This window comes from Camellia sinensis, unplaced genomic scaffold (assembly GCF_055761805.1).
Source record: "Camellia sinensis isolate YWXY unplaced genomic scaffold, ASM5576180v1 Unanchor1, whole genome shotgun sequence".
In the NCBI taxonomy this organism is placed as follows: Eukaryota; Viridiplantae; Streptophyta; class Magnoliopsida; order Ericales; family Theaceae; genus Camellia; species Camellia sinensis.
Window position 1 is genome coordinate 13,820,804 of NW_028128987.1, and position 72,089 is coordinate 13,892,892.

Sequence of the window (72,089 nt, forward strand, 5' to 3'; positions counted from 1 at the left end):
AAAAAATGAACATTCCCTCACCACAATATGTTCAACCTTATGAGATCACATACCGCCCTTAGCTACCCCATGAAGATGTGGCACAGTTTCAACAGAACATCTCTGCACCATCTAAAGTTCACCCGACTACTCTCCCCAATTGCAAAAACATGAGTTTAATAAATTCACCCCATTTCCTTCGTAATGCCATTCCAAAATCTTAACCCATAAGAATTAAATCATAGTCCAACCACCCACACCGGTCATATTTGGTAGTAGCTAATATCTTCTTTCAAAAATTATTCCTTTGATTGCATATCTCTAGAGCCGCTTACCTAACAAGGCCTCATTAAATACTCTAAACCTCATAATTTCTAATCAAGTTTATTAGTAATTAAGCCTCAGCTAATTTTTATTTCCTTTATTCCAGAAAAACATCCATTTTAAATATAAAAGAAAAAATTAAGGCTTCAAATCTATCCAAATCAATAAGCCTCAGAAAAGTGGGAGGCTTGTCTGCCTAAAACAAGATGCACAATTTTTAATCAAGAAAATCACAAAGCTATAATCTCAGACCCCACCCACATACTTCTCTTTTCAAATTGCACCCACGGCTGCTATTGTGAATTAGAGAACCAAAATTTAATGAAAATGAACAATCATTCAAGAACAAATATTTGAGAGAGAGTGAGTGAGAATTACGATCTTTCCCCGGGAAAATTGGGCGAAAATGGAACTTGTTTGCTTCAAGCATCCTTGGAACTTCTCTTCCGGACTCGGAAGCTTTGATAAAGAGATATTCAACATCTTTCATGCATGAAAAGAAGTCCCTATGAGTAACCTTATTTTCAGGGCCATCTTCTTTCTCCTGTCCTCTCTTTACATCATTGGGAAGTGCAACTCCCGAGGCTGTGGCTCGTAGTGGTGACAAATCAGGAGAGTTGCTTTTAGCCCCATTAAAAAATTCAGTTTCTGATGCTACACTTTCTGCAGATGGAACAACCGGTGAAGTACTAGCAGCACCAAGATCTGGAACCCTATTAACATTTTCAAAAGTTCGAACCAGTGTATCAGTAGGAGGTTCATCGAATTCATCTTCTGATTCCTGAGACTCCTCACTTCCATGAGATGAAGCCTTGTCTTCTTCATCTTCCAATTCAGGAATCCCCTCCTCTTCCCTAAGCTGTTTTATGTCATCATCGTTCTCCAATCCTTGATTCAATCCCCTCCCTTCCTCTGAAGAGAAGTGATTGTCAATTGGGTGAAAAAGACCAAAGTAATCCCATGCTGGAGTTTGATGTGGGTTCGAAGGAGTTTCAAAGAGTGATGTTTCAGGTCTTTCAGATGAGTGAATTGTGTTACTCGGTGGGGTACTTGAAGAAATTACGGACCCCACAACTGGCACAGAAGGTTTTTCTTCAATTTTTCTAGAGAAAGGAACCCTAAATTTCATATGATTTGCATGGTACCGACCAGAGGTGGGTGGAGAAGGATATGGAGAGAGGTTTTCAGTTGCATCCACACGCTGCGACATAGATGGGGAAGAAAATGAGAACTGGGAAAGGGATTTCTCAGTCAACACAAGTGGCTCTGGAGTTGCACTAGTGGATGTATATAAGGAAGATTCGATTGGAGCTTCGGGTTCAACAAATTTCCTTAAAGCAGTTCCAACAGTTTTCAGTGACTGTATATATGCAACATGAGTAGCTGCTAATGAGCATCTTCCATCAAGTGCTTCTCTAACAAACTTCTTTCGATCACGGCATAGCTGCAAAGCCTTATCTTCTTCTATTCTAGAGGTTGCAGCCCCCATCAATCCAGATCTAGCTGTTTTTTTCAGAATTCTTACTTGATTAAGTAATCAGAACAATCAGAACATAGGCATCCTCCTGAAAACAAAGATGTTCCATGCAAATCAGAAAGACAACAAAAGAAGTGGCAATGATTATGAATCCAAACACTTTAAAATTCAAAAGTTCATTAAATAAAGTGTAAAAGATAAAAGAAACAAAGTAATATAACATGTTGTTTCCCTTATTACAAGAATAAATATACAATCAAAATTTTCAGAATAATAAAAAAAGAATTACATTAAATTACAAATGAACTCAAATGACGCACAAATTCCTAACTCCTGCCCTTATTAGTGAAAACAAAAATAACTGGAGAAGAGTAAAAGATCATTGCTAGAAAATCCAAGTGTTAAAAAAAAGAGCCATGGATTAAAAATATCAACCATTGACTCAATTCTAACAACTTGCTTCTCAATTATAGATTTCAAACTTTCCTTGATACCTTACCATCTATAGAGTGGAAGTATTTGCTACTGCTGCAACTTTTGCCATGTATACAAATATGAACAAATAAAACAGAAAAAGAAAAAAAGAAAAAGAAAATCAACCAAATTAAGAAAAAAAGAAAATCATCCCAATCATTAGGTCATGAAAGCATATACCGCCAAAAAACATGAGTGGAAATTAGTCTAGAATTTGTTGAGACCAGTACATAAAGATGGAGGTCATTTATGGAGGTCATGATACACAAAAATACAAAGGCATGAATATCGTACAAAAGTAACTATATCAGTCATTAAAACACACGCAACACAAAGAAGTAAAACAATGGCACTGCCTGCTGCCGCTGCCACCACCACCATTACCAAAATCACAAAGAAAGGAACTTAATCTGACTAAGCACAAGAAAGCACACACAAGTTATCCATTAACAAACCAACATCTAAACTAAATTCACAAATAGAATAAACAGTCAAGATTTACCTGAAACAAAAGAATTAAAAATGAAAAATCATTGTAAGAAACTGTTGCGGAAGCACTTGACTTCAAAAGACATACTTTTGATTGATGTCCAACAAAAAGAAAGTTCATCGAATAAGATGAAAGGTTGTTCAGGGTAGCTTTATTTTGAAGCAAAAGTATCAGTGATAAGCAGAGAAGAGGGAACTAATTTAAAAGTTGCAGAATTTAAATTGAAGCCTAGAAAGAAGAAAACTCGAAAGGGGGAATCTCTAAGAATATCATCAATGGACTCTCTCTCTCTCTCTCTCAAGCAAACAATCAGTATAATTGTGCCCAATTCACTACTACATAAGCAGATGCTATGAAAAAAACAAATCTACATCTCATATCTCTTATTGCTTCCATCAACAAAACAAACCAAAAGAACAGATAAATATATAGAAAACCCATGTCTAAACAATCAAAACCCAGATATCAAACTCAAAACCCATCAAATTCACATCAATTCAAGTACAAAACAGAGTGAAACCAATCAAAACCTCTGAAAAACATACACCTACAGAGATCACAACCGCCAACAAGAACAAATCAAGCGCGATTCACCCAATTCAGAAACAGGGAATCCAGAAATAAACCGATTTGATTCGATTCAACCCAAAATCAAATCCAAAAAGACTTAGCATCAGAAAGCTGATAGCTTTAAGACAAGGGAAAAGTGATAAATTATAAATTAAGATTGATTAAAAGAAAATAATTTAAAATAATGTTGTGGGTCTTTGGTGTACCTCAGAGCTCAAGTCAATTGTATGGAGGCTGCTGAATAACTCGGAGAAGATCCGAGTGAGTCTTTGTAGAGAGAGAAAGTGAAACTTTTAAGAGAGAGAGAGAGAGATTACAGGTGGATAAAGGGCGAATCCGGATGCGAAGGGATTAGTAGCTAGCTGCTGCTGGTTCCATGCAAAAGAGCACGCAGAAAGACAAGAGTTTGTGTGTGGACAGTGGAGCCCACGTAGGGCATTGTCCAACTTTTTAAGCTTGCACTGACACACAATAAGACATCGTTGAAGAGGCGTTATGGGTTGGATTTCTGTGCCCGTTGTGAAGAGGCGTTAGGGCATATATATATTGACTTATTTATATATGTGTGAGATTCATACTATAAATGGTTGAAATTCAAAAGGATTGTGAAGGTTTTTCAAAAAATGAGTCTCAATCATTGTTGTAAATATATGCATAAATTTATACTTTACATGTAAAAGAGTTACACTATTATAAAAGAGTAATGATTCATCCCCCCTTTTTCCCTCACCCCCTTTGACCCCCTCTCTCTCTCATTGGTTACCTTTTCTTTTTCTTTTTCTTTTTTTTCCTGCTCCTCCAATCACCCCCTGCCACGTGGCAAGGGGGGTGAGGGGGTGACCCCCAAAAGGGGGTCCCAAACATTATTCATTATAAAAATATATTTTTTTATTATTGCTTCACTGGAAATGTAATTTTTTCAAATTTCTATTACATTTTTTAGCAAACTTGAATTGATGTGGCATGTGGGTTCTACACTAATGTGATTGTTTGATAGAATTTTTTGTATTCCTAACATTGTTTTTATGCAAAAGTGGTATTCAAATTCAACAAATTGTATTCAGATAAATTTACAAATTAGTACGACGGAAGTTTTTGCGGCATAGAAAAATAAGAAGAGGAGCAAGAGATGTTGTTGCAGTGGCAACAAAATTAGGAAAAAAAAAAAAAAAAGATGAGGAAGTGTGGCGACATTGGCTGCTGCAGGTGAAAAAAAAAAAAAAAAAAAAAAGACTATCTAAGAGTAAAATGAGCTAAGGAAGGTTTAGAAGTGTAAAAATGGCCTGCGACTGGAAATTGGCCCGAGCTTGAGCCCAGCCCGAGCCCTTGGGCTTGGGCCATCATTTTGAAGCCCAGACCGGCCCATGGACCCGCTTAAAGCCCACTCAAGGGCCAACTCGAGGCCTAGCCTGCCCAAGGCTCAGTGTTTTTTTTAGTGAAAAATAATAAAATTTTGATAAAAAATATTTAAAAAACAAAAAAAAAATGGTCAGGTCCGCCCAAGCCCAAGGCCAGGCCCACTGAAGGCCCGATTACCCCTAGGTCTATGCCTGGGCCTAATTTTTTGGCTCGTGGATCAGCTCAGCCAAAATTTTGGCAGGAGCCTACGAGGTTAGGCTAAGCAGGACCAAATTTACACCCCTAGAAAGGGTCATTACCATCATAGAAGGGTTGGATGAGGTCACCGAATGTTGGGGTAGAGGCTGTCAAAGTTAGGTGCAATAGTGGGATTGAAAAAGAATAAATGGGATTATAGTGCTTGTTCAAAGAAAAAAGAGAGGAAAGTAATTTTGAGGTGTACAAGTTCAAAGAAATAGAGAATCTTAAGAATTAATGTGGACGCTAATAGCAACTCTCTTTTAAAATTGTGGAATCCATTACTAAATTAACCAAAGAGCCCTTATTTTTCTCTTTCTTCTTTTTATTCTCTCTCTTACTCATTTCCTTACAACTTTTGACTATCTACTACCATTGCAAATCCCTCCTTACTACTTATGACTTCCTCTTCATCACCACTACCATTCCCATTGCTACCCTCTCTTGCCACCTCCAATTACTTCCATACCCATCCGCCATTGCCACTGTTGTCGTTTTCGACCACTCCTAGTGCCTCCTTCCCACTCCTTTCTTTCCCATCGTGACCCCACACTCCGTCCATGTTGTGAACGTGTTTAGGGAAAATATAAAATATACACAATTGTTAGTGTTAATTGCGTTTGATGTAAGTGCAAACTATGTAAGGTCATTACACTCGTCACTTCGTATTTATACATATTTTACACTTACAAATGAGCATGTGTCTCAATAATAGAGTAAATCATGTGGGGTCATGAGAAAAAAGGACTAGAGGATGGAATGGCTGTAGGGGCTAGGGTTCGAAAGGAGAACTAGTAGTTGAGTAGGGATGAAAAGGATAGAAGTGATGAGAGAGTGATAGAGGGTGGTAGTGGTTGCAGCAATGATAGAAGAATGTGGAAAAGGGACTAGGAATAATAAAGGGAAAAAGGTAAAATAAAGGAATTGTGCATGATCACAAAGGGTAAATAAGGGGCTGAGGGTGTTGGAGAAGGGTTTTGTAATGTTTTTTTTTTTTTTTTTTTCACATAATTTACATCAGTAAGAAGTTAGTTGATAAAATGTTAGTAGGAGAACAGAAGAATGCAAAAAGTATCAAACTACTATGCATAAAATTTGACCCATAATGTTACATCATAAAATGATACTGTACAATTATTAGACTAGAAGCCTTGGTTCAATGATAGGGTTAATCTTTTACTTTTCATTTTGAAATTGTATCTGTTTTAATACCATTTTTTCCCCTTCCAATTTTACAGTTGAAGTTCACTGTGTTTTTAGTTACTCTTTTTAAACCCTTCCCATTTTGATGTTGAAACTGTACAATTACATTTAATTATATATCTAATTGCCTCTCAAATCATCATTTTTCACTTTAATATTGAATGTTTAGATTTAATTACTTCATCCGTCCTAAAATATTAATCATTTATTTTATTTTTCATTGTCCTAAAATATTAGTCTATTTTTAAAAATTAAAAACTAAAATAATACAAATTTCTTATTTTGCCCTTTTTTTAAATTCATTACAGCACAAAAAATACAATTATGACAATTGATATTCTCAAAAAAAAAAATGTACCATCAAAGGGTAATTTTAAAAAATTAATATTTTAAAGTGAAATAATTGTACTATCAAAAAAAGTTAGATACCTCAAAAGGGACTATTATTTTAGAACAGAGGAAATATATATATATATATATATATATTTTATATTTGATTCATATAAGATATTACAATAAAACCCACTGAATTAGAATCATAGAAATAAAAATTAAATACAATTTTTACAAAAAAACTCCCAAAGTAAGAGAGAATGTCTCAATTAATACACATGAAATAAGATCTATATGCAAGTATAGAGATTCAAATTACTGACCTCCTAATGAATTACAGTTTTGACCAATCAAATTAATCCCGTTAGAGTTACGGTGTTAAAAATCATCTACTTTAATGATTTCCAAGACAGTATTATCTAGCTAGTTGAAAAAAAAAACCAAGGCAGCTACGAGAACCACACAAAAGGACACCCAAAAGACGTGTCAAATATGGCAAGTCGTAATTTTATTTGTACACCATATTTGATTTCAATACATGTTATTTATTTAATTGATCTAATTTTTTTTAATAAAATACACAAAGTGTTCAATAAAATTAATAGTTTTAGTCAGTGGGTGGAGTCAGAAAATTAGATTAGATGGAGCACTTATTATTTATAATTTTTTGTTTAAAAAACATCATGAGCAATTAAGATAATCATAATTTTATGAGATAAATTTAAACATAAAAAATTACATATTCATTATTAATAAGAACAAACTAAAATTCTATAATATAGTGGAATAACTCGGTGTGGGATGATGATGTAAGTTTGTAATTTTAGCACAAAAAATTATGGATCAAAATTCCTAATTTTAAAAAATAAAAACACATCATTTATAACACAAATTATTATAAAATCTATTTAATTTTTATTTGAAAAAAAAATATTAAAGAGATGATATTGCTTATAAATGATGTGTTTTGAATGAAAATTATCAAATAGTTTTAGAGTACCATATGATGTTACCTACGTGATACTCAAAGTATAGAAAATCACAAATCACACTAAGTGGTATGTCAACTACTTGAAAATAATGAGTTCATTATATCCAGTCTATAATATTTTTTACTACACTATTGATTTAAACTACTTTATAAATAATACCACATATTATTCCCAAGGTATCAAACAATTACTTGTTGTGAACAATATAATAAATCATTAACTAAAAAAGATATTAACAAAAAAAAGAGAATACATTTTATACATGGCAATAACAAAAAAAAAAAGATTCAAAATTGAGGGCGGCACGTGACCACCTAGCCCTATGCTGCCTCCGTCCTTGGTTTTAGCCATCAAAATGAGACCTGTGGTGGGCTCCACAGATCCAAATAGCCTCTCTAATCTAGATTTTGGACTAGAGGGAATCCTCTGCATACAAATATTTGTATTTTGTTTAAAAATTGATATCTAAATGACACAAATGATGTATACTGAAACAAAAGTATGGTGTGCAAATAGAATCACCCGTCCATTCTGCAGTAAAATTTGGGTTAAATTACATATATACCCTTTATGATTTACCAAAGATATAATTTTTTCTTCACATTTGAAAAATTGTGTCACTCCTTAAAGTTTCAATCACTGGTGTGTTTGGTAACGTTTACGTTTTCAGTTTATATTTACAAAAATTTTATAAACTGATTTTTGTTTATTTTTTGTTTATTTTTAGAAAAACATAAACTATAAACGCGTTTGGTAATTAACAAAATGTTTAAAAAAAATTTAAAAATATAAAAAAGAGTGAGAAATGGCAAGTGGTGGCAAGTGGCGACAGAAGACGGTGGTGGCAAGTGGTGACGGTGGGTGGTGGGTAGCTGGTGGTGGCGGGTGGGTGGGTGGTGGTGGGTGGGTGACGGTGGCGGGTGGTAACGAGTGGGTGGTGGTGGGTGGTGGTGGTGGGTGGTGGCGGCGGGTGGGCGGGTGACGGTGGTGGATGGTGGGTGGTAGCGAGTGGGTGGTGGTGGTGGTGGTGGCGGCGGCGGGTAGTGGGTGGTGGTGGTGGCAGGTGGGTGGCGGATAACTGGTGGTGGTGGGTGGTGGGTGGTGGCGGGTGAGTAGTGGGTGGTGGGTGGTGATGGTAGGTGGGTAGGTGACGGTGGCAGGTGGTAGCGAGTGGGTGGTGGTGGTAGTGGCGGGTGGTGGGTGGTGGTGGTAGGTGGGTGGCGGATGGCGGGTAGTGACAGGTAGGTGGTGGGTAGTGGTGGTGGCTGGTGGCTGGGTGGGTGGGTGACAGTGGTGAGTGGTAGGTGGTAGCGAGTGGGTGGTGGTGGTGGTGCTGGTGGCAGGTAGGTGGCGGATGGCGGATGGCGGGTGGTGGTAGGTGGTGGCGGGTAGATGGCGAGTGGTGGTGGTGGTGGTGGGTGGGTGAGTGACGGTGGTGGGTGGTAGATGGTAGCGAGTGGGTGGTGGTGGCAGGTGGGTGATGGGTGATGATGGTGGTGGTGGCGGTGGTGGTGGTGATGGTAGTGGGTGGGTGGGTGACGATGGCGGGTGGTAGCGAATGGGTGGTGGTGGTGGTGGCAGGTGGGTGGCGAGTGAGTTGTGGGTGGTGGGTAGTGGTGGCGGGTCGGTGGCAGGTGGCTGGTGGTGGTAGGTGGCTAGTGGTGGGTGGTGGTGGCTGATGGGTGGTGAGTGGTGGTGGCAAGTAGATGGCGGGCGGTGGTGGCGGGCGGTGGATGGTGGTGGTAGTGGCCGGTGGTGGCCGGTGGGTGGTGGTGGTGGCGGCAAGGGGTGGTTGGTGGTGGCTAGTGGGTGTCTGGTGGGTGGTGTCTGGTGGGTGGTTGGTGGGTAGTGGTGGCGAGTGGTGGGTAGTGGTGGCGAGTGGTGGGTGGTGGTGGGAGGTGGGTGGTGAGTGGTGGTAAGAGGTAGTAGTGGGAGGTGGGTGGTGGCTAGTGTTGGGTGATAAAAAAAAAAAAAAAAAACTGAAAACTCAAAATGAAAACACATTTTTTGTGTTTTCATTTTTTGGCCAAATTTATAAACTGAGACCACTGATTTATAAATTAAAAATTTTACCAAACAAATTTTTATTTGAGTTTTTTAAATTTTTGTAAATATAAATAGAAAACTGAAAACGTAAGTGTTACCAAACAGCACCTTAATAAATAGCCATTTCGTTCATCAATTGTAGGACCATTTGGGAACATATAAAAAAAAGTCAAAAGTCAATTTTTAATCTATTTTTAATCACGTTACCTCTCACATAAAAAAATTTAAAAAATTAAAAAGTCAATTTTTAATTATTTTTTCAAAACACTCTCGTTTGATTGAAATAACAAAGTGTATGACATAAGAAAAAAAAAATTGAAAAATAAATATCAAACACCTATATTAGTTTTATTAAGTTAAACACTTCATTTCTTTTTCCTTTTTCCTATTTCACCTTCTTTGTTCTTTATTTTCTCTCAATAAGTAATTCCATTCTGCCCAACTATCCCGCCACAACATCTTGCTTTCAATCAGTGCCACTAACATTATGTTAAAGAATCTTCACTGTATTGGGAAAGAACAAAATTATGTTCGAGTACTACATACCATATCGAAACAGAATAAATAAAAATAAAATATGAAATATCATATTCTATTTTATTACTAAAACAAAACAGAATTTGAAAAAAAAAATTTAAAATGAAATGAAACAAGAAAATTGAAAAAATACTTACAGAATTATTTTTTTGAAAAAGATCAAGTTTGGCGTTTAACACTGTTTCTTTATGACAGATTCGTCCTCCCTACGGTGTTTTCTGAATTTTAACGTCTATCTCTCAGGATGAAATGATTGACGACAAATAGTAGCAACACTGCAAACCGAATGCTCAACGAGCACACTTTGTGTTTATACACTCTCTTAAAGAAAACTAATGCAGAAAAAAAAATTCAGGAAGGAAAAGTAGAAAAAGGCACAAAAATTGAAATCCTATAACAAATGGAGGACTACTTATTTATAAAAGAGATGATGGTTGTTTAGGACAGAAAGAAAAGGAGTGTGACTTTTCAGACCAAACTATCAACTTTCAGAACCATTGGAGTCAGTTTGGAAATAAGTTTGAATCATGAGCAAAAATATAAATTTGTAACGTTTAAGAATTTAATTTTCAAAAAATAAATTCGAAACTTTCTGACTCAAAAAGATAAGCAATCGGCCAGACAACACCAAGTCCAACCTTACACCCCACACTCATGCCCAGGCCCAGGAGTTCGGATCCCCTCCTTAACTTCTCTCCTTAATTTGCTTCGTGCAACGGTTGAGATTCAGCCCAGATTGAGCCAAGGGAAATGGGCGGCTCAGATCAATTCATTAAAATAAAAAAATTCAAACCAAATTTTTTACTGAAGTGTGAAAGATGAGAGACTATCATGCTGTATCCTCACCCTTACCCTTACCCTCTTCTCCTCCATCTCACCCAACCCATCTCATCGGCGACCCCATCTCACAGGCGACCCTATTTACGATAACCCACTTCTAACAATGACCCTGATGGCCACTCTATTGCCTGAAACAAGGGCCTGAAGAAGAAGATCTTTCAATTCCTTCCAAAGTTTCCCATAACTAGGTTGCCAATGCATATATATATAATTACAATAAATTGAGCAAAGAGACTGAGAATCCATCAAGATTTTTTCCCATATTATACACCAAAGCTAGTTTCAACTGCTTGATTTCACATATCTTACAAAGCAGAGAGATCATGAGAGTGATAGATATAGATTCCCATATATATATATATATATATGTATATATATTTATTGAGAGAGAGAGAGAGAGAGAAAGAGATGGTGGAACACGTATAGAGAAAGAGAGGGGGGGGGGAAGAAATAAGCTTTTGTTAATTTTGTTTTCTAAGATTTTGATTTATTTTTTTTTTGTAAAATTTGAATTATTGTTTGGCATTTGATCAAAACTCTAGAAATCTGGATTTGATGATTTTTTTCCCCCCCTTCAATTACTCCAAGTTATAGGGAGGCTTAAAAGTAGCAACAATGGCCAATGGACGATGGTCGCCGTTGAAAAATAGTGGACGGTGGTTGCCGTTGGACAAACAGCGATGGTGGTTCGTCGATGCATATCTATTCCCTCTCTTTCTTTTATTTCTCAACTCTCTCTCCCCTCTTTCACACTTTAAGCAAAAAATTGGTTTGAATTTTTTTTTTTTAATGAAATGATCTGAGCCGCCCATCTCTCTTGGCCCAATCTGGGCCGTTCCCAGTAGGAAGCCAAGTAGAAAAAGAAAGGAGAGGATCTGGACTCCAGGCCCAGGCCCAATCTGGCCCGGACAGTGTGTGTATTTGTTTTTGGGTTCAATGAGTGTAACCCGTTTTGCCCATAGCCTTCCCCTCCACAAAACTTTATGCTCCTTGGGGCCCACCCCAATGTTCAAACTCAAGGTTTATAAATCCTGACAATGCTTGCCTAGCCCAGTAATATGGGACAAGCTTTTCTTCATTCCTTATGGAAAATCCACCAAGATACCATTTTCAAGGTGCTCATTTTGGCATCGATTTTTCATTCACCCAATGATGTTTTTGAGTAATCAAGTGTATGATGTAAATCACTACACAATAAAGAACGCGTTGCCACCTAGACCCGCCAAATTTAGTGCATGGGTCCCACCTCTATTATAGCCCAAAGTTAAGGAAAAAACCTATATTTTTCAAAACCATTTCTAACACATTATTGTCTATAAGTATTATGTATGTCGCCGAAGAGGATTATAGAATATTGTGATAGTGTAGAAAAAAGAATTTGGTGATGGCTGAAAATGAAACTAGTATGATAATTTTATTTTGGTATTAGAAGATATTTGAATAATTTTTTGGGTAAAACACCAATAAATCCCAAATTTAGGTTTTATAAACCATTTAGTCCTGCCTTTTTTTCTTGTGGACTAATAAGTCCTATTTCAATGTAAAAGACCCTTTTTATAGGGGTGAGCATGGTCTGGATTGGACCGGATTGGGGTAAAACCAGGACCAATCCGTTATCTACGGTTCCTGAAAAATTGGAACCAATCCAATCCGTTGAAATCGTGGAACCAATCTGAACCAATCCATTTAAACACGGATTGGATCGGTTTAGGACCACGGATTCACATAATTAAATAATAATATATATATATATATAACACTTTAATTTCATAAAAATATAAATATAGTATTATATTAGTTCCACAATAGTAACATGTCTTTCTATAATAGCGATTTACTGTTTTAGAATGTAAACAACCATAAGAAAACTGGTTCCACCATAAGTATTTAGATCATTGCAAATCAAAACTAAAAACTAACAAACAAAAGTAATAAAAGAAGATACTATGTGTGTTTAGGTTTGTGTTTAGGTTATATATGGAATAAGCAAAGATACTATGCGGGAGGGTCTATAATAAAAATATAGACTATTTGTATACGGTTTGGATCGATTCCAATCCGGAACCAATCCGCAGACTACGTATTTTTAATTCTTCAATCCGGAACAGAACCACGGATTCAAGAAACAAATCCAAACCTATCGGATTGGACTGGACTGGATCGGATTACAGATTTTATGGATTCCTTACTCAGCCCTACCTTTTTATACATTGGCCTACCATATGGTTTTCGGAAATGTAGGGGTAGAAAGGGGGTGTAACCCGACTTTCCGCGCTCCTTTTGAAAGGCAAATAACCCTATAGTTCGGACTTCACTTGTGGTTCCGAATCTGATTTCATAAGTGCAATGTGAAATAGTGAAAACACAAAGAGAGTCCAAATTCATCAATTCTTTTTGAAAAATCAAGTTTGAATCAAATGCCAAAAATGGACTGCTTTGCCAGATTACAAAGTCGCCACCTAAATATTTTTGAAAAATTTAGGAAACTCGAGACTCATACCAAAGGCCATTAGTCCGTCATCACCAAAGTGTCTCGGCTTGGGAACTTAGGTACGAGAGGGGAAGGTCATGAATTGAGCACTCCACTCGCCCGATCAAATATCAGCCTCTACTAATTATGATGTGTTTTTTATTTACATTATATGCTCTTATTCTGATTTATTAGCTATTTTTATTATGTGATGCGCACACAAGGTATAGACTAGTTTGCAAGATTTGGAATACTTGATTTCATGTGTTTGTTTCAAAATTGTTTTGTGGATTTGCCACTTGAAAAAGTGGGTTAAAATGGACAGTAATCAAGCCATCCCAATTTAAGCAACTAGCCTTCATCCACAAGCATTCAAACCATTATATCATTTAAGCAATTAGCCTCATGGTATTCACGTTTTGATATAGCAACACAAACATTCGGTGCAAGATGCTAAGACATAAAAGCTCACTTAGTACTCTGAGCCAAAACAGGTGAAGGAATTAAAAAAATATGCATGTTCCTAACTTATGCAATATGACTAATCCAACGCACACATTATGTATTTTATAGGCTCGGCTATAAGCATGGCATATGATTGCATTCAAGACATGCAAGAGAGCACGTATTCAAGTAATGAATTTTGAACATCGATATTGGGTTAACATGATGAGTCGAGCCTTGGATGCATGCAAGACAAATGAATGCGAAGCATAAGAATGCTAATGAAACATAATGTCCTATACTAACTATCATGAGCAAGTAAGTAAAAGGAAAAAAGACGTGGGGTTAGAAGATATACAACTTATTACATAATTGCCCTCGTGCAAGAGGGTGCAAATCAAAGTCCGAAAGTCCAAATTAAACTAATTATTACAAAATCGAATGAATAAATTAAACGAGGCTAATTAACTAGCTAACTATGCTATTACAACAAGGATAGCCACGATAAACAAACTCGCAATTTAAACTAATTAACTACAACAATTACAAATGAACAAGGTTAATTATAATAACGATTGATTACAATAATGATAATTAATTACAACAATAATAACTAATAATTTAATCATCAAACGATGATGCATAAGGATTTGCATGCGCAGAACAGCCCTGTCTGCCCAAACTATTCTGTTTCACCTTCAACCACTACTTTCTGTTTTCTGCAAAAATACACTGCTAACCAAACATTGAGGACTGGCCATGCCTTATTGAGACCCAGCCGGGTCCACAGAGGGCCGGTCGTGCCTTAATTTTGTGCAAAACCCTATTTTTGTGATCTGAAGTGAAAACAGTGCAAATAGAGTTGTTCAAGCTCTGTTTGTCCCTTCCTTCCTTCTCTGTCATGGGAAAGCCTCGAGAGAAAGTTAGAATTATTTCCAAAATCATCAATGAGCAAGTTGATTGCTTGATGATTTCGGATACAATTTTGGATAAAAATCAATGAATGCAATGAATATGACCACTTCTCCCTTTTTATCATGGAATGAACTCAAAAAAAGGAAGTAGAGATGTCTTAAGGGTCATCAAAACACCATGAATTAGCATATGACCACTCTTGACTCGATAAACTTGGCATAACATCCGGCCAAGCCCAAGCAATATGACTCATTTTCTTTATATGTGTTGGTTGCTTTTAAACCAATTCTCTTAGTCATTTCCATTCTTCAGTCCATTTGTCCGAAGTGATGATTAAGTCCTCTAAAAAGAGAGAAGCGTCAAACGGGATGTAATTCTCAACATGAAAGAGAGATTATGCCGTTGACAATGAATCTTCGTAGAGATTAAGCCATCAAGCGTGAATCTCTAGTTCATGTGTTGAATAACCGTCAACCGATTGAAACAACTCTCAAATGAAAAAAAAGGAATGGCAAGTTGATTCTTAAAATGAGGTCATTAACATGAAAGTTAGACAAAGAAAGGCTAAGAACAATACAATACAAGCTATGTGCAAAGACCAATGCTACAACAAAGGAACTAATCAAAGCTCGAATTAATTAAATAGATTAGGATAGCCCTAAAACTATCACGACCCAAACCCGCCCCTATAGGTTTAGCGTCGTAACCGGCCAGTAATCTTTGAATTACCAAAGGCCTCTGAACAAAATAACATATAATCAAGGGGCTACGGAAACAAATATACAAAATACAACGCCTGTGCAGACATACATAGGACAAAATAATTTTAAACTTTATAAGCATACACATGACGTCACATAGATACAACAATTATATATAACCCCATATACAGATAATTAAAAACAAACTGTTCACAAAACAAGAGAGATCAAAGTTTTGAACTTTCAAAAAGACATGGCTACATGGCTTGACTCGATTCGGAACCTCCTTGAGAGGCGCAAAGGGTGGCAGTCAAAATGGAATTTTAGGCCATCAACTTTGGCCCTGATCACATGCATGGTCACCTACATACATAATATAAATAGTGAACGGGAGCCCAGTGAATAATAACAGAGTAAAGGATTTAGATGAATGATGCCCATCACAATTTAATTTCAAGTCTTTTACTGAGCATAAACATAATCATGCTTATATACAGAAACAGAATCATAGTTACATTCTTATCTTGAGTGGTGTATCCATTAGCATTAAACATATCTCTTTGGTCAAGCTTATTAAGTTCCACATTGGAACCTCCAGTATCGGGTAACATATCTCATACATGAGCCATGGTATTATTTTTCCCATGCGAGGGCCTCATGACCATAAACTACAGTATTATGTCCCCTGGGTGAGGGCCTCTGCTAAGGATACCACATAAGCATTTCAAAGAAGTGGATCATCATTCATGTAATCATATAATAGCCTTTTGTATTATTTGAAAAACGGTTCATATCATTTCATAAAGTTCAGAAAGTATTTCATATCGAACATAGCTTTACTGAGTTATTACTCACATATAGTTGTACAGATAGCTTGGCAACAAACCAATGGATCAACCGCTTACGGCGCGTGACCAACATCAATCGTAACAGATACATACATTGTAACGCATGCTTGATTTGTACATAACTCATTTCACTTGCTCTTTGTTTTTCTTCTCCTTATCCTCATTAGGGTGTCCTAATCTTGGCTTAGGAATGCCTATGATGCAATGAGGATGCCAAAATACATTGGAAAAACACTTGGTTAAATTTCTGAAAACAGAGTCCCTGCTCGAGCTTAGGTTTCTTCGCTCGAGCGGACAATGTGAATTCTGGAATTTCCAGAACTGCCTTTAACATTCAAAACCCAAATTCAAAACCACAAATCATATTCTTTTGGGCCAAAATTCAAGAAAACTTGTCTAAACTTGAAAAATATTGAGAATCAAAGATCATTTCATGAAATCAAAGCCCAAAAGTATGTCAATTGTGCAAAATTCAACTTGAAATGTAAGAACATGAGGTGAACATAACATGCATGTATTCACTTGAGTTCATAGCTCCCAAAACATGATCAAATGGAACACTTAGGTCATAAACATGATGAAGTCCTTGACCAATATCAAAATATGGACATGCAAGTGAAAATTCTTGATGAACCACTTACAAATCTTAGTGAATTATGCATGCATAGTTGAATTCTTTCTATATTCATCTTCCTTAGCTTAAATCATGACTTGAATCTTTATATTCTTTTGAATTCTTACATTAGACATCTTAAATACACAACCAAAGGGTTGAATTCTTACCTTAGTTCTCCAATCTAGCTCCAAATGGTGAATTCACTAAAATCCCATACTAAACCTTTAAATCCAAAGCTAATTCCTTTCACTCTCTAGTATTTCCTTTTTTATCACAATTCTCACATTTTCTCTCTCTCTCTCTCTCTCTCTCTCTCTCTCTCTCTTTCTACGTTTTTGAGCTCAAATGATGAGGAAATGAAATGTAAAATGTATGCAAAATGGTGGTAGTGGCTTTAAGTGGGCTTACTTAGGAAAATTAATTAAGTTAAGTTAAGAATAACTAAGAGAGATCATTTATTCTAATTATTTGATTCCTAATCGAATTTCAATTGAACCTTCTACAAAATTCTAAAAATTCTAACTAACAGATAATTCAAGTCAATTTTGCAATCGGATGTCGATAAGGCCTTCAATTTACAGAACATAACAGAAATTCAAACAGATATGTCTACGACGAATAGATAAAAACACAAATAATGAAACACATATGCAATTAATTTAAAATTTAATCTTAATAACTTATTAGGCATATTAAATCATGGATTAACGTTAATCTTGGGTTGGGGTTGTTACAAAAATAGTCTCTAATAAGCCAAAACAGTGGCTGAAAATGCAAGAAAAGAACTCAAAAAGCTAAACAAAAAATAAAGACAATGAAGTTATGTAAGCAAAAACAAGAAGGGGTGGCCAACCCCTCCAATTTCAAGACTTCAAACCATGTGTTTTGGCCTTAGTTCAACTCTAAAAATCAGTTCAAAAATCAAAGGAAAAGAGTGTAAAGGAACCAAGGGTTAAGCTATGAAGATAGGTGCAAGTAAGGGTGTTAACGTTACCACATTTGGTAGCTTATCCAAATCTAAGTTCCAACACTTAAAATGAATGCAAAATAACCCAAGAATACAAGAAATAGATATAAATGAAATAAGTAAAAGCAAGACAAGAGTTGCAAGCTTATACATCTCAAAATGGAGTAAGCTTTGGTTAATGATCAAACTTACTCTTGAGACACTCTCAAACTTGAAATATGTTTCTCAAGGGTCAACCAAGGCTCTAAGATGATGAGTCAAGGTTGTGTATGGCGTATATAGATGATACAAGGAAAGTAGGTTAGCTCAAAGATAGCTTATAATGAAAGAATGAGGAAGAATGAGCTCTCTCTATGTGTATACATTTTTTCTCAATTGTTCAACCCTCAAAACAAAGGTATATGGTCGTATTTATAGAATTTGAGCAAGAAATATCATAAATATCTTCAAAAATGGACAGCTGGTGGCCTTCTGCCCAGAACAGTGTTTCTCGCTACTAAAGCCCGGCTGGCCCTCAATAGCCACAGCCGACCCTCAATGAGGCACGGCCGGGCCTCAATGAATTCCCCTGTTTTCTGTTTCAGCCTCAACACAGGGTGACTCAAGGTGTACAAATGAATTTCTTGGGTACAATCAGTAGGAATATGAAAGGTTTGGGGTTGTTTGGAAGCTTAAACAAGGCTCCTTCGTTGAGACCTCGAACCATACATAATACCACTTTCATCATCGAGTGTACCGACGAAAGTGCTCAAGCCTTGAAGGCGGTCAAAAATGGGGTGTCCACAGGGGGTTTTGGTGATATTGATTTTATAAATTTGTACAAAAGCCTACTATATAGTTTTTGGGATTTCCCTCCCTGCTGATCATTCTAGAAAAGATGTAGATGGCAACATTTGGGGATGACAATGTTACTCTATAAAATGTTCTTGCAGTGTTCAATGATTTGGGAATGTTAGATTGGTATTCATAGTTGCCTCAAACAACATTCGGCTTTCCTCCCAAACCCTAGAAATACAACACTTCACTTGATGTGTTGTAACATTGAATCGTCAGAAGCGAGTAGGGCTGTGTAAGTTTGCTATTTTTGTTACCATTCGCGTCGTGACTGCCGAAGACGTGAAGTTAACCCCCACCCATCGTCGGCACCTTTGATTGTGTAGGTGAATAATGGTATCGGGTATGTGTCATCCGACTTCTTATTCCACTAGTTATTATGGATCATCTCATTAGAGCGTTTGAGTATATTTGGTCAATGTTAAAGTATGTGCGTCTATATGATGGGTAGTTAGCGATGTTTGTTCTTTGTCTTTGACGTTGTTTGATCATAATGTTTGGGTGGCTTTAGATTTGAGAAGGGGTATAGTTGTGGAATGTTTGGGTTATATTCTAGTAATGTTACAATTGAGGAAAACCTCTGTTTGATGTTGAGACAGTGTGTGTGTTGTGTGATCATAGATTGCTGTCAATTTGATGGTAGTGTCATTGTAGAGTTTGTTATGTTAAGTTGTTGTATTGACACAATGTATCCCCTGTTTTTACAATTGTATATGTGGCTGTAATTTTGTGGAGTGCGTATAATGTCTTTGGGTAGTGGATCTTTATTCGTAGTGTCGGTAAGTGGTTAGGTTCTATTTCTACTGTAGTTACGATTGTATACATAAATGTAATCATGTGTTACCTGTTCGCAGAATGTATGTTAGTAGACATTACACATAGTGGTACATCAATTGTTTGGAATGACATTTAAGTTCATGGTGACATAAATGATTTCAGTAAGTCGGATCATCCAGATATAGTTGAGTCGCAATTCATTTGGAGTTATTAATTACATCTGTGAATTCATGAATGTGTTGTGGCTAGTGTACATGTTCTTGTAATACAATGGTAGTTGTGTTGACTAAGCGGACAAATTTTAAATGGTGGGGTCATTTTTTGGTGAAGATGGACATAATTACTTTGGTTTTGCATTGTACGATATGTCAATGTTTTGTTAATGGTTAATGGCATACATGTACGTGTTTGTAAGTGATCACCGTGTTGTATATTATTTGTTAGTACTGATGTCGATGGTGTTTCAAGTTGTTATGCTCCGGTGGTTGAGGTTTCAGGTGTGACTATATTTTTTTTTTTAACATTTGTAATGTGTATTGCATGCTATAGTTTCATCGGTACCAACTTAAGCAAGTACATGATATTGTGTAATGGTCATGGTAATATCTAGGATGGGCAGTTCATTGTTTTTAATTTTTTTTTTTCACTGGTGGCAGATGGCCTAATAATGTATAAGTAACAATGTTGTAGGTAGTGCATATAGTGTAGTGTGCAAACATAAGATTGGTGGGAGAATGCTGCATTCAAATTTTAGCAGCCAAACGTCAACCTGATTACCTATTCCAATTTGTTTCATCAAATTCCACATTGTTGTTGTATACGTTACTAATTTTGGGGTTTGTTTCATCATTGCATCCCCTGTGTTCTTAATGTAATGTGCAATGCTATATTTGGATAAAATTATGTTGTGAAGATTCAATGTTACATTGAAGTCACACTGTATGTGTAAGAGTATGTTGGGTATTCTGTTGTTTCTTGTTGGTACGGTGACGTGTGTAACAACATCACAGTAATTGGAATTTTGTTGGTATGAGTTATGATTATTATTTTAGGAGTGAATCATGTATGTTGATGTTATGTTGTCGATTTATAACTAGAAAAATGCCCGAGTTGGAGGTATGATATTCATTTAGTTGATAGATGTTCGAGCATGTTAATTTTGCAACTACGACGGCAAATGCGCTGCAATATTTTCCCGTGTTTGTTAATTTTGTTTTAATGTGGAATTACATTGTGTGAAAATTAAAGTGTGTCTACGGTGGTATGGTGTTCCCTTATTGCATTATTTGGAAAATGTGTTTGGGAGTACACCCCTGCTATTTTTCCAAGTTAAATTTGCACCACTTGGAGGAAAATGAATGACATTTCCTAAAGTAAGCCTAATTAGATTGTAATTATTTATGTGGAATGATGTACACCGAAATCGTTATCATGCATTGATTTATGATCATTTGACAAATGTGAGTTCAAGTTTGTGTAGATCTAGTGTAGGTTGTCGTTTTCAATCAGACTTATTATGTGTAATTGCATATCATCATCGCAATGGTTATGTAACCAACGAACGTGTTTGATGCAGGAACAATTCAAAAAAATAGTTACCATGTTACAGAAAAAACAACATTAACAATTGCAAAACAACCCACCATTGACCACTCTACACAACCCACATAAACAAATGGAAATGTAAAACATTACCCTCAACATCATTACCACATATCAACAAAAAGAAAAAATCACAACAAATCCCACAAAAGGATAAATATGTAAACTCTACACATGTTAAATCAAAGAAAAATATTCATTGCCAATTAAATAGGATCAAATAGTTCATAAGAAAAAAACACAAGACTAAATGGATCAATATTTCTCAAATTGGGATTTACTGATATTTTTTCCTTTTTTTTTTTTTTTGTTAGGTCAGTTATGAAAAAAATTTGAAAAAATCATAGTTTTGACAAATCATATTACTCTAAAAATCTGCTTTCCAATAGCCCCTTTTGGGGCTACCCAAAATTCCTCTCTTGCATTATCCATTAAAAATAAATAAATAAATAAAGGCTAAATCACACTCACCACTCTTCGGAATTTGAGAAAAATACTGTTTACTATGTTTGGTTTTATTTTTTTAAAAATAATTTTCAGAAAATTATACTTTCTTATTTTTTATATTTTTTTGTTTTTACTGAATTTTTTTAATATTTTATGCAAATTTTTTACTTTTTAGACACACCTAACATAAATACACCTAAAAAGTAAAAAAATCTTTTAAAAATTCACTAAATACCATAAATACAAAAAAATACAAGAATTCAGTACATTTTTTGTAATTTTATGTATTTCTTAATTTTTAAAAATATTTTTTCACATATTTTTTTACTTTTTAGATACATCTAAGTTAGGTACATCTAAAAAGGTAAAAAAAAATGTTTAAAATTTGAAAAATATTCACTAAAAACAAAAAAACACGAAAATCAAAAAACTCAATTTTTAAAAAACTTAATCCAGAAAACTCAAACCAAACACAATTTCGTAAGTTTAGCTTAATAACACTTTCTTTTTAATAAGTTTAAAACAATTAAAATTAATGTAGAAAATGAATAGACACTAAAATAAATTAAGGTAAATATATATTTTAGTATAAAAAAAAAAAAACCAAACAAACAAATGACAATATTATATTTTCATCCATACAAGTAAGTCTGTAAACGAACCGACCTATTAACAGCTCGAATTCGACTTATTTAAAGCTTGTTTGAATTTGGTTCATTTATTAAATGAATGAAGTTGAGCTAAATGTTAGGCTCTTTATTAATCAAGCGGAACTTGAATAACCCCGAACACGGCTTGAAATGTAAAGAAAATAATTTAATATTTTAATGATATATCAAATAAATTTGTATTAGTTTTTTTTTTTTTATTTATATTTGGTATTTGTGTAAATGTACATATTTAATCAATGAAATTTATTATTAAAATAAGCATTCACATATCATGATTTTTTATTTTTTATCTTAATGAGTAAATTAATTTACGTTTAATTTTTTTTTTCAAACTCGACCTTGAACTGAAACTCAACTCATTTATGTAATCGAATTAATTCAAACCGAGCTCGAGTTTCTCAATTATTTAATGAATTGAGTTTGAGCTCGATTATTTAAACTCGATTAATTTTTAGTAAACAATCTTGAACAGTCAAAATCTCGTCTCGTTTGCAACCCCATATACAATTATCGAATTATTGATAAAAAAAGTCAGAGTGTTATGTGGATTAAATCTCAAGGGACCCCAAAATAATTATATTAAAAGTGTAAGGTTAAATATATTTTTTCCAAACTCCAAGAAAGGTGAATATAATTTATCCAAATTTAAATATATAAAAGAAAAAAAATTTACTAGGCAGCCAACCACAACAATTTTTTTTCAACCTAACCAGATGAGCGTCTGTTCACTAAGGAACCGTGGTTTTCCCAGAGTCAACTTCAGTACCAATTCAGGTTATGTTTGGGAAGAGTGATTTTTAATTAAAAAATTAAGAAGTTATTATAAATTTTTATATTATTTTCTTTATTTGTTATATATATATATATATTTTGTAAAAAATTAAAAAATCAATTAAAATAATTAATTTTTAAAAAGTCCTTAGGCTTCGTTTGGGAAGTAGGTTGAATTTTTGACTTTTTGACTATTTTAACTTGGGGTTAAAAAGTTTTGTTTAGGAAGAATTTTTTGACTTTTTTTTTAACTTTTTTGTGAGATATAATAATTATAAGTTAGATGTAATAATAATTATAAGTTAGGTGTAATATTTTATCTTCTTATGTTAAAATAGTCTCTTTTGTTTTATATAACTATTTTAGTTCAAATCTTACTTCTTAAACAGAGACTCAGTCAATTCAGAGTGGATCAGTTAAACATTCTATTAAGGAGTTTAGTCTTGATGTGATAGATCAAAAATATATATATACATATATGAGTTCGGATCCTCTCCAGCCATCCCTCCGATCAATGATCAAGATTTAGCCACGTCACCCCACTCAAAATTTGTGGCTAAGATTAGCTAAAATAAATAAAAAAAAACCATTAACTCCTCACCACTCACACACTCAATCACTCACGTTTTCTCTCTCTCTCACGTCCCACAACACTCAATCACTCACGTTTTCTCTCTCTCTCATGTCCCACAACGCTCGCTCTCTCTCTCTCACATCCCATCTCTCTCTCTCTCATTTCAAATAAAAAATTAAAAATTATTTTAATCCTTTTTATTTTATTTTCATAAGATATATATAAAATTTTAATTTTATAAATTTAATATCATTAAAAATATACCTTTAAAATAAGACTAATATTAAATATATTTAATAAAAATCTAAAATAAATAAAAAAAGGTGTATTTGGTTTGCATGGATACACCGATTCAATTTGTGTTTTATATGATTTGTACCTATGCATAGATTGAATTTTTGTATATTTTATTTCTTTTAAAAAAAATTATTAACTTGTTTGGTTAATAAAATTAAATTAAAATTTATTATTTTCATATGATTATCTTGTGAAAATATTTTTAATTTAATTTTATTAACCAAACAAGTTTATAATCATATGAAAATATCAAAAACAATCTTCATTCTAAAAAAAATCATATGAAAATAATGATTTTTAATTTTATTTTATTAACCAAACAAGTTTATAATTTTTAAAAAGAAATAAAATATACAGAAATTCAATCTGTGTATAAATACAAATCAAATAAAATACAAATTTAATTTGTGTATTGGTGCAAATCATATATACTTTTTATTTATTTTAAATTTTTATTAAATATATTTAATATTAGTCTTATTTTAAAAGTATATTTTTAATGATATTAAATTTATAAAGTTAAAATTTTATATTAAAAATTATATATATATTATGAAAATAAAATAAAAGGATTAAAATAGTTTTTTAATTTTTTATTAGAAATGTGAGTGGGAGAAAGAGAAAGTGTGGGATGTCAGAGAGAGAGAGAGAGAGAGAGAGAGAGAGAGAGAATATGGTAGGATGTAAATGAATTTTTTTGTTTTAAACTAACCTTAATTATAGATTTTGAGTGAAGTTACGTAACTAAATCTTGACCGTTGAATTAAAAAATGGGTGAAGAGAAAATTTGGAGAGGATTCGGATTCTACACATAAGTAAGTAAATCTTTTGCCCCCTTTGTTTTGGGAGATAGAATAGAGGAGATTGATAGTGAGAGGATTAATGTGAGGAGATTGTTAGTGAGGGGATTGATAATGAAGGGATTAATAGTGAGGGGATTAATAATGAGGAATTATTAAATTATTTTTATATAAAATAATAAAAAATATAAAAAATTAAACATTATATTTAAAAAAAATTCCCAATATATAAAAAATAAAAAAATTTCTAATCCCCTCACTATTTTCTAATGCCATCTCTACCTCTTCCTTACCAATCCCCTCTAGCAGTCATTTAGGGCTTAGGCATCATCCTTCCCTAAGTTGTCAGAGATTGAAGCATAAAGAGAGGCTGTTGACAGAACAGACGAATAGCATTATTCCTCAGACCAAATGAGAGTCTACTCATTTTGAAGAGATAAATTAGAAGACTCTAGATAAGTCTGACAAAAAGGAACCATACGCGAAGGAATTGCAGGAACTCTCTCAAGATAAACTTAGGCTCCGTTTAAAAATCTTTATTTTTAATTAAAAAATTAAAAAATTATTAAAAAAATTAAAAAATTAAAAATTCATATTAAAAAATTAAAAAAAATTTTTTCTACTTTTTACACATTTTTTCATAAAAAATTAAAAAATCATTTCAAACATATTAATTTTTTTAGTTCATATTTTAGCCAAATAGTTAAAAAGTTAACATGTTTCCAAACGAGGCCTTAAGGCATATCTTGAGTTAACAGTAATGATAGAGATCACTAAAAGTGATATTTTAAAGTATCACTAATGATTTGACATTTTTTTTTAAAAAAAAAGAAGATACAATAACACTGTGACAGTGAGTGAAGCTTACTACCACATCATTAGTAGTAACACTAATTAGTGCTCTCACTTATTTTCCTTGAATTAAATTAGTGAGGCCTAAATAAGTTCAAAAAAAAAAGATACTTTACATGAACGAATTGTAGGAATTCTCTCAAAATAAATTTCGAGGCATAATTTGACTCCAGTAACCTACTCCACCAGGATCCAAACAAACAGAAATTGAGAGTAGAGATAGGTTAGAGTTGCATTATGCTCGTGAAGGTGCACTTTGCACTTAGCACAGATGCAACGCGCCATGAGGGTGCTGTGCAGCTAGCTCCATGTGGCAGTGACGTGGAGTCCGTTGGTGATGAGTCAACCACCGATAGAACGGCTGCGTGTCTGATCTAAAGCGATTTAATCATAGCTGTTGATTAGAGATGTGCCTGATTGTACTAATGAGAAGGCACTCGATTGGATGTAGCTATTCGATGTGAGAATGATCTACACCATAGATTGTCGATCCAACGGTCAGATCTGATCAGATGCAATCAAGGGACATGACCATTCGATCAAATCTGTCAAGCCTTATAAATAGGCTACGAAATCAGTTATTTCATTCCATCCAAAAAATTCAAAAGCATTCCTTCAATTCTGTCTCTTCCTCTTGATTTTGAGTTTTCATTCAAAAGTTTCTTAAATAAATTTTTGTTTTTCTTACTAGTAATCAAATTCTGCATATTTGATTATCAGTGTTTTGATTTTCTTGATTATATTCATCTAACAATCTGATCCGATCTAATTATTATTATTATTATTATTTTTGTTTATTCTAAACCAAGAGACGAAATTAATTAAAAAAAAAATAACACTTAATGGATCGGATCGGATAAGATATTTAATTAGATCGGATTTATTTGAAACAACCCGTTAATAGTCAGACTAATTGGGTTCGGAATTAGTCAAATTATCGGATCATTTTTTTTTTTAATGGGATCGGATTAGTGTTCGGGGCAAATCCAATCCGTTAATAGCCGTACACCCAACCATATGCTCTGATGTTTGTTGTAGGAATTAAAAGTATTTTTTTGGGGCAAATTACATATATCTCCATTGAGGTTTGATTAAATTACAGATATTCCTTGAGGTTTGAGAAATTACGAATTCTTCCCTGAATGTTATATTTGCATAAGAAATTAGGGAGTAATTTGTTATGAAATATAAACTTCAGAGGACAAATTGTTATGAAAATACAAACCTCAAGAAACGAGATATAATTTTCGAAACCTCAAAAAAATATCTGTAATTAGTTAAATCTCGAGAGAGGTATATGTAGTTTGCCCTATTTTTTTTTGTGAAGATAGTAACACAATTACGTACCACATAGTTGTCGGATGCCCTATCACATCTCACATTCAAAAAGAATTGTGTCTCCCACTTTCTTTTTCATTTGAGCCAAAAAATACAGAGTGAGAGCTGACAATGTGGGTGGGGCCCACCTACTATTATGAAAAAATTATTATTCAACGTAAATGTAGAAAAAAAAAATTACACACTAACGGTAAATTTTATGAATATTAATCACCATGTTTGTTTTTAATTTTTTAAAAAATTTTATTTATTTATTTTTTTGTATTTTTTTATTTATACTAAATTTTTTTTAATATTTTAAGCAATTTTTTTAATTTTTATACACAACTAACATAAATACACTTAAAAAGTATAATTTTCGTGAAAAAATATTTTAAAAATTCACTAAAAACGAAAAATATAAAAAAAAATTACGAAAATTCAGTGTATATTTCATACTTTTGTGTATTTATTATTTTTTCAAATATTTTTTTCACAAATATTTTACTTTTTAGATACATCTAAGTAAGGTTCATCTAAAAAAGTAAAAAAAAATGCTTAAAATTATAAAAATATTCACTAAGAACAAAAAACTTAGTTTTCAGAAAGCTAAAATCAAATACAAATTTAATTTTTGTTATTATCATTAGGAAGACTTATTTATAAGTCCTTTTTCAGACACTTATGGTAGGCTAAGTCCTGTGTAATTTCTTATAGAGTCTCAAGTCCTATTTAGATAAGAATGTATTCCACAAGATCCTACATAAACGTAACGTGACACTTACATAAACGTAACGTAACGTGACACGTACATAAACGTAACGTGACACCTACATAAACGTAACATGTCACGTTACGTTTCGCAAACTTAATGAGTTTTTATTTTTTTAAATTGAATGTGAAAATGTTGCTGATTTTTGTTGGTGTCACGTTACGTTTCATATAAACATGATTTATGATAACATTCAAGTTCCTATATAGGAAATTGAATGTTGTCATAAATCATAAGTGTCACGTTACGTTTATGTAGGTGTCACGTTACGTTACGTTTATGTAGATCATAGGTGTCACGTCATGTTTATGTAGGTGTCACGTTACGTTACGTTTATGTAGATATGATCTATGGTAACATTCAATTTCCTATATATGGTTTTATTATTATTAATGATATTAACAACTAATATTGAGGGTAAATGTGTAAACAAACTTCCCACAAGACTTGTGGGAACATAAATTTTTTAGTAAGACTATATGTAACATAAGTCTCCCTAATAGGACTTATAAATAATTTTCCCTTATTATTATGTATTTGTAAATATTTTTCAAAACACCAATTTTTCTTATTTTTATTGTGAATAAATCGTAAAAAATGCAGTGAAATATTATTTTATAATATCTCAAACTTAATCAAGAAATTAACATGCATTAGGTTTATGACTAACAATGTTTAACAAAATTACAAATAATTATATACATATAAACATCCTCAAGTCAAAATGCTTGCAGTTGGTTGAATACTAATTTAAGGAGGTATCTTCCAACAAAATTTAGCCAATAACACTAGGTTCTAAGGAAAATGTCTCGTAGCTCAAATTTTGTGGCTCAAAAGTGGCTCAAATGGCCAAAACGACGTAGTTTTGGCCATTTTTATGTTGTTCTGTACTCAAAACGACGTCGTTTTGACCATTTGAGCCACTTTTGAGCCACAAAATTTGAGCTACGTAGCATTGTCGAGGTTCTAATCATGCTTAATTTACAGTATACTCAAAGAAAAGTGATTGAGACCCCCTCCAATCACCACCCCCCACACACACATGGCAGGTGGTGATTGGAAGAGAAGAAAAAAAAAACAAAAATTGACCAATAAGAGAGAGAGTGGGTCAAAGGAAGTGCCTCTTTAAGGGAGTCCAACTCATTTTCCATACTCAAACTAGATACCATAATAATCATTGCCTAAGTAAGAAATTAGAGATTAATATCACATAATTGAGAAAAGCAATACCTATCATATATATATATATATATATATAGAGAGAGAGAGAGAGAGAGAGAGAGTCACTCAATGGAAGTTTAATCATTGATTCTTGAACTCTGGTAAGGATACTTACTCCCTCTAATTGCTTGGTAGAAAGAATCCTCATCTCTCTCATACGTTAAGCATGAAATAAGCAAAAGAGCAAACACACCATGTGAGCCCTATAGGAGAGAGACCTAGGAAGCATGTAGAAATCATAAGCAATTGACTATATGGGAACACTTAGCATTGTATAATTTCTAGGATAAGGTTCAAGTGCATGCCCCACCAGGTTTTAGTTTCACCACATAATCACAAATATCTAAAAAATATAATCACTAAAATTTATCTACATAAATAAAGCAATACATGAATAAATCATTAAAAGAAATAAAAAACAGAAGAAGACTATGAACATTCAAGGAGAGGCAATAGAAACAAACACAAATGCCATATACATCATAGCCACACAAGGCATTCATTCCCCTTGCTTCAAAATAGAAACAAACACAAATGCCATATACATCATAGCCACACAAGGCATTCATTCCCCTTGCTTCATTAATTTGGCAAAATAACAAACAGTACACATCTGCTTTTCTTCGACTCACAACAAACAACAAGAGCATTATGAATAGTAAACATGCCAACAAAACAACCTTTACAGGATTAAGAACATCCCTCATAGAACAATGAGTTTCCTATGCAAATGCTCTCCACTAGAACTCAAATCTCCTCCATCATGATCGTGATCATGGAAAATAAGGGTCAAAATTCCAACTAAACAAAGCACTGAACCTACAAGAAGCTTGTCATAGCGCTCCACCCAGTGAAACTTGAGTTGGCTTGCACCATAGAACGAGAGAGCCACCAGCGAGGTCATTACAGTTATGGTGCTGCAAATCCAATATCATGACCTTGTGTTAAACCAACAAAATACAAGTTTCACACACAAATTGACATTTGTTGCCAAGTAACAATATTTCAGGAAATAGATCAGTCAATATTGGATTGTCTGAACAGTAAGCTGCAGCTAAAATTCAAAAAAAAAAAAAAAAAAATTCTAAATCGGCAGTATCCACATTGCTAAGACAAGTGCATGCCCAATTAGTTTACGAATCACCAGTAGTTCAAGTAACATATTGTGAGACTTTTCCGACTTCTTATTCCAACGAACTTGATGGAAATCTAAGGATGTGTTTGGATCTAAGATTTGAGGAGGAATTTGTGAAATAAGAGAAAAATGCAAGGGAAATGTGACAAAAAAATTGCTTTTATTTTTTCACTTTTCCCTTCCTCTTCCCTTAAACCCCTCAAATCCTTGATCCAAACACAATCTGAATATATTTTTGAACTAAACTAGGTTGAGGCTTTCACAGCAGACAGTCACAACCATACCACAAACATAAACAATAGGATAGGAGGGAATTATTTTGTTTGGAGCATTGCATTTCTGATAGACACCCAAAGGAAAAGATTCAATGTTTTGTGGCATAAACATAAAAGTCAACACGAATTGCTTGAAACGTCTGGAAAATGTCATATCAATAAACTATAAGATAAGAAAGAAAAGGAAAAACATTTGTAATAACTAGACTTGGGTTCCAGAAAATAAATTTAAAATAAACATATGCCTAAATTAATCAACCCCAGCAAGGTATAATAGTAAAGGATGCGTGTGTGCCATTCATGTGTTTTTATTCCCATTAATTTTGAAGTCAGTTTAATAAGCTCAACACCTTGATAATATGTTGCAAAGTTTCTAAAATCAAATGAAAAAAAGAAAAAGAATGGTTATCATTTTTCAAAAACACTTTTCAGAAAATTCTACTTTCTTATTTTTCGTGTTTTTTTGTTTTTACTGAATTTTTTTAATATTTTGAGCAATTTTTTTAATTTTTAGACATACCTAACATAAATGTATCTAAAAAGTAAAAAAAAAAATTGAAAAAAACCTTTTAAAAATTCACTAAATACTTAAAAATATAAAATTAAAAAAAAAAACGAGAATTCAGTACATTTTTTATATTTTTATGTATTTATTAATTTTTAAAAATATTTTTTCACAAATTTTTTACTTTTTAGATACATCTAAGTAAGGTGCATCTAAAAAAGTAAAAAAAATGTTTAAAATTTTAAAAATATTCACTAAAAACAAAAAAATACGAAAACCAAAAAACTCAATTTTCAAAAAACTTAATTAAAAAAACTCAAACCAAACACAATTACGAGTCAAGATTGTTGGTAGTACCTGAATAGCAGCACTATGATAGCAAGCACCATCATGGAGGATGAGTTCCCAACAGCAAGAAACACTGGAAGAGTGGTGGCACAAGGAGATAATGCAGGAACTAGAACAAGCCCAGCCACAGCCATTTTCTCCATTGGTTGGTTGTGGGAATGGCTGTGACCACCTTTTCCAGTTAGGAACAACAAAATATAACTACCACCAAGAATTACAAGCAACAATGAAGCAAGCTTATGCACAGTTTCCTCGCCAGCAATGGTGTGTGATATGGTGATTGCCGTTATACCAAGAAGCGAAGTCGATAACACATGCAAAACTGCTCCAAATGCAGCTGCATGATGAACAATAAGTTAATAATAAGCCAGAACAATAATGCAGGTAAGGCCTTTCTAAAGAACGGTTCTTTGCCTGTTTGCCATCGAGGATATAACTGAAAATACTTCCAAAATTTACAATTTCCTTCCCCATCTTTAAACCTAAGAGCAATGCTATATATAATTTTTTAATTTTTTTTTTTTGGGGCAAACCTCGGCAGCACAAGGAGAATTTTATTAATAATGAGCAATGCCTATATATAATTCCATTTTTTATTCCATTTTCACACTCTTAGACACAAAGCAATGAGACCCACATTAATAAACGCATATGGTACCCCACTCCCCTGTGCCTAGAGGTGAGAAAATGTGGTAAGAAATAGGATTATATGTAACATTTTCCTAAAACTAAAAACCAATGACTTAGGGTTGACAATACAAATCTACAAAAGCTCAATAATGAGTCCTTTCTTTTCTGTTCTTTTCCTTCTTTTTTTTTTTTTTGGTCACTCATTAGAATCTACACTAGCCTAGATCCAAGGGCAAAGGGAAAGGGTATCACCCCCCAAAGCCCCACATGGGCTTGAACTCACAACCTCCACCCACCCATGGGGGTTGGAGAGGACACCACTTTGGCACAAGGGCATGGGTTTGATAATGAGTCCAGAATTTATATTTTATTGTTTGGGCCATAAAAGAAAAGAAAAAAAATCCAAATTTTGAATCCATTTTTGAGATTTTTATTCACAAACTGAAACTATCATTAAAAGATTCACGAAGGTTTAAGGAAATACAAAACATTTTTAGATCTAAGCTATTTAAGATTTAGAAACACCCATAAGTCATAATCAAATGCTTAAAGCCCCATCCCTAGACAAATCCTTCAAACTCATCATATATCAAATAACATGCACAATATCAAATATTCTAGATGGTTCTCCAATAAGTCCTACCTCTGGTCCCTTGCTAAACCAGAAAGGAAAGGACAAAAACAAAAGAAAAAAGTGCTGAACATTTAAGAATGGCATGGGCAATTAATTAGTTTCAGGTAGATTTATATATATATATAAATAAAAAATAAACTGAACTGTTATGATCAAGTTGCCTCAAACCTAAACTAGAATAGTTATCTGTTGTAGTCTTGTAGACCATTATCAACTCAAGAATCAATGAAAAATGACTGAGACCCCCAGCTGGGGGTGCTGGGGGTCAGCTCCCATTGGACAAAAAAAACTGATTTTTTTTTTTTTTTTTTTTTTGGATTTTCGACCAACCCCAGTGCGACACGTCACTGGGGGTCGTCAGTGGGGGTCACCCCACTGGGGGTCTGTAGCATGGCCGAGAATCAATTATCTTAAAATATTTGACACTAAACATATCTTGCAAAATATTACCAAAGTATATTAAAAACTTATAATGAGATTACATTAGGGTTCATCAAACCTCAAAGAGTGGAGCCCAAGTCCAACCCAACCTATTTACAAACACACTTCTTTTAACCTCTTGCCATATGATTTATCACTTTCAGTTGATGCCACAATGATAGATTATGACAAAGCAACTAATAAAGGAAAGAATAAATGAGGTAACAAATATGTGCATCATGCATCCCCCTTTTAGCATCCAACTATGCATGCACATAGAATAGTTGCCAAAATTGTACAAACATAAACTCAAATTACATAGACAGCAGCCAGAAAATTGTCAACAGCCCCACTTCTTTTAATCACATAATCACATGAGGAATTTCCAACACAGCATACAGCGAGCAGTAAAATCGTAGCAGTTGAAAAGACCGTATAAATATTGTCTTTATGCACATGAGAATCATATCCTTGGCGCTTGACAATACAAAGAACACTGATTTTTGAATGGTATAGGCCACATGCACATAAACCCCTATCATTTGGAAATAACCACCTAACCCCCTTTGTGATTTGTGGAATTAAACACAGAGCCACAATTTCCATCCAAATTAACAGGAAATGCATCACACATTTTTTAAGATAAAATACCCTTATAAATCTTCATTAAACAAAAAGAATGTCATTTTCTTCTTATTCCCCTCTCTCTCTCTCTCTCTACTATTTCTCTCTCCCATTCCCCTCTATTGTATTCTTTCTTCATCTCTACTATTTCACTCCCCCATTTCCGCACACCACCGCAGCCACCCCCTCTCACCTCCCCCATGGCCAAACTCTCGATACACCACCATACAGTACACCTAGCACAAGTTGGTATCAATTCATGCTTGGAATCCATTCCAATTGCTTGTGCTTTTATTGGTGCCATTGCTACTACTGTAGGTTGGAGTAGGATTTACAAGTGCATAAGAGCTTCCATATAGCCACTCTGGTTACTATATTGCTAGTTGCACCTTCTTTTCTTGAATTACCCACAACACAAATCTCTGGTTTTAAGATCTCCAAGATCTTAAACATAATTGGTTCCTACTTTTGAGTTTGGTTTATCCAAAATAACAGACAACACACTACTCTCCTTTTGATTCTCTCCACCAAAATGCATGGCCAATCTCGGTTAATGTTCACTTACAGTGCAAGTCTTGGATGATAGAACTCCATGGAAGGTGCCAAACTACTGTGAACATTCATTGAACCCACGTCTTGAACTCAACCATTAAATCCACCACTATCTCCTTGTTTTAGTATAGAAGAAAAGGGAATATGGAGATCCATAAAGGCACTAGAATTTCCTAATATGTCGATAACAAAAGGAATAGAGAGGATTGCAACAGAAGTCGAAATGTCCCCAATGTAGAAAACTGGTTGTAGCCAATGACTGTTGAAGAGTAAAACCTAGGGAAAGAGAGACCACCAAGCTGAAATCCATAGCAGGAGAGAGACCACAGAAGAACTTTAATCCAACGATATCCGAAGATCCACGAAAATCCCTTGAATCACCATGGAGCTTCGAAGATGATTTAATCTTCTTGCTTTTCCATCACCCACCACCAAATGGGATGTTGCGCAAAGTTCCTCCAATTATCCAAAATGGCAATGGGGTGGCAATATATATGGATATGTATATGGTATTTAGATCAATTTACAATTACAGTTAACGAGGGGTAACAATGCGTTTAGTCCCACAATACATTAAGTGATTATTTCCAAATGATATGAGGTTATGTGCACAAGGTCTATAATCTCCTTAAGGACCAAAATATATTAAAGAGAAAAATATCTTGATGCATGATCAAGTTTACTGAGGAAAAATTGGCACATATTTGAGCCATTTCTATAGGAAGTGTGGGCTTGGTAGCAGGAAACTCCTACTTGGGTGATGTTTCTTACAAAAAAAAAATGCAATTTTGCATTTTCAAGTAAGAACCTATAAGAAACTTGCTCTTGTCAAGGAAGAAACTCGCTCCCAAGAAACTTGCTCTTGTCAAGGAAGAAACTCGCTCCCAATTGAGATAGAACCTCTCAACATACAAATTTAAAAGGAAGGGGGGGGGGGGGGGGGGAGAGAGAGGGAAGACAACTTATTTTAAGTACTTTCTAGTTACATAAAATATATTTATACTTGACAAATACAATTTGCAGTTGACATCAATCTCCAATAATAATTAATATTTTAACACATTTGTTACAACTAAGCAAAAAATAAAAATAAAATCATTAGAATATATTTATATATTTAGTATAGAAAATATATACTTGCTCCAAATTCTATATGCCCTGGCTCCACTGCTCTGGCTCTCATCCCCACCCCTATTTCATGCAACTAAGACTGTGGGCAATAGTAAGTGAGGTGGCTGAAGAAAGCCCTTTGAGACGATGGTAAGCACTGAGTTGGCTAGAGATCACCATGCTAGAGAGAGGGTGGAGCTAGTTAAAATTGTGATTGGGCTACATTTGGAAGATTGGAAACTTAAATCTTCAAGCAACTATAAAATGATTTTTTTTCGCACTTCAAAACATTGAACACAATTTTGGAATACCCTCCCCCCAACTGTAGAGCTTTACAAAACATAGAGAATCAACTTGCATAATGCTAATGTGAGGACAAAGCAAGATAGCGAGGCTTGGAGGAGCAAAACCTAAAATATGATTTAGGAACTAGCAAGCGGATAAGCCATTTGTAGCCAAGAAGATGCAGATTCTAAAAATCCTTATAATATATAAAGACATATTTTGACATTTTTTTCTCAAGAAAAAAAAAAAGATAAAAAAATCAAGTTAAGAATTTGTGGATCTGACTAGATATATCTGGATCCTATTAAATCCTCTAATCACCACAAAAAAAAAAAATCAGGCATAGCTATCATGCTAAACACTCTTGGAAATTGTAATTCTGAATCATATGATTCATGCCCGATTCCATCCCAAAATATATTCACCCATAAAATTCATATCGATCTATGCATAAATTGTAAATAGTAAGATTCTAACAACTACGTTGGAGACATTAACTCAGGTCTTTAACAATCTTAATTATCAGCCTAATAATTTGATAACCTACTAAGAAATAACTAATTCAGCATTTGGTGCTAGATAAGGCAGTTGGGGTCCCCAAATAATTCATATTTAGTTTCATATATGTTCCAAAACACGAAAATGAGACACCAACTCTTCACCATATGCGGAAACTAGTAACTTCCACTTCCACTTCCACTTCAACTTTCGTTCCAACCAAAATCATCAAGCAACAATTTAAAGCAGATGAGCATAAATATGAAAAGTGAAACAATTAGATCTGAAATCATACCCTCCCATTGCTTGAAAAATAGCATTCCAAACTACACTTTTCACCGAAATCCTCTGTTCGGTAACCAAAAATGTGGAACAGAAAAAAAAAAAATGAAAATAAATTTCATTGCCTGATGAAGCTAAGAAGCATGAATACAAAAACTGAAACGGTTAGGCATCTCCAATCCGCAAAATCCTTAATCAAATTCAATTTGAAGAAAATTTTGGTGAAAATGATATCCAATCATTTTATCAAACTTGTATCAAATCAAGTATGAATAATACCTTTCACCAAATTTCCTACAACCCTTTTTCACTTTAGTTTGATGGAATTGTTAAAAGATATTGGAGTTTTTATTTTATTTTATTATTATTATTTTTTTAAAACTGAATTGGTTAAATAGGCTAGTTATTTTTTTTCAAAAAAAGATTTGACGAAAATTTTGCTTCTCACAATTAGAGTTTGCTATATCAAATCAAGATTATGGTCTAAATTCTTGAACAAATTTTATGAAAAATACAGGTTAAGGGTTGGAAATGCTCTTAGATCCAACTTCATAACCTCCCGTTGCTTCAGAAATAGCATTGAAAACTACACTTCTCACCCAAATCCTCCAGTTAGAAGCTAATAATGTAGCAAAAAGAGCTATAAAAATAAAATGAATTGGCTTCCTTGACAAAATGTACAACATAAAAACCGCAAATTTAACTTCCTTCATGTCTTCCAAATTCACAGCAAACAATCGCATTTCAATACACATGAATAACAAGATCTAGAGAGAGAGAGAGAGAGAGAGGGAGGGACATACTGACGAGAAGGGTTCGAGAGAGAGTCCATTTCTGGGCGCGACCGACAATGGAGAAGGGAAGCCAATGGGTGGGAATGAATGAATGCAACAATGATACAGTGGCGATTCCTCCGATTGTTGACAGATCTTCTGCTGTAAACCCTTCCATTTGCACTTCGATTTGAATAATTCCGAAACCCTAATTCCCCCAAAAAAAAAGCACAAAAAATGTATAATGATTCGTAATGTTGCTCTCTGATATTTGTTGAATTGGTAAATTAATCACATATCGTCGGTTGATTAGATTTAACATGGATCTTCTGAACTATGGGAGGCCCTTTATATGAAACTAATTCATATGGGAGGCCCTTTATGTGAAAACTTTAAACACAAAAAGTTTTACGTTCAATACATATTATTATTATGGGAGCTTTTTTTTTTTTTTTTTTTTTTTTTTTTTTGATAAATTTACTTTTTAAGAGGTTTATTTTATTAAATTCATATTCTTTTTTACTATTTTATTATGTCCTATTTAAGATAGAGAGCTTTTTTGATAAATTCATTTTCTAAGAGTTTTATTCCATCCAACCCATATTCTTTTTGACTATTCCATTAGGTCCAATTTGAGATAAGAAGACCAAAATACCTTTTTCATCTACTTATGTTCCATTTAGTTCACATTATTTTTTTATGTTTCAATAAGTCTTATGGGTGACATAATTACCAAAATACCCTTAATGTGAATGTTCACACCGTCAATCTAAATGTTTATATCGTCAATGTGTAGGAGCCCGGCTCATGTCGATCCTCGTGGGTGCCTGGAAAAATTCGAGTCGGGCCGGGCCGGCCCACAAGCCAAAAAAATAGGCCTGACCCGGTCCGTTAATAATATGAATATTCATATTGACAAGTTAACATTCACATTGATAGGAGTGTAAAATTGGCCTGCAGCCCGTAGGCGGCCCGAAACCAGCCCGTCGCCCCGGGCGGGCTCGGGCCGGCCCGTTCACAATATGAATATTCACATTGACATATTAACATTAACATTAACATTGACAAGAGTGTAAAATTGGCTCATGACCCGTGAGCAACCCGAAGCCCGGGCCCAGACCCGGCCCGGCCCGTTGACAATGTGAATATTCACATTGACATGTTAACATTCACATTAATAGGAGTGTAAAATTAGCCCGCGGCCTGTGGCCGGCCCGAAACCCGCCTGCGGCTCTTGGGCTGCCCTGGGCGGGCCCGGCCCAACCTGTTGATAATGCAAATATTCACATTGACATGTTAACATTCACATTGATAAGAGTATAAAATTAGCCCGCGCCCCGTGGCTGCCCGAAACTAGCCCACGGCCCGTGGGCGACCCGGGGCGGGCCCGACTCGGCCTGTTGACAATGTGAATATTCACATTGACATATTAACATTCACATTGATAAGAGTGTAAAATTGACTCACGTCCCATGGGCGGCCCGGAGCGAGCCCGATCCGGCCCGTTGACAATGTGAATATTCACATTGACATATTAACATTCACATTGATAGGAGTGTAAAATTGGCCCGTGGCCTGTGGGCGGCCCGAAGCCCGCCTGCTGCCCAGGGCAGGCCCGGCCCGGCTCGTTGACAATGTGAATATTCACATTGACATATTAACATTAACATTGATAAGAGTGTAAAATTAGCCCGTGACCCGTGGACAGCCCGAAGCCTGGCCCCGAGCCGACGCGGGCCCGGCCTGTTGACAACGTGAATATTCACATTGACATGTTAACATTCACATTGATAAAAGTGTAACATTAGCTCGTGCCCCATGGCTGCCCGAAACACGCCCACGGCCCGTGGGCGGGCCGAGGTGGGCCCGGCCCGGTCTGTTGACAATGTGAATATTCACATTGACATGTTAACATTCACATTGATAAGAGTGTAAAATTGACTCGCGTCCCATGGGCAGTCCGAAGTCCGTGGGCGGCCCGGGGTGGCCCGGGTTTGGGTCCGAGCCTACCCCGGGCTGCGGGCGAGCTTCGGGCAGCGGACAAGTTTTACACTCCTATCAATGTTAATGTTAACATGTCAATGTGAATATTCACATTGTCACGGGTCGGGCCAAGCCCGCCTCGGGCTGCAATCGGGCTGTGGGCCAATTTTACACTCCTAGCAATGTGAATGTTAACATATCAATGTGAATATTCACATTGCCAACGGGCCAGGCCCGCCCTAGCTCGAGGTCGGGCTTCGGGCTGCCCACGGGTCACGGGCCAATTGTACACTCTTATCAATGTGAATGTTAACATGTCAATGTGAATATTCACATTGTCAACAGGCTGGACCGGGCTTGCCCCGGGCCGCCCATGGGCCGTGGACGGGTTTCGGGCAGCCACGGGGCGCGGGCTAATTTTACACTCCTATCAATGTGCATGTTAACATGTCAATGTGAATATTCACATTGTCACAAGTCGGGCCAAGCCCGCCTCGAGCTGCGGTCGGGCTTCGGGCAGCCCACGGGCTGCGGGCCAATTTTACACTCTTATCAATGTGAATGTTAACATGTCAATGTGAATATTCACATTGTCAACAGGCCGGGCCGGCCCGCCCCGGGCAACGAGCGGGCTTTTGGCCGTCCATGGGCCGCGGGCCAATTTTATACTCTTATCAATGTGAATGTTAACATGTCAATGTGAATATTCACATGGTCAACGGGCTGGACCGGGCCCGCCCCGGGCCGCCCATGGGCCGCAGGCGGGTTTCGCGCCGTCACGGGACATGGGCCAATTTTACACTCCTATTAATGTGAATGTTAACATGTCAATGTGAATATTCACATTGTCAACGGGCCGAGTCGGGCCCGCCCTGGGTTGCTGTCTAGTTTTATACTCTTATCAATGTGAATGTTAACATGTCAATATGAATATTCACATTGTCAACAGGCCGGGCCGGGCCCGCCCACGGGCCTCGGGCGGGTTTCGGGCAGCTACGAGGCGCGGGCTAATTTTATACTCCTATCAATGTGAATGTTAACATGTCAATGTGAATATTCACATTGTCAACGGGCCGGGCCGGGCCCGCCTTGGGCTACGGGCGGGCTTTTGGCCTCCCATGGGCCGCGGCCCAATTTTATACTCTTATCAATGTGAATGTTAACATGTCAATGTGAATATTCACATTGTCAACGGGCCGGACCGGGCCCGCCCCGGGCCGCCCATGGGCTGCTGGCGGGTTTCGCGCCGCCACGAGACGGGGGCCAATTTTACACTCCTATTAATGTGAATTTTAACATGTCAATGTGAATATTCACATTGTCAACGGGCCGGGCCCGCCCTGGCTCGCAGGCGGGTTTCGGGCCGCCCACGGGCCAATTTACATTCTTACAAATGTGAATTTTAAAATATGAATGTTCACATCATTAAATTGCTAATCGTTGAAAAAATATTTATAAGGGTATCAAAATTAAATATAAGGGCATAAGTGTCCAAGAAAATAGTGTAAATCAAGAAAATGGACTTTATGGAATAAAACTATACATACATGGGACTAAATGGGTTAAAAAATTCCTTCATGGACTTCTTGGGTTAAAACACTTCTAAATTGGACTTATCAATAAAAATCCCAAAGAAGACCAAAATACTATTTTCATCTACTTATATTCCATTTAGTTCACATTATTTTCTTATGTTTCAATAAGTCCTATGGGTGACATAATTATCAAAATACCGCTAATGTGAATGTTCACACCATCAATGTGAATGTTCATATCGTCAATGTGTAGGGGCCCGGCCCATGTCGATCCTCGTGGTTGTCCGGAAAAATTTGAGTCGAGCCGGGGCGGGCCCGGCCCATTGACAATGTGAATATTCACATTGACATGTTAACATTCACATTAATAGAAGTGTAAAATTGGCCCGCGTCCCGTGGCGGCGCGAAACCCGCCCACGACCCATGGGCGGCTCAGGGCCAGCCTGGTCCGGCCTGTTGACAATGTGAATGTTCACATTAACATGTTAACATTCACATTGATAGGAGTGTAAAATTAGCCCGCGCCTCGAGGTTGCCCGAAACCCGCCCACGGCCCGTGGGCGGCCCGGGGCGGGCCCGACCCGGCCTGTTTGACAATGTGAATATTCACATTGACATGTTAACATTCACATTGATAAGAGTATAAAATTGGCCAGCGGCCCAGGGCGGGCTCGGCCTGGCCCGTTGACAATGTGAATATTCACATTGATATGTTAACATTCACATTAATAGGGGTGTAAAATTAGCTCGTGCCTCGTGACTGCCCGAAACCAGCCCATGGGCCGCCCGGGGCGGGCCTGGACTTTTTTTTAAAATTCTTTTTAATTTTTTCTATCAAAATTTTATTATTTTTCACAAAAAAATACACTAGGCCTCGGCGCGGGCTGGGCCTCGGACTGAGCCTTGAATGGGCCTTAATCGGACCGATGGGCGGGGCCGGGCTTCAAAGTGATGGCCTAGGCCGTAGCCTAAGGTCTCGACTAGGCTCGAGCCTGGGTCCAAACAAGCCTTTCCCGGGCCGGGTCGAGTCGGCCCATGGGCCAAAAAATTAGGCACAAGCCCTAGTCCTGGCACAAGGGTATTCGGACTTTGCACAGGCCGATGGATCGAGCCTCGGGTCAGGCCGGTGGGCCTAGGCCTAGCCTAGAGCTTAGGTCGAGCTTGGGCGGGCCTGGCCATTTTTTTTTAATTCTTTTTAATTTTTTCTACCAAAATTTTATTATTTTTCACAAAAAAAATACATTGCACCTCGGGCGGGCTGGGCCTCGGACCGAGCCTTGAATGGGCCTTAAGCGGGCCGATGGGCCGGACTGGGCTTCAAAGTGATGACCTAGGCCCTAACCTAGGGTTTCGGACATGCTCGAGCCGGGACCGAAACGAGCCTGCCCTAGGCCGTGGGCGAGCTTCGAGCAGCCCACGGGCTACGGGCCAATTCTACATTCCTATCAATGTGCATTTTAACATGTCAATGTAAACATTCACATTGTCAACGGGCCGGGCCGGGCCTATCCCGGGCAGCGGGCAAATCTTACACTCCTATCAATGTTAATCTTAACATGTCAATGTGAATATTCACATTGTCACGGGTCGGGCCAAGCCCGCCTAAGGCTGCGGTCGGGCTTCGGGCGGCCCACGGGCTACGGATCAATTTTACACTCTTATCAATGTGAATGTTAACATGTCAATGTGAATATTCACATTGTCAACGGGCTGGGCCGGGCCGGGCCGGGCCCACCTTAGGCCGCTGGCCAATTTTATACTCTTATCAATGTGAATATTCACATTGTCAACAGGCAGAGCCGGGCCCGCCCCAGGCCGCCCATGGGCAGTGGGCGTGTTTCAGGTAGCCACGAGGCGCGAGCTAATTTTACACTCCTATCAATGTGAATGTTAACATGTCAATATGAATATTCACATTGTCAACGAGCCGGACCGGGCCCGTTCCGGGCCGTCCATGGGCCGCGGGCCAATTTTATACTCTTATCAATGTGAATGTTAACATGTCAATGTGAATATTCACATTGTAAATGGGCCGGACTGGGCCCGCCCCGGGCCGCCCATGGGTCGCGGGCGGGTTTCGTGCCGCCATGGGACGCGGGCCAATTTTACACTCCTATTAATGTGAATGTTAACATGTCAATGTGAATATTAACATTGTCAACGGGCCCGCCCCGGCTCGCAGGCGGGTTTCGGGCCGCCCACGGCCCAATTTTACATTCCTACTAATGTGAATTTTAAAATATGAATGTTCACATCATAAAATTGCTAACCATTCAAAAAATATTTATAAGGGTATCAAAATTAAATATAAGGGCATAAGTGTCCAAGAAAATAGTGTAAATAAAAAAAAAGGACTTTATGGAATAAAACTATACATATATGGGACTGAGTGGGTTAAAAAATTCCTTCATGGACTTCTTGGGTTAAAACACTTATAAATAGGATTTATCAATAAAAATTCCTATTATTATTATTAAAACATAATAATTTAACTTTTAATTTAAATGTTGGTTTTTAATAAACCAAACCAAACCAAACCAAACCAAGCCTTAAGTCCCATCAAATGGGGTCGGCTACATAAATCCTTCTTCTCCAAGCGGCCCTACAAAGGCCCTTTCATTAGTCAAATTAAGTAGATTCATATCTCTATTTAAAACACTAGTCAACGTTAATCTAGGCCTACCTCGTCTCCTAACACCTCCATCTACCGTTATAACATCGCATCTCTTCACTACTACCTCTGCTGGTCTCCGTTGAATATGACCAAACCATCTCAAACGATTCTCTCTCAACTTATCTTCTATCGGTGCTACTCCTACCCATTCTCGAATACACTCATTCTTAATCCTATCTTGTCTAGTCTTACCACACATCCACCTTAGCATCCTCATCTTAGCTACACTCATCTTATCTACATGTTGTTTCTTGGTTGCCCAACACTCCGTCCCATACAACATAGCTGGTCTAACAGCCGTTCTATAAAACTTACCTTTTAGTCTAGTGGGTATTCGTTTATCGCACAATACCCCAGACGCACTTCTCCACTTACACTATCCCGCCTTAATCCTATGGGCCACATCTGCATCAATCTCTCCCGTTGTTGTGATAATCGACCCTAAATAACGAAAATGTTCACTCTTAGGCAATTCTTGGTTCTCAATCTTCACTTCTTCTTTGCTTTCATTGTTACTGTTACTAAATTTACACTCCATATATTCTGTCTTAGTTCTGCTTATTCGGAATCCTTTAGATTCAAGAGCTTTTCTCCAAATCTTTAACTTTCTGTTAACTCCTTCTCTAGTCTCATCCACTAACACAATATCGTCTGCAAAAAGCATGCACCATGGCACGTCATCCTGAATATTTATCGTCAACTCGTCCATAACTAAAGCAAAAAGATAAGGACTTAAGGTAGATCCTTGGTGTAACCTTACAGTGATAGGAAATTCATTTGTCTCTCCAGCTGACGATCTAATAGTGGTCACGACCCCTTCATACATGTCCCTAATCACGTCAATGTAACCTTTTGTCACCACTTTCTTCTCTAACACCCACCATATTATATCCCGGGGCACTCTGTCATATGCTTTCTCAAGGTCGATAAACAACATATGAATGTCTCTTTTCTTTTCTTTATACTTTTCTATTACTCTCCTCAAAAGATAGATCGCTTCCATTGTTGACCTACCAGGCATATACCCAAATTGATTCTCTGACACCTCTGTTATATCTCACAATCGGCGTTCCATCACCCTCTCCCACACTTTCATTATATGACACATGAGCTTGATTCCTCTATAGTTGTTACAATTCTGGACATCACCTTTATTCTTATAGATTGACACTAAAATACTCTTTCTCCACTCATCTGGCATGTTCCTAGTCAACAAAATTTTGCTAAACAACCTAGTCAACCAACCAACTCCCTTTTTACCCAAACACTTCCAAGTTTCAATAGGGATATCATCGGGTCCTAAAGCCTTATTTGATTTCATCTTCTTAAGTGCAATTTCCACTTCAAAGTTCCTAATCCTGTGATAGAACCTATAGTCTTGGTTTATCGTATTACTGGTTATTTCTTCCCTTATTGTCGTACCTCTATGTTCATCATTTAATAGTTTCTCAAAATAATTCTTCCATCTTTCCTTAATCTCATCATCCTTCACTAATACCTTAGAATCCTCACTCTTGATGCACTTTACTTGATTAAAATCTCTTATTTTCCTCTCTCGTATCTTAGCAAGTTTGTATACCCTCTTCTCTCCCTCCTTACTATCTAGTCTAGTGTATAGGTCATCATATACTTTCAACTTGGTCTCTCTCACTACTTTCTTGACCTCCTTATTAGCCAATCTATAGCTCTTAAGGTTTTCCTCAGTTCTATACTTTTGCCACTTTTTAAAGTACTCTTTTTTTGCCTTAACTACCGCTTGAACCTCTTCCCTCCACCACCAAGTTTCCCTAGAACTGGGTCCCATTCCTTTCGACTCTCAAAGCACTTCCATTGAGATCCTTCTCATACAATTGGCCATCGAGTTCCACATAGTGTTAGCATCACCTTCTAAGTCTCAAGTACCTTCCTTATCCATTCGATTCTTAAATATTTTAGTTTATCTCCTTTTATGTCTCATTATCTCGTCCTACAATGCCCACCATCCCTCTTAGCTTGTTATTGCCCTCTAAAACATAAATCTAGTACCAAAATCCTATGTTGAGAGACCAGACTCTCTCCAGGAATCACCTTACAATCATTGCATTTTAGGCGGTCCACTTTTCTCATTAAGTAGTAATCTATTTGACTCTTAACTAATCCACTCTTAAAGGTTATCAAATGCTCCTCCCTCTTCTTATTAAATGTTGATTTTTAATAAGATTAATATTTTTAAAATACTCTATCAAGATCTATCAAATAAGATACTATAAAATTCTTAATAAACAAATAAACTATTACCGTTGAAATTGATGTAAACAGTAATATGTTACTATGTTTGACAGTAACATATTAATCTGTCAATTTTGTCCAAAAAAAAAAAAAGATATTTTACTTTATCCTTACTTAATTATGCGTCTTTTCCTTAAGGAGTTTATGAATCAAAATAAATTGAACTGTCATTTTCACCAAATAAGAGTTCATTAGAAAGGTTTTGACTAAATTTCTCATTTATATATTTAAGTTTTTAAAAATGTTACTTTTATTCACTGAATTTTGGTGATTTTGTTTAAGGATTAATTGGCAAAAATTTTAAGGTTATAGGATAAATTACACTTATCTCCTTTGAGATTTCTGACAATTACAGAGACTTTCCATACAGTTTTAATAATTACATTAACTTCTCTTACTTTTGAAACTATTATCAAAATTTTATTACTTTTAGTGGGAGTATGGGTTGCATTAAGAAAAAACAAGTAACGTGTCACAAGATATATATAACTTCTTCATATTGCCCAAATAGACATTAATGTACCATTTTGACACTTCATGTTTAGTAAATAGAGTTATTTTATCACTTTTATAGATGCATTTTCATTTTATTATTTTGTTTTTTATTGTATAAAAGATCTCTAGTAAATAGACATCATTGAGGTGTAACATTATCAAACAAGAAAGGTAATTAAACAAAAATGTGAAATTTATAAGACAGGATAAAGCACAAGTCTATTTGCTAAATTCTATAAAAGGCATAATATTTGTGAATGTCTCCGCAGAATGATGTAGTTAAGAAACATATTATTGTACTCTAATGAATATGACTACAATTATGTTAAATAATTTCTAAATACCCATAACATTGTGGATGTATGTCGTTAATCTATTGTTTTCATATAGAATCGGGTTCCTAGTAAGGCAGTTTTATACACTCATTCTAAACTGTGAACAAGAAGGAAACTGAACTTAAGACACATGCATGTTTGGGGTTGTCTACGAAAATTAGAATTATTGATCCACGTGAAAACAAATTGGATTTTTGAATAATCAGTGGTTATTTTGTTGATTATCTTAAAAATTCAAAGGGTATTAGTTTTACTATCTTGGCCATGGTACAAGAATTGCATAAATCAACAATATCAAATTTAATAAGAATGGCGAAATTAGTGGAAGTGATAAATCATAAAATATGATTATTCAATAAGTTTGGGTACAAGTATCATTATCCATAATTTTGAAGGAAATTATCGTTCCTATAGTTGTTAAACAACTTAATGCTATTGAACAACAAATGAATAATCAATTAATTCATAACGTAATTATCACCAATAAAAAGTTATAGAAGAACCATAAGAAATAATATTAAGAATATCTCATAAAGTAAAGATATTTATCATTTAGGATTATTATGTGGTATATTTATAATAATTTTATTATGATAAGTAAATACTCGATTTTGTTGTCACAAGCCATAGAAAGTGTTGATTCTACTAAATGAATTGATGTCATGAATGATCAGTTGAAATCAATGGACCAGAATGAAATTTGAGATTTCATTGAATTGCCTAAAGATACAAAGACGTTTATTATTCTAAGGACAATATAAAATGATACAATATATTAGATATGTGGCCAAAGATTTTACTTAGAAAGTAGACATTGATTATAAAGAGATATTTGTAACTTATCTCTTAAAATGGCTAATTTAGAATCATTATGGCATTAGTAGCTTGCAATAAATATATATGAAAATTAATTTTCTAAAAGAGAGTTTAGAGGAAGAATTTTGTATAGACCAACCTAAAAGTTTCTCTATTGAGGAAAGTGAAAATGTGACTTGCAAACTTAAGAAATCAATTTATGGAGTTAAAGAAGCTTTCTAAAAATTATATCTTAAGTTTTATAATACTATTTTTCTTTCATATTTAAAGAAAATATTTTTTATTAGTGCACATATCCAAAGGTCAGTGGGAGCAAATTTATATTTATGATTTTGTATGTTGATGATATTTTGCTTGTCAATAATATACATAATTTATTGCACGAATTAAGAAGTTTTTCTTTAAAAATTTTGAAATGAAATATATTACTAAGACAATTTATGTGATAGAAATTAAAACATTTCTAAATGAATCACATGAATTGTTGAGATTGTCTCAGAAGGTATATATTAAAAGTTTTATAGAGATTCTGGATGAAAGAATATTTCACATAAAGTTATTCATATTCCAAAAGGAAATAAATCTAGTTTTATGCAAAATTTTTTATAAAATCAAAATGGAAACGATTCTTTACACATTTATTGTAAATAATTTAATACTCAAATAAGGACGTGATAAGGTAATCGTAAGGAACAAATGATTCCTTGCACACATTTATGAGGTCTGATAATCATTGTGCGTATCGGATTCCGCACTAGATGAAAGTGGATCAGGGCTCCGCACTCGGTTGGACTATCCAGGGACTGAGATTCCTGCCACAAGAAGCACTGTTGGAGCTGCCCGGCCGGGGTTGGCCGGATAACCCCTCCGGTGTGGGAATTAATGATCGGAGAGAGAATGCATATCGAGTTGAGCTTATAGTTGTACTTGGAATTGTTCAGTTCTCTTTAATGTGAAGTTCATGTTGTACATATAGTGTTCTTTGCTTGCTTCTCAAGGTGAGTTCATGGAGCTTGGATGCTGCCAAGTGTCCTTTTAGCATTGCTCAAGGTGGGGGACCACCTGGTAGTTGCCATTGAATGCATATACTCATTGTAGTCATGCTGATAACAAACCACATTCCTTTGGTTCAACAACTTCCGTGATTCTAGGTGTAGAGGACCAGCTGAGGTGGGAACTTGCACGTGCACATGTTCACAATTTTCATGTTTCCTTACGAGGTTTCCTCAGCTCGGTACCGATGTTCCTCAGCTCGGCATCATTATGCCTTGTCTCGGCCTTTTACAGGATCAGTCATGGAGATGGACTGCTCCATTCGGGTATCTTTGTATGGGCTCGGTCTATCATCTGTTCGGTCCATAGATTCAGTCTCGTAGCTCGGCCCAGCCCAACACCATGGCTGGACTAGTCTTTCCACTGCGGGTTAGGCCCAAGTGCTTGAGGACTTGGGTGGACTGTTGATCATGAAGTTAGGCTTAATTGGTCTACTTATATGCTCATCCAGCCCGCTTGGATCTGGACTTCAGCGGATTGGGCCAGCCCATGGCTTGGACCTAACCCATTTCACATTTAGCCCCTTCATTTGCCTCTAGCTCGTGCTAAGGTTCCCCTTGGGGGGAGCTATTGTTCTGCTTCCCAAGCATCGCGTCGTTTTGGTTTTCCCCAGTTCGGCCTTGGTGACGGTTCAATCCTGACACATAATTCCTATATGTGTCCTTTCATAGTGACACGTGGCGATATGGGATTGGTGTGCAGAAATAGTGCGTCGATCCCATACTGAAGGTCGTGCTCCGTGTACCTGCGCGCCGGCTAGTGCAATTAATGCTCTGGTTATCAATACAAATCTCTTCATCTGCTTTTTCGTTCCTCTAGAGAGTTTCAAAGAGAGAGAAAGGTCTCTTGCCGTTCCTCTGAACCAATCTCGTTGGTGCCCTGCTCAGATTTTTTCTTTCGCCGCTGATCTTGCTCTGCTACCACTGTTCTAATCTCTGTAAGTCCTCTTTTTACTCTTCTTCTCTTGCCTCTTTTTGTCTTAATCATCTTGTTTGGCCCACTCGCTGTCTGTGTTTCATACTCTATTATCTGAGTCCCCCCTCTGTCCCGTTAGGTTTGTTAAATGGGGAAGTACCGTTCTCTGGTTGATACCCCCGAGGCCATGGCTATGTTCTGCCTGGACTATAATATTCCGAACGACGTTACCCTTTCGTTGGCGAAAGTAGATGCCAAGCGTATGGGCACGAGGAATACCATTGTTTTTCCCATTGTGGCCATAGTCGAGGGAGGGGTTTGGTTCCCTCTTGACTTGTTGGTACGCCGATTTCTGCATCAAGTCCAGTTAACCCCAATGCAAGTATCTGTGAACCTTTTCCGTGTCATTTGCGATGTCTCTGCCCTTAATAGACGATTGGGTTTGAACCTTGACATATGGGATATCTTAGGTTGTTATACTCTTTCTCCTAACAAAGACCACAACACATATTACTTGCGTGTTCGCTTATTTGATTGCCATTTGGTTACTGGGTTGCCTGATTCGGATAAACACAACGATGATTTCTTACAAGTTGGTGGAAACTGGGAGTTTCCCGGTGGAAACTGGGAGTTTCCCGCCGGAACTGAGTTTCAATCTGAGAGGATGCCCCAGAAAGACACCAGGTTCGGGCCTCTCCTTCTAAAGCCTTTTATATGTCTTGTTTTATTTTGGATGTTGCTCTAATGGATCACTTCTTTTTTACAGAGGCCTCTCGTTTCCAACGAAGTCCGAACCGAGAGAATGCTGAAGCCATAAAAGCGGCCCTGAGGTATAAAAAAAGATCTGCACTCAAGTTATTGGAATACCGGTCTACTTATCGTTCTATTATTCCAAAGAAGGCGAGGCTCGCTGCTACCCTTCTAGACTCTGATACCGAGACCGACACGTCTCTCACTCATTTGGTCACGAACCGTCGCAGGAGTCAAGGTGCACTTTCTGAAAGAGCGCCCTCCTCTGCCCCCAGTTTCACAGAGAGCGGGTCTGTGGCGAAGAGAAGGGTGTTGGTGGATTTAAAGGCCGAGGCCTTTGGAGCCTCCGATGCCTTGCAAACCCCTCTGGAAAAGACCGAGGTGAAGAGTCTCATGAAGGTAAAGATGGAGGTTAGAGCTTCTGGAACCCCTGCGACTGCTGCCGAGCCGTCAGCTTCAATAGCTGCTCGAGCGAAAAAGAGAAGGAGGGAGGCTAGCACAGCAGTGGTGGGGGAAGCTCCTGAGGATCCTGCCGAGGATGATGCTTTTGAGAAATGAGAGCCGCCAATATCGCATGAGGGCAGGCCCATTTCCACTTCTGATTCAGTTGTTGCTTCACAAGATTTTGCCTTTGATTTGACTAAGTTTTTGTTGATGCCGGTTGATATGGCCGACCATAATGGGCCCTGTGATATTCCTATCCTGAAGGGGACCCTTCAGATGATGACCGCTGTAACTGTTTCCTGTTTTACTTGTCTTTACTGTTGCGTTGCTGTCTCCTTTTCTCTTAATTCTTCGTTGTCCTTCGCAGTGTATCCAGAGAATGCATCTGTCCATTACTCATGCTGAAGAGCTAGAAAGGGCCGTGCTGGAGGCCATAATGAACACTGAAAGACTGACGGTAAGCTTGGAGATAGAGAAGGAGGGGGGCCGAACCGCGGAGAGGGAAGCATTTTGTTTGAACAAGATTGTTGCTTCGGCTGAAAAATCGAAGGAGGCTGCTATTGGGACACAGGCTCAACTCGAGGGGAAAGTGGCCGAACTGGAGGCCGTTATTGCCGTACTAGCTGCCGAGCGTTCTATGCTGGAAGCCAAACACTGGCAATAGGGCTGGGATGAAGCTGGGGCTAGCTATAAGGAAGAGGTGCTAGTGCTACAAGATAAGCTCTTCATGAAGGGTTAGACGAGTGCCTTGACTGCTGCGCCGGTTCTTGAAGGCTCTTCCCTGTTTTAGGATATCCTCGTTCCTTCGAGATCCTTGGGTTCGAAGACTATTTCCACCCTTACTGTTCTTTCAACCGAAGTTTCTCTAGAAGATGATTCTGCAAGCAAGACCCATGACAAGAATGTTGCCGTTGAAATGGTGGATGTTGAAGGGATTGAAATCCCAGAGACTGAAGCCACGGGAGATGTGGTTAGGGAGGCTTCTACTTCTTAGAAAGTTGGAGCTTTCTCTATTTTTCCTCCCGCAGACGGCCCCGACAAAATTGCTGATACTGCTCCTGAGTTGCCCACTGTTGATGAAAATTGATGTTGAAAGGATTGGAACTTTTTTGCTTTTCTGTTTTGATGTATTGTGGCTCGGTCCCCATGACGAGCTTTCTTTCTGCACTTGCCAAGACAATTTTTCTTTTCTCTTTTCTTTTCTTTGCTGCTGGTTATGAGGCCATCTGTGCCTTTGGATGATAGAATTTTCTCTTTGAACTTGCAATCTGATGCTGTTTGGCTTTTATGTCTGAATGTTTTCTATACTGCCTGCCCTCGGCCGAGTACTATTGGGACCTCGGGGCCGAATAGAGCTCGGTCTGGCTCTGTACTACTTTTAAATAGATGATCTATCTGATTTTTTACTGCTTGCCCCCGGCCGAGTATTGTTGGGGCCTCGGGGCCGAACTGATGCTCGGTGCAGCGTTGTACCGTTTTCCCCTGCCTGAGAATTGTTGGGACCTCGAGGCCGAACTGATGCTTGGTGTGGCTAACGGATATGTGGTATGGCTGTGCTTTGAGTTCGTAAGTGGGTCTTACTTAGGTCCAGGTTGGTTTTGAAAAACAATTGTTTGCCCCCACCTGGAGCTAAGTAAGATCGGCACTGAAGACTGTGCTCTTTAGGTAGAGCTGGTTAAGTCTGTTGCAACTTTGATAGCATAAGGGCATTTGAATGCGATAAAGGCATGAAGAGGTATCTTACTCAGGTCCAGGTTGGTTTTGAGAAACAATTGTTTGCCCCCACCTGGAGTTGAGTAAGACTAATGCTGGAAGTTTACTCCTGATAGAACCTGGTCATGCTTGTTCCAATGCTGCTTGTTTGAATTAGTATTGAAGTGTCGACGTGTTGGTACTTAAGAGGTTCTGTAGATGCAAATATGTTTACTTAAGATATGTTAGTGTGGTTTCCACCAAGCAATTCCACTTGGCTAAAGTCCAATTCAGTTGCCAAACATAATTCCACCAAGCAATACCACTTAGCATGTTTGGGTGCTAACCAAATTTATATTCCGTCCAGTCGTTCTGAAACTAAGTCCATTTGGGCAAAGACCAAAGTTAATTTCGTTTGATAAACATCAAAGCTAATTCCGTTTGGTGAGGACCAAAGCTAATTCCGTTTGATGAATATCAAAGCTAATTCCGTTTGGTAAGAAAAAAAGCTAATTCCGTTTGGTAAGAACCAAAGCTAATTCCGTTTGATAAACATCAAAGCTAATTCCGTTTGGTAAGGACCAAAGCTAATTCCGTTTGGTAAGAACCAAAGCTAATTACAAGAATTTGATAAATTTGAGAAAAGTGGGGAAGTATTTGCATTGGTCAACAGATAAATGCCTTTACATTCTGATAGAGAAGTTGGAGGATAATTCTACTGATAGTATTTCTTGAGATTTGCTACGTTCCAAGGTCGAGGTATAGCTCTGCCGTTCAGATCCTCTAGGTAGTAAGCTCTGTTTCCAACAATGACTGTGACTTTGTAGGGACCTTCCCAGTTAGGCCCAAGTTTGCCCTCGCCAGGTGCCCGTTTGTGATCCATAACTTTCCTCAAACTAGTTCTCTAGGTGTAAATTGCCTTGGGAAAACTTTTTGATTGAAACTTCTGATGAGCTGCTGCTGATACGCTTCAAGTCTGATCAGCGCTGCTTCTCTTCGGCCCTCTACCATATCCAGTGCTTGTGCAATAGCTTCCTCGTTATTGGAGCTTTCAAATAATTCAAACCGAAGGGTTGGGAGACCTACTTCAAGTGGGATGATGGCCTCCTTCCATAAGTTAGGGAGTAAGGTGTTTGCCCCGTTGAACGCCGTGCTGTGGTTCAGTAGGCCCATAATACGTGAGGTAACTCTTCAACCCATTTGCCTTTTGCATGTTCAAGTCGCTTCTTTACTCCGTTGATGATGGCTTTGTTTGATGCTTTTGCCTGTCCATTACTCTGCGGGTACCCTGGAGAAGAATTCCTATACTCGATTCTGAGGTCGGCACAAAACTTTCTGAAGACCTTACCATCGAACTGTGTTCCATTGTCCGCAATCAGTACCAGCGGAATGCCGAAACGCACCACCACATTCTTCAAAACAAACCGCTTCGTGTCTGCCTCTTTAATACTTGCCAGCGCCTCAACTTCAACCCACTTAGTGAAATAGTTGGTTGCAGCAATGAAGAATCGCCTATTCCTAGTGCCTCGTGCTAATAGTCCGACAATATCCAGTCCCCATTGTGCAAAAGGCCATTGGCTGGTGAGTGGAGTGAGAGTTTTGGCCGGTTGATGAATGAGTGGAGCAAACCTCTGACATTTGTCGCATTTCTGTACGTACCGCTGCACATCTTGTTGCATCTGTGGCCACCAGTACCCGTGAGTGAGGGCTCGGTGTGCCAGTGACTTTCCGCCAATGTGGCATCCACAAATCCCATTGTGAATTTCGTAGAGAACATTCTCAACGAGATTTGGATGTATACATAGGAGGTAGGGGCCAAGATAGGAGCGTCTGTAAAGCTTCCTAGATGGTGAGATCCAGAACCGAGATGACTTGTGTCTGACCTTGTTGGCTTTTCTTTTGTCTTCGAGGAGTGTACCAGATTTCAGAAAAGCAAATATTAGATCCATCTAACTTGGCTCTAAGTTGTTGTAGAGGACTGGAGATGCAATACTTGGTTCTGGTATAAACTCAACCCAAACTTTTCTGGCATCCTACGTATCCACAGATGAGCCAAGGCATGCCAGAGCATCAGCGTGATTGTTTTTGTCCCGACTGATTCATTCCACCCGTATGGATTGAAATTTTCTGAGTAGGTCCTTGGCCTTGCCTGCGTACATAGCCATTTTTTCATCTCGTGTTTCATAGACCCCAGAAAGCTGGTTTACCACTAGTTGTGAATCGCTGAAAACAAGAAGCTGTTCTGCACTGAAGTGTTCGGCGCTACGCAATCCAGCCAATAATGCTTCATACTCGGCCTCGTTGTTTGAAGCATTCCAACCGAGCTTGAGAGCCTGTTTCCAGATGAACCCTTCTGGTGAAATAAGTACTACTCCTGCCCCCGAGCCTCGGTTATTGGACGATCCATCAACATAGAGCTGCCAAATGTTTCCAATAAAGAGTTTCTAAGCTTCCGAAGCGCAGGGTTTCCCTTGTTCGGTAGTGCGTAGCACCTGTGTCGAACTCGGATCCCCCAGTTCGGTACTTTGGGTGGGAGCAAATTCTGCGACAAAATCCGCTAAGACCTGGGCCTTGATCACTGTCCTGGGTTGATACCGAATGTCAAACTCACCAAGTTCTACCGCCCATTTTGCTGTTCGGCCTGAGAAATTGGCTTGGCTGAACACAAATCTAAGGGGAAATTCAGTGAGGACGTTAATGGTATGCCCCTAGAAGTAATGCTGCAGCTTTTTTGAGGCAATAAGCAGTGCGTATGCTAACTTTTCCAACGGTAGATACCATGTCTCGGCGTCTAGTAAAGTCTTGCTGACATAATAGACAGGCCTCTGTTCCTTGTCAACTTCTCGAATTAATACTGCGCTCACAGCGTGATCTGAGACTGCTAGATAGAGGTACAACTCATCTCCTTGTTCTGGAGTGGACAGTAGAGAAGGTGTACTGAGGTATCTTTTGAGGCTTTGTAGTGCTTCGGTACATTTGTTATTCCATTCAAATGCTGTATTTTTCCTTAAAAGCTGGAAGAAGGGCTTCATCCGATCTGAGGATTTGCTAATAAACCGATTTAGTGCGGCCGCCATTCCGGCCAACTTCTGCAGCTCTTTAGCCTTTGTTGGTACTTTAAGATCTCGTATCGCTCTAATCTGATTCGGATTCGCTTCAATTCCTCTGTGAGTGACCATGTAACCCAAGAACTTCCCTGTTCCTACCCCGAAAGCGCATTTCGAGGCATTGAGGCGAAGCTGGTGGTTTTTTAGGATGCCAAAAACTTCTCTCAAGTCCGTGAGATGGTTTGCAGCGAGCTTGCTTTTTACTACCATATCATCTATATATGCTTCCATGGTTTTTCCCAGTTGGTCCTTGAACATCCGTATAATCATTCGCTGGTAAGTTGCCCCGCCGTTCTTGAGGCCGAATGGCATTACTTTGTAGCAGTAAGTTCCCCTTGGAGTGATAAATGTTGTGTTTTCTTGATCCGGACCGAACAGTGGTATCTGATGATAGCCGCTATAAGCATCCAGAAAGCTCATGCGCTCATGCCCTGTTGTTGAGTCTACTAGTTGATCAATGCGAGATAGCGGAAACAAGTGAAGTCAACATAAACTCTCAATTTTTCGTTATTCTTCTTGACTACAACTGTGTTGGACAGCCATTGTGGGTATTGAACTTCCCTAATTGCTCCTGAAGCCAGGAGTTTTTTGACTTCAGCAATTACTGCTTCGGTGTGCTCGACTGACGATCCCTGACTTTTCTACACAATGGGCCGAGCTGAAGGGTTGATGTTGAGCTTGTGGCAAGCAAAGTCTGGGTCCAACCCTGGAGTATCATATGCTGACCACGCGAATACCTCCATATTCTTCCTTAGCAGTTCTAGCAGCTGAAGTTTCTCATTAGCGACTAACTAGGTACCGATAAGGAAGTACTTTTCTGGGTCATCCCCTTTTACCAATACTTTCTCCAAATCCTCTACCATCTTTTCCCCTAGGGTTCCCCCTACATCTTCCAAGACTGGCTGTTCAGCCACTTCTACTATCTGTACCCGATTACAGAGCTGCTTTGCCTTTAATGCTGCCATGAAGCAATGTTTGGACGCAACTTGATCCCCTGAGATCTGCTCTACTCCGTGTTCCGTTGGGAAACGGATGAGCTGGTGGTATGTTGAAGGGACTGTCTCCATTTGATGAATCCACGAACGACCAAGTATGGCGTTGTAAGGGGATGGTGTATTAATAACTAAGAACTCTATCTAGAGGGTTTTTGTTCCCGTTACGACTGGCAACACTATTCTGCCAAGCGGCCATTCTAGCTGTGAATTGAAACCGACCAACGGGGCTGTCGCTGGGGTGAGGTGCTGCTCGGAGAGACCAAGCTTTCTGAACAAATCATAATACAATATATCTGCTGCACTACCTTGATCCACCAAGACTCGTTTTACATCAAACCGTTTCCCAATTCCCACAGTTATAATTAATGCATCAGTATGTGGGTGCTGTATGCCTTCTAAATCTTTGCTAGTAAATGAAACAGTGCACAAGGGGGATTTAGGTACTGTACGTACCTTTTTCGATGCAGGCTCCGCTGACATGACCCGCTGAATTTGCGCAGCCTTAGCGATCTCTTCCTTCAGTGCCTCCTCGGACTCCTAAGTTGCTGTCCCGTGGATCACATTTATTATCAGCCGAGGTGGATGCTCAATGTTTGGTTCTGGCAGTGGGTTTCCCAGTTCGGTCACTTCCTTGTCCTGATTAATGTAATCCCTTAGGTGTCCAGCTGCCACCAGGTCTTCCAAGTGTTGCTTCAGTGCCCTGTAGTTTTGAGTCATGTGCCCCCTGTCTTGGTGGTAGGTGCATCTGAGCTTCTGATTACACTGAGTTGGATCTCCCAACATTTTCGGCAACCAAACGAAGAAGGGCTCTCTCTTGATCTTTTCCAGGATTCGATAGATTGGTTCTTTGAATACAGTTACAACGGCTTCGTGGGATTTGGACTTATCCACTTCTTTCACTGTAATCCCTCAGTATTCTCCTCGGTCTGATCTTTTCTTGTGCCGAGCTGTTTGTTCTGCAGACGCTACCTCGATGGGGATCTGATCGTCTTCGAGGCGTGCGTACTGCTCAATCCTGGCATGCAAATCTTTCAAAACTGTGGCCGGGCGCTTGGTAAGTGACTGTCTCATCTTACTTTCCGGGCGCAGACCATGTTTGAAGGACATGACGGCCATCTGCTTGCTGCACACATTTTTCTCCAGGTCATTGTATTCTTCCCAGTACCTTCTAGCATAATTGCGCAGTGTTTCCTCTTGCTCCTTTCGGAGGCCGAACAGTGTATCTGGCTCCTTCGGGATCTTAGTGTTGGAGACGAACCTGGCTAGGAACTCTTCGGAGAGCTGCTTGCAGCCATGGATCGATCCAGCGGAGAGACGGTCGAACCATCGAAGTCTGGTTTCTCCCAAGCTGGATGGGAAGACTTTACACATCAGTGCCTCGTCTCGGTTCCATAGGGACATCATCTGTCTATAGTGGCTAATATGTGTCAGTGGGTCCGACTTCCCGTCGTATGAAGTGAACTTTGGCGGGGTGAATTTCTTTGGAGGTCTTATGGTCTCGATCTCCGGGGAGAATGGCGAAGAGACGAGCCTGTCCAGCGCTCGGTGTTCCCTCTGGTGAACAGTACGGTCCAGATGATCCCGATGTTGTTCATTCTGCCTATTACCAATCAACCAAGTGCAAAAGTCCTGAGGAGGGTATTCGATCTGTTGACTAACGGTCTTCTGCCTCTTGGCCCTTTTCCGGCGTGACCCACGGGTGTGATTGCTTGCCACCTCACTCTGTACTAGGATAGGCTGACTTTGTTGTCCAGAATCATTCCTGGGGAACTTCTTCACCGGTGGTTCTCTGGATGAGCTCCTCCGTCGTAAACGAGAGGGCTCCGCTTCCATCTTCTTTTCTGTTGGATTGCCCAATACTCTCTTAAGTTAGGCTTTCAATTCCTGTATCTCCATCCCCATGGAGTCTATGATGCGATCTCTATAATCCTTTTCCAGAAGAAAGTGATGAGGAGAACCTTCAGCGAAGGATAATCGATGCTCGACGGATTCAGGGGTTCGATTATTGTTTCCAGTTTGTTCCTCCGGGACTGTTGGGAGTGCCAAACATTTGTCTTTTGTTTTCTCCGTCTGTGGAGTATGTGTCGAAGGCGGAATGTCCTCTATCCCCATCACCGGAACTGAGTGCAGAGCTTAGAGATAAAGTGGTCCACGTTCACCGCACCAATTGGGCGTACTGCATTTCGCACTAGATGAAAGTGGATCGGGGCTTCGCACTCGGTTGGACTATCCAGGGACTGAGATTCCTGCCACAAGAAGCACCGTTAGAGCTGTCTGGCCGAGGTTGGCCGGATAACCCCTCCGGTGTGGAAATTAGTGATCGGAGGGAGAATGTATATCGAGTTGAGATTATAGTTATACTTGGAATTGTTCAGTTCTCTTCAATGTGAAGTTCATGTTGTACATATAGTGTTCCTTGCTTGCTTCTCAAGGTGAGTTCATGGAGCTTGGATGCTGCCAGGTGTCCTTTTAGCATTGTTCAAGGTGGGGGATCACCTGGTAGTTGCCATTGAATGCATATACTCATTGCAGTCATGCTGATAACAAACCACATTCCTTTGGTTCAACAACTTCCGTGATTCTAGGTGTAGGGGACCAGCTGAGGTGGCAACTTGCACGTGTACACGTTCACAATTTCCACGTTTCCTTGCGAGGTTTCCTCAGCTCGGTACCGATGTTCCTCAGCTCGGCATCATTATGCCTTGTCTCAGCCTTTTACAGGATCAGTCATGGAGATGGACTGGTCCATTCGGGTATCTTTGTATGGGCTCGGCCTATCATCTGTTCGGCCCATAGATTCAGTCTCGCAGCTCGGCCCAGCCCAGCACCACGGCTGGACTAGCCTTTCCACTGCGGGTTGGGTCCAAGTGCTTGAGGACTTGGGTGGACTGTTGATCATGAAGTTAGGCTTAATTGGTCTGCCTATATGCTCATCCAGCCCGCTTGGATCTGGACTTCAGCGGATTGGGCCGGCCCAAGGCTTGGACCTGACCCATTTCACATTTAGCCCCTTCAATCATGAATTGATTGACTACTTAGATTCAGACTTTGAAGGATGCATTGATAATAAAAAGTTCACTTTTAATTATTTATTCTTATTATGTGAAGAAGAATTATCATGAAAAGTGTAAAATGAACTATAATAAATATTTCCTGTGAAAGGTGAATTTATGGTGTACTTTGAAACCATAATTCATGAATTATTGTTACGAAACTTTATCTCAAAACTTGGGATCGTCAGTTGATTAGCTTTAACATGGATTATGACCTTTAAACATGAATCTTATGAAATATATATATATATATATATATTTTTGGGGGAGGGGGGGAGGGGTTTGAAAACTAATTTATATAGGGGAATTTCTCATAATAAAACTTTAAGCACAAAATTTTTTACTTAAAAGTTCAACACATATCATTATTATTAAAATATTAGATTTTAAAATAATATAACTTTTGATTTAGATGTCGATTTTTAATAAAATTAATATTTTTAAATCCATCTCATCAAGATATATTAAATAAGATATTATAAAATTCTTAAAAAATAAATAAATAAATTATTATCATCGAAATTGATGTAAACAATAATATGTTACTATGTTTGACAGTAACATGTTACTCTGACAATTTTGTTTAAGAAAAAAAAAGATATTTTACTTTGTTTTTACTCAATTATGCACCTTCTCCTTGGAGTTTTTTGAAACAAAATGAATTAGATTGTCCTTTTCACCAAATAAGGATCCAATGGAAATGCTTTGGCTAAATTTCTCATTTATATATTTAAGTTTTTAGAAACGTTAATTTTACTTTTATTCACTAAATTTTGGTGATTTTGTTTAAGGATTAATTGGTGAAAATTTTAAGGTTATAGGGTAAATTACACTTATCTCCCTTGAGATTTCTTATAATTATAGGGATTTTTCCTATAATTTTAATAATTACATTAACTTTCCTTACTTTTGAAACTATTATTACCCTCCGCTAGTCTATTTAACAGAATTTGCCGATGTCAAGCCGATATCATACCAATAATGACGAAATTACCCTTTAGATGTCTTATTTATTCAAATGAGTAATTTTTTCCCACATCTCCTGAGGTTTACATGTATATTATCAAAGGCCATATATATTTTGACATTATTTAATAAAATTCTTAAAATTCATGTAATATTAAATAAAGCTTTTAAATTATTAAAATATTATTAAATCATTTAGTGTAAAAAAAATAAAAAAATGAACACACACACAAACACAGACTTATTTTTATTGATGAAATATTTTAAAATAAACAATCTCTTTAAAATTAATATTAGATAACTTCCTAATAATTTAATATAAGACTTTTTTTTTTTTTGAACAATAATATAAGACTTATTCCACATTACATAAACAACGTAAATTTTATCATTTTAAGTAATGCATTTATTATTTTAATTTTTTTTAAAAGTTAAAATAAATGGATTAATTTTTTTCCAACAATTTGAATCACTTATTTGTTCGTATGTACAAACATTATTATTTTATCTTTTCTCAATCATATATCATTCTCAAATTTTAATTTTTATCTTTGGGTCATTAAATTTCTAGTCGATGCATATTTTAAAAAAAAAATGTTAATATTTTTACATGATTAAAAAATTAAAAAATAAATATAGAAGTAAAAAAAACATAATCACCTCACAATAAATTAAAATTAGTTGATAGGGAATGAAAGATCATGGAATCTTAGAATTAATTTCTCACCTTCATTAATGGTTAAATTTTATTTTATTTTTTCTATAAAAGTTCAAAAACTTGTGGAAAAAAATAGTGTCAAGAAATTACATTTATATTTTTGAAAAAATTATGAAAAATAAATAATAATTTCATATATATTTAATATGATAAATTAAATTTGTATTTGAGGTTAAGATTAGTGTTGACAACCTCAGAGAGGTAAGATTTTTTTTTTTACTTCTATATTTATTTTTTAAATTTTTTTGATCATGTAAGAAATATTAAGTTAAGTTTTCTTTTTAAATATGCATCAACTAGAAGTTTAATGACGTAAAGATAAAAATTAAATGAATAAATAAGTAATGCAAATTGCTGAGAAAAAAATAAATGCATTTATTTTAACTTTAAGAAAAATTAAATAATAAATCAATTACTTACAATGATAAATTTTACGTTATTATGTAATAGGTCTTACATTAAATTATTAGAATGTTATCTAACATTAATTTTAGAGACAAAAAAAATCTGGAATTGATCAATTTTAAAGCTTCACTACCAGGGGATTCTGTTAATACATTGCAGTTTTGGTGTAAGCTGGAAAAAAAAAAAAATAATCCATTTGTTTCAACTTAAAAAAAAAAAGAAAAAAGAAATTTAAATAAAAAATGCATTAATTAAAATTGATAAAATTTTCGTATATGTTGTGAAATAAGTGTTATATGTATTATATTATTAGGATCTTATACTAAATTATTAATGTATTATGTTAAAATATGTATGGGTCTTTAATAATATATATACAAATTAGGGGAGGTGAATGAAAATTTTTATTTAAATAGTTTATTGGTTGATTTAATAGTTTTCATCTCCCGGTTCAATTCGACGGGGGTGATATGGTCATTTTGGATTGTTAATTAACGCCGTTTGTATTAACTTAACGGAGTGGAAGAATCTTGATATTGTTAGTAAAGGTAGGGGAGGTTTTTGAATTATTGAAACCATAAAAGAGATTTCTATATTTGTTAAAAACCTCAGGGAAGCTAAGTGTAATTTACCCGAGGTTATATGTTATTTTGTTTAATGTTTAATTGTTTTAGTGATTCACGAATACATGCTGAAAAGTTGTTGGAAAGTCACCAACAAATGGCAGCCGTGATGGTAAGATGTATAGATAGGTGACATTAGAAATAGGTGAATAGAAAAGTGACATATATATAACTAGTCATATTTGAATATATAAGTAACATTTGAATAGTTGGATTGATAAATTTTGAATAATGGTAAAATTTGAATAAATATGTCCTTTTGGACAAATCAAATTTGGCCTAAACTTTTTAAAAGTAGATCTATATATTATTTATTCCTTCTTTAATATTTGGAATCCAATAAAGAAAAGAAAATAAACCATAAAAAAAAAATTTAAAAAAAATTGTGTATTCACTCTCTTTTGTTTGATTAAACTAGAAAGAAAAAGGAAAAAAAAAAGTAATAATAATTTTTTGATATTTTGTTTGGATAAACTATATAAAATAAAATTAAAAAAAACACAATTATTGTTTTACATTATCAAAATAAACTTTATATTTTTATTTATTTAGTATTTAAATGGTCAAATTTTATATTATAGAAATGTAGTAATCATTTATTTTTCTTTTTATTTTTGTCTCTCAATCTATCCACTTGGAGACATATATCATTTTTTTTCCTTTTTTTTTTCTTCCTTTACTAATTCAAATAGGTTATTAAAATGAAAAAAAAAAAAAAAAAAAAACACTCTTCAAGTCACTTAATGTAAACAAATTATAAATTTCAATTATTTAATCCTCTCTCTATCAAATTGAATAATCCATTTAATTGATAATGCCCTATTAAAATGATTGACAAATATGCACACATCAGTGACCTTTTTATGGATAAAATTAACAGCTCAACATGTTTAGATTTAAAATTATAAAATAAAAAAAGAAAGTATTGTTATTAATAGCACTTGCATGTTATTATTTTGTTGTCGTTGTTTTTTTTTTTTTTTTTTTTGACTCCTACTAATTAGTTTTTTGGACTCCGTTGTCTTCTCCACCTTTGCTACCTTTGTATGATAGGGTTCAGGAAAGTTGTTGGAAAATTCAAAAATCCTTGAAGAAAAATTTGTATTCTCTAGAAGATGATGAGAGGCTTAGATTTTTCAACAGTCTTAACTAAGAACACAAAAGCAAAGAGATGATGGAGATAAAAGATTGGATGAAGAAGAAGGTAAAGAAGCTAGAGAGAGAATAACGGCAAGGGTCTCCCATGGATCTCCCACTTTCACTCTCAAGGTTGATAATGGAGAAGGGAAATTAGTTATTTCCCAAGAGTTTTCTCTCAAAAATCCATCTTGTTCGAGGAGGTGACCTCTCCGAGGATGAGGAAAACCCTTGAAGAGGAGATCAACCTCTCGGCGAACCCTTCTTCTTAGCCACACCTAACCAATGATCCCCAATCATCCCAAAGGGTCAGGAGTAGTCCCAAAGGACGCCCTGCCGCAGAAGGGTCAGGGATAGTTCAAGAGAACGCCCTGCCGCAAATATTGATGAGTCTTAGGGACCGCTTAGATCGTGTCACCTCGACCCGGGCATAGGCTAGTTTAACCGAAGAGTGAATTTATCTCCACTCACCATCCTCAGGATCGGGTCCTTTGTTCGGATTTCATTATGCCCATGGTTCTGGTACGTAGATCCCGGAAAGCTCCGAGTCCGCAAGTGCCTTGGGGTCATTAATGGAGCGGCTTCTAGATTGCGTTTGAATCCGTTCGAAGCCAAGTGCTTCGGATCTCTAGGTTTGTGGATCCGAACCCTTTTGAGTCTGAGCTCGAGCCCGAGCCCGAGTAAGTCTCTAAGTTCGTGGATCCGAACCCTTTCAAGGCTTAGAGTGATTCAGCCCGTTTGATGGCGATAAATCCGGGCTTACTAATCTTGGACTTGCGATAAATTTGGGCCCACCAACCTTGGACTATTGGGCCTAATTAATTTAGTGGGCTCAAATTAGCTCATCTTACAACCTTCATGCCGCTTGCTTTTTTTGGGGGTAAGTAAGTCAAAAAATAAAAACAAGAAACAAACACAACTACAAGGAGCATACCCTAGGCCCTACCGAAGACAATACAGCACCAAGAAAAAATAAAAGCGGACAGCAACAAAGCATATCAAAACCAGGATAGCAAACCTGGACAGAGCTAAAAATAGAAATAAAGAACGACTAACACCAGACCACCATGATATCAACCTAGAATAAGCAAAAAATAATCAATGCAGTCAACAAAACTAAAATCCCTTGCATACCCTGCAAGGTTAGTGTAATGACCCCAAAATGCATATAGAAAGTCATCCTTATTTAATTAGGGGTTAATGTGTTTTAATTCAACTATATCTATCGGAATTAAAGACTTATCTGCTGAGTTATGGCGACCTTTATTGTATCGGCTTGGAATTTTTTTACCCTCCGCTCGAGCATGGGCTCATTTTTGACATTCTTAATAGTGTATTTGGAATGTTCTTACCTTATTTTGGGGTATTGTTTGAGGTAGTGGTATGAATGATATGAACTTGGTTTTGGAATGTTGAAATGGGATTCAAGGATTTATTTTGAATTATGTTAAATTACAAATGGTGTTGATGAACTAAGTGATATTGACTTTGTTGGATTATGTTGTGTTTGACTCATAGTGAATTGATTGGTGTTGTACTATGATGAATTATGTTTGAATTATGTGGATTGTGTAGGGTCAGCTACAGGGACGACTCAAGCACCTAAACGCTGTGAGTAGTAGTACTTTGATGTACCTTTAACCGTTTATCGTTATTGATGTTAAATCTTCGTCGTAAGAATTATGTTGACATAAATGTTATGTATGCTATGTGAGAAACACTGTGACATTATGGAAACTTCAAAAGAGTTTGTGAAGTTATGTATGTTATGTGAGAAACATTATGAAATTATGAAAACATCAAAAGAACTTGTGAAGATCAAACCTATGTGGCCAAGGGCCGACTTGTGACTTATGAAGCTATGAGGCCAAGGGCCAAACTTGTGAACTTGTGAATCCAAAGGGCCGAAGGCCGATGTGATAAGTTGTAAATCTATGAAACCCAAAGGCTATTGTGAATGTTTGAACCCCTCAGGCCAAGGGCCGAGCTGTGAAATTGTGAAACCAATAAAGTCATCTATAATCTAATGAAAATGTACTTACTTTTCGTTACTAATTATCAAGAATGTCCTGTTAACTTTACGTTAATTATGTCAACTCATGGAAATGATGTAACGGTTACCATTAGGACTCTGTTAATTACAAGGCAAGACAACTATACTAACATAAAAGAATGATTAAACAAAGGTGTATGCTATTGATTAATAGAGCACGTAAAGTAAGTCATTTACCCAAAAGAATTTATGTTCATTCTTGAAGAATGGATTCTGAGTAAAGATAAGAGTAGCTATGTGTATCCAGATGAATTGAAGTTATTTTGCTATGTTGCTTATGAATTGGAAGTTATCCAGAATCTACGATATAAGTGCAAAGTTTAGCATCATTATGTGACCCTCATGAGAATGTGATTTAGTCTCTCATTGTTAAGCGTACGATAATGACATGATACAACAAGAAATGCTCTAGTTATGATATGTTCCGTTTGAATTAATGAATGATATTCAAGCATGTTTCAGGCATGTTTCCAGTATGTTACAAGTTCAAGTATGTTCAGGTATGTTTCAAGTATATGTTACAAGTTTAAGTCTATTACAAGCTTATATATGTTACAAGTTTATGTATGTTACAAGTTCAAGGATGTTACAAGTTCTTTGTATCAAGGGCTTCATGCCAACTTTTCAAGGGCTTTCATGCCATATGTTTCAAGGGCCTTAGTGCCATATGTTACAAGGGCTTTATGCCACATGTTTCAAGGGCCTTAGTGCCATATGTCACAAGGGCTTTATACCACAAGTTTCAAGGGCCTCGTGCCACCATGTTTCAAGGGCCTCGTGCCACCATGTTTCAAGGGCTTATAGCCACCATGTTTATGTTGCAAGATTGAACCTAAGGCCGTTATGTACTCAGCACAGAATCAGACTAACTATGTGAACTCTACATCTTTGTATGCATTGCTATGTGTTATGTTTCAAGTTAAGCATCGTTTTATTTATGTATTACTATTCACTGAGCTTAGCTCACTCTGTTTAATGTCTGTTTCTATAGGTAACCAACCAGGTGGTCAGTCCTAGTCATGACACCCGTTTTCTTTTGTCAACCTTCGTGGGTTCAGGCACTACATGAAGCAATTTATTTTTGTAAAGTCTATTGAAATGTTAGCTTAATTTTGATTACCCATTTAAGGTTGAAAACGTAGAACTTCAATGATTTTTGTATAAACCCAATGATGGGGCTGGGTCTATACGTATGTTTGTTTATCACCAATGCTACAAAATATGGTTTGGAGCTTTATCTATTTTCCATGATGAATGTGATATATAAGAGGTCCTGGCATGGAGATGTAGCTCAATGGAATTTATATGTATAGTTATTTTCTTACTTTATGCTTCCGACGAGGCCCCGTATGTTATTTACAACAGGTTAAGTGTTCGTTTTCGAACAGGTCATGCCCAAACTTTTAGGGGCGGGTTTGAGGTGTGACAGTTAAGGCCAACAAGATAATGATAGAAGTCACATAAAACTAGACATATATACAAAGTAAGGAAAAGGAAAATTTCTTCACTCCTCAGGCGCTTCAACTTGTTACAGAGCTTCCAAAGTTCAACAAACCAAGGTAAAAGGAATATGTTGACAGCAGGAGTTTCCAGCAGGTGTAACCATGCATCAACAAATCCCAAGGATGTAGAGAGCAATCTAAACTGGTTTCTTCATAGATTGCAGCAGACAAATAACAAACATAGATTGCAGCAAACAGATAGCAGACACAGATCTGTACAAAATTAGAAAAATAAAGACACCAACAATCCTATTTAAGAACAGCTAAAAGGGCTGGCGCATATATACAGCTTGGCCCTTTTGAAGTCCTTCAAACAGACCCTACAAGAAACTGTGCACAAATCTATATCAAGACTCACTTTATGTGACCTCACAATCTCAACCCATATATAGGCACTCAAGCTCAGCAAAGAATAAAAATAGCTGAGCACAGAGGAGAAGAAAAATGAAGCAAAAAGCTCTCAAGAATGTAGATCTCTCTTCACTCAACCCTCAACAAATAACTCCCTCACAAAAGAACCAGCTTTGTCACCTGCAAGCATAACAGTTAGAAACAACATATAATTGGAACTCACATCACTCAACCCTCAAGCTCACAAACCTCCACTGCCTAATATAGATCTCACAAACACTCAACCCACTTTCCCTAAGATTAGGCCAGCTTGACAACCTGCAAACAAACAGTTAAGGAAAACTTTTTAGTAGCTTATAGTAACTTAACCTTGGATATAGAGATCTCACCACACTCAACCCACAAGACCTTCCCATCACTCCACACACAAAGTCTTGGGCCTCGTTTGGCATAACCTATATAATCCATCTTTTTATCTTTTTATCTTTTTTTCATCACATCACCTCTCTACTTTTCTGCAAATCTTTTCGTAAAAAAACAAAAAGTACACTTTTTTAAGACACCCCAAACCAACCCTTGGAGAGGCCACTTTCAAGGATACCCCCACCTTAAAAAATTAGCAACATATATACAGTATATCATAGTGAGGGGACTGTTTCAAGGATACCCCTTTCACAACTGCCTCTTCCACCTTCCAAACCCAACCCCTTCGCCCTCTATAGTCCCTCCCTTCCCATTATGTCATCTCTCTCTTTCTCAACCAATTAAACAATCTCTTTCTCTCTTTTTAGTTCATGTACGTTGTAGAGAAAAAGGCACCATAGAGTGGGAAAGGTTTGGAGTGGCAGCCAAGGGTGGGAAGGGGCTAGGGGGTGGTGGTTAGGGTGAGAAGGGTTTAAGTTTATGGTTTGGAAGGATGGAGTTAGGATTGGAATTTTATGATAGGGTAAAATTATAATACAAAAATTTATAACGGGTAGGGGTTCAAAGCAGATATTGGGGGTGCTATAAAATAAAATAAAATAAGTTGGTGAGGGAAAATTTCTTGCTAGCATGTATATAAGACATATACATATATGATATAACATAGCTTTGTTTGTAAACAAAGAGTAAAGCAGAAAGAAAAAAATGGTTACTGTAACTGTGAGAAAGTTGCTTTAATGACAACTTCTCAGACCAATTTGAACTTGGGAAGAAGATTCTTGTCATCTGTATTAGATGTAATCAAGGTTCTGAAAAGCAGTTGCAATCACCGTAATGGTGGCGGTGGCGGTGGCAGTGGCGCAGTTGCGGTTACGGGGTATAAAGGCCATAGTGCAACGGTTGCGGTAACCAGAACCGTGAATGTTTTATTTTTTGCACAATTTGAAAAAAAATTTACCGATACGCATATTTTTTTTCAAAATCATATTTATTGGGTTTTAAAATAAATTTTGATCAATTTTTGTTAATTTTATTATGATCCAATATATTTCATATTTTTAAATCACCATAAAATGAGTTTTTTACGTTTTATTTCAATAATTAATGACTTTGTAAGTCATAAATTCATATTACACTTGTGGCAACATTTTCTAGATAAATAAACTAATCAATAAAAATTGACATGTATAAAATATATATTAATATATAATTATATGTGTTATATTTTTTTAGAAATTTTAAAAAAAAATCAATAACTAACTATTATAAAATAAACAGTCACAAAAATAAAAGAATAAATATACTTAAGATAAGAGCTTATATATATATATATATATAGATATATTTAATCAAGAGCTACCAAATAGATAATGACCACACAATAATAATCAATGTGTTTAGTTTTAATTTTTTGAATTCAATTTTATGAAAATTGAGTTTTTTATTTTTCGTATTTTTTTGTTTTTAGCAAATATTTTTAAGATTTTAAACAAAATTTTTTTTAGATGCATCTTTCTTAAATGTATCTAAATAGTAAAATATTTGTGAAAACATATTTTTAAAAATTAATAAATACATAAAAATATGAAAAATATACTGAATTTTTGTTTTTTTTTAATTAATATTTTTGGTATTTAGTGAATTTTTTTTTAAAAAAATTCATAATTATTATATTTTTTAATTGTATTTATGTTAGGTGTGTCTAAAAATTAAAAAAAATGCTTAAAATATTAAAAAAGATTAGTAAAAACAAAAAAAAAATACAAAAAATAATAAATAATAAATAATAAATTTTTTTGAAAAGTGAATTCTGAAAATGAAAACCAAAGAGTAAATAATTTTTTTTCCTGCTTTTACAAACAACAGCTGGCGCACACAAACAAAACAATAAAGAAAACAATTTGAAGAGGCAGCCTCTTTTTTTTTTTTTTTGGAATAATTACCTAAAAGTCCTATCTACATATTTGGTAGTAGCTTAGGTTCTAGCAAAAAGTTTTTGAACCAATAAGTTCCATTTACAAGTAAAAAGACATATTTGCCCTTAAACCCAAACAAGTGTATATATAATAGCATTGACGTTATTTACCAGGAAGAGAAAGCAAGTTAGTTATGGAAGTAGATGAAGATTCGAATCGCGAAGGAGCTTGAGGGATTTCTTGGCTTGGTTCGCTATTATAGGTAAAGTGATTTCTCGATTTTGACATATTCATAATTGAGGCCTTTTGAGTTGAAATCTGTTGGAGTTTGTTATGTGTGATTTGAAATTATAAATTGAAGAATTGATCTGCTGGTTTATAGGTATGTATTGTTTCGATTTTGTAGGTGTGTATGGTTTATAGGTATGTAGTGTGTCGATTTTATAAATTGAAGAATTGTAGCCGCAGCATGGCAGAATGAAAAACGCAGTGGGGTGCAACTCAGCGTGAATAATGCATTTATTCCGAAACCCCAGAAATTTAACTTTTTCGAGCCGTCTAAAGCTGCAAGCCACTCGGAGAGTTTTTGGGCAAGAAATGTTTCCATTTGGGGAAAAAGCAGTGTTAAAATGGAGAAATCACGAAGCTGGAGCTTTTATAGAAGATAAGGCATTGAGTGGAGGACAGATGGCAGCCATCTGGAGGTCTTAAAAATTTCTGGCCGACCGGCCAGTTCAAGTAGCTGACCGGCCAATTTTTCTGGCTGACCGACCACTTAAGTGGCTGGCAGATGTGAAAAGTGGCTGGCAGAAATCCAAAGTGGCTGTAAGCCTATTTCTGTCCCCAGAAAAAGAGTTTTGGGTCCCCCTGTGTGATGAGGATGCTGAAAACGTGTGTTCTGTTCTACCCTGGATGCGTCTGGCTCTTTATTCAGTAGTTTAGTTAAGTTGTTTCAAATTCAATTTGTTTATTGAGTTGTTGCAAGTTGCTTATTGAATTGAATTTGTTTCATTCATCGAGTTGTTGTTTTACTTATCGAGTTGTTGTAAATTTGTTTATCGAGTTGTAATTACTTTGTTTGGCTTGTCAAGACCTTGTGTTGCTTATTGAGTTGTTTTGTTCTTTCAGTTGTTTGGTTGGTTCACCACCTGATTAAGATAATGCCATTTGAGCGCACAATTTTCAAAAATCAATCTCATTTTCATGCCATGCGGTGTTGTGAGATGCTCAGAATATAAAAATGTAACATTTTTTCAATCAAAAAGCTGTTTTCATTCTATCATGGTTTCTTCTTACAAAAGTACAAGTTTTAAAGAAAATAAAACTGCCTAAGGCTGTACAATGTGCTAAAACTACTAGCAAAAAGAAAACAAAGCAAAAGCATCTGAATCGGTGCTATCAAAGCTTAGGATTGAGAGGCCCTCTTCATCATCTTCCTCGGCTGAGTAGACTCTGCACCATCTCCATCGGCACCGCTGTCTGAACCAGAGCTGCCATCCTCGGAGCCCCCTTCGGTATCGTCGCCACCCTCAGAACCTAAGCCGGTGCCATCGCATCCGCCCTCAGATGACTCTGACTGAGGACTCGCTGGCTCCTCCTCTCCACTAGACTTATCATTGTCATCGTGTATGACAAGCGTCTGACGTCTCCCTCGGCTGTGTGCCAGAATCTCTCTCTCTGCCACTTGAGAAGGCTCAGAGGGTCCTGTCTGCAAGGGTGTGACCTGAAAAGACATTTTGAATTTATCAGCAAGTATCAAGTACAAGTGCGGTATGTGGAGTATGTGCGCAAGTCAGATACAATATATGGATGCAGTATGTCGTATCAGATGTGATCTATACATACAGTAAATCAGTGCAATGAAGTGTTCAATTTTGGTATATTAGCAGAAGTATGATAAATGCAAGGAAACTGAAAAGTACCGAAATGCCGTGGGAGTGCAGCATCGTCTCTTTCCGCAAGACCATACCCTCAAGTGAGGCCATCGCCTCAAGCAGCCCCTCGACATATCGTATGAAGGGCTGCAAATGCAAGGTAAAGCCATGAGTGAATGAATGAACAAATATCTGAGCAAAGCTGAAATGCATAAAAGCTATAAAATGTACCGGTGGTGAGCCAAACGTCCTCACGTATCGGTGGCCAGGCGTCCTCATGTATCGGTGATCAGGCAATGGAGGCTCAAGTGGAATCTGATAAGGTGTCCCATACCACCAACCTGCCAGCTCAATCGGGGGATCCGGTCATCCAACGCACTGCCTAGCAGAAGGCATCCCTCTAGTCTCACCCCTCGGTGCCCGAGCTCTGCTCATCGATAGGGCGCCAACAGCCCGAGCCCTGCTCGACGAAGCAATGCCAGCTGTCCTACCCGTGGAAGCACGAGCACCTGCTAATGGGGACATGAGGTGTACCTTAATGTAAGCCGTGTAGTCCCCTTCTCCAATGTACCGATCAGAATCTGCGCCTCTCATGACGTCGATAAGCTCCTGAGAGGAGAGGCTCTTTGTGGCCCGCATAGATGGTGGAGGTGGCAAAGGAACTGACTATAATGACAAGCCCAATGTCTGGCGCATGAAGTGCTCGCCTAAAAACCAGGCGCGGCCTGCCTGACCCTCGAACAAGATCCGATATCGGAAGGCCCAACGAGCTTCGGCAAAATAAAACTGGGCAAACTCTGGTATCGCCGCCCAAGGCTGCCATGTGATCTGCAGACAGCAAATGCATAGACTGATAAGTTGCCATTAGATATGCAAAGTGAATTGAAATTGAAAGCAGGAAAAACTGTGAGTTTTGGATTACCTCCGTCGTCCTCACTGTGTCAAAGTACTGCCGCAAGTATGAGAGGGTCTCCCGGGGCCTAGGCTGGCACCGACCGTTATATCGGCATAAGTAGGGGACCTCAAGGGGTGTCTCAACCTCCAGCTCAAGAGCGAATATTGGGAAATAGGCGCATACCCATAGCTGTGAAAAACGAGAGGGTGGCAGTGAGAATACAGATAAACACAAAAAATGCAGAATGTAACAAATACAGAATACAGAAAATGCAGAAAGCAAG

General features: G+C 37.0%; 2 protein-coding genes and 1 pseudogene across 3 annotated transcripts in view; all 3 read right to left on the minus strand.

Annotated features, from left to right (window-relative positions):
• The window catches only part of LOC145788644 (nitrate regulatory gene2 protein-like), a 14,432-nt gene extending 10,602 nt beyond the window's left edge, over positions 1–3,830 (minus strand). Inside the window, exons 1-2 of one of the 2 annotated variants that reach the window (XM_082910908.1) lie at positions 3,521–3,830; positions 682–1,868 (exon numbers count right to left, since the gene is read on the minus strand). In XM_082910908.1, the coding sequence (XP_082767034.1) occupies positions 682–1,792 (1,111 nt within the window). In that variant the 5' untranslated portion in view covers positions 1,793–1,868; positions 3,521–3,830. Of the gene's footprint in view, positions 1–681; positions 1,869–3,295 lie in introns of both variants that reach the window. The other variant, XM_082910909.1, reaches the window with a different exon arrangement.
• Positions 3,831–29,299: 25,469 nt separating this feature from the next.
• LOC145814007 (uncharacterized) lies at positions 29,300–37,228 on the minus strand. The gene is made up of 3 exons (XM_082910472.1): positions 36,859–37,228; positions 31,030–31,357; positions 29,300–29,674 (listed from the first exon to the last, which is right to left on the minus strand). The coding sequence occupies exons 1-3, from the start codon at positions 37,004–37,006 to the stop codon at positions 29,461–29,463; spliced, it is 690 nt and encodes a 229-aa protein (XP_082766598.1). The 5' UTR covers positions 37,007–37,228; the 3' UTR covers positions 29,300–29,460.
• On the minus strand, positions 33,434–35,063 carry LOC145814306 (uncharacterized; annotated as a pseudogene).
• Positions 37,229–72,089: the final 34,861 nt, after the last annotated feature.

What these genes read in the sequence shown, in the direction of transcription:
- LOC145814007 (XM_082910472.1), bottom strand. Translation starts at nt 37,006, where the DNA reads ATGGAAGGGTTTACAGCAGAAGATCTGTCAACAATCGGAGGAATCGCC. An exon ending in CTCTCGAACCCTTCTCGTCA is followed by an intron (nt 31,358 to 36,858) that starts GTATGTCCCTCC and finishes TTCATCATGCAG; the next exon opens with CTGCATTTGGAGCAGTTTTG. An exon ending in ATCATAGTGCTGCTATTCAG is followed by an intron (nt 29,675 to 31,029) that starts GTACTACCAACA and finishes TTGGATTTGCAG; the next exon opens with CACCATAACTGTAATGACCT.